This window comes from Mobula birostris, chromosome 2 (genome assembly GCF_030028105.1).
Source record: "Mobula birostris isolate sMobBir1 chromosome 2, sMobBir1.hap1, whole genome shotgun sequence".
In the NCBI taxonomy this organism is placed as follows: domain Eukaryota; kingdom Metazoa; phylum Chordata; class Chondrichthyes; order Myliobatiformes; family Myliobatidae; genus Mobula; species Mobula birostris.
In genome coordinates this window covers 64,336,199-64,389,446 of record NC_092371.1, presented here as the reverse complement: position 1 = coordinate 64,389,446, position 53,248 = coordinate 64,336,199, and the positions used below count along the sequence as shown (strand labels likewise).

Genomic DNA, 53,248 nt, shown 5'->3' with positions numbered 1-53,248 from the left:
TTGTTGCCTCCCGGGTGCCAGGTTCCAGGATGTCTCTGACCGGGTGCACGACATCCTGGTACAACAGGGAAAGCAACCAGAAGTTGTTATACGTGTTGACACCAATGACATAGGCAGGAAGAGGGATGAGATCCTGAAGTGTGAGTTTCAGGAACTAGGCAGAAGGCTGAAGAACAGGACCTCAAGGGTGGTGTTCTCAGGATTGCTGCCAGTGCTACGTGACAGTGATGGTAAGAATTGGAGGAGATGGAAGTTGAATGTGTGGCTGAGGAGTTGGTACAGGGGGCAGGGTTTTAGATTCTTGGATTATTGGGACCTCTTCTCGGGAAGGTGGAACCTGTACAGATTGGATGGGTTGCACCTGAACCTGAGGGGGAGCAATATCCTTGCAGGTAGGTTTGCTAGCATGGTTCGGGAGGGTTTAAACTACTTTGTAATTTGCAAGGGGGATTGGACCCGGAGCGATAGAGCAGTGAAAGAAGTGCCCGGAGTAAAGCCGGATCTAACATATAGAGAGGCTATGAGGAAAGAGAAGCAGAATAAACGGTGTAAAGACAGTAAGGTAGAAGGGCTGAAGTGTGTGTACCTCAATGCAAGAAGCATCAGGAACAAAGGTGATGAACTGAGAGCTTGGATACATACATGGAATTATGATGTAGTGGCCATTAGAGAGACTTGGCTGGCACCAGGGCAGGAATGGATTCTCAATATTCCTGGATTTCGGTGCTTTAAAAGGGATAGAGAGGGCGGAAAAGGAGGAAGGAGGGGTGGCATTACTGGTCAGGAATACTGTTACCGCTACAGAAAGGGTGGGTAATGTAGCAGGATCCTCTTTTGAGTCAGTATGGGTGGAAGTCAGGAAAGGGAAGGGAGCAGTTACTCTACTGGGGGTATTCTATAGGCCCCCTGGTAGCAGCAGAGATACAGAGGAGCAGATTGGGAGGCAGATTTTGGAAAAATGCAAAAATAACAGGGTTGTTATCATAGGTGACGTTAACTTCCCAAATATTGATTGGCACCTGATTAGATCCAACGGTTAGATGGGACAAGTTTGTTAAGTGTGTCCAGGACGGATCTCTGTCACAGTATGTGGACAGGCCGACTAGGGGGAATGCCATACTAGATCCAGTACTAGGTAATGAACCGGGTCAGGTCACAGAACTCTCAGTGGGTGAGCATCTGGGGGACAGTGATCACTGCCCTTGGCCTTTAGCATTATCATGGAAAAGGATAGAATTAGAGAGGACAGGAAATTTTTTAATTGGGGAAGGGCAAATTATGAGGCCATAAGGCCAGAACTTGCGGGTGTGAATTGGGATGATGTTTTTGCAGGGAAATGTACTATGGACATGTGGTCGATGTTTAGGGATCTCTTGCAGGATGTTAGGGATAAGTTTGTCCCGGTGAGGAACATAAAGAATGGTAGGGTGAAGGAACCATGGGTGACAAGTGAGGTGGAAAATCTAATCAGGTGGAAGAAGGCAGCATACATGAGGTTTAGGAAGCAAGGATCAGATGGGTCTATTGCGGAATATAGGGAAGCAAGAAAAGAGCTTAAGAAGGGGCTGAGAGGAGCAAGAAGGGGGCATGAGAAGGCCTTGGCGAGTAGGGTAAAGGAAAACCCCAAGGCATTCTTCAATTATGTGCAAAAAAAAAGGATGACAGGAGTGAAGGTAGGACCATTTAGAGAAAAAGGTGGGAAGATGTGTCAGGAGGCCGTGGAAGTGAGCGAGGTCCTCATTGAATACTTCTCTTCGGTATTCACCAATGAGAGGGAACTTGATGACGGTGAGGACAATATGAGTGAAGTTGATGTTCTGGAGCATGTTGATATTAAGGGCAAGGAGGTGTTGGAGTTGTTAGAATATATTAGGATGGATAAGTCCCTGGGGCCTGACGGAATATTCCCCAGGCTGCTCCACGAGGCGAGGGAAAAGACTGCTGAGCCTCTGGCTAGGATCTTTATGTCCTCGTTGTCCACAGGAATGGTACCGGAGAACTGGAGGGAGGCGAATGTTGTCCCCTTGTTCAAAAAAGGTAGTAGGGATAGTCCGGGTAATTATAGACCAGTGAGCCTTACGTCTGTGGTTGGAAAGCCGTTTGAAAATATTCTTAGAGATAGGATCTCTGGGCATTTAGAGAATCATGGTCTGATCAGGGACAGTCAGCATGGCTTTGTGAAAGGCAGATCATGTCTAACAAGCCTGATAGAGTTCTTTGAGGGGGTGACCAGCCATATAGATGAGGGTAGTACAGTGGATGTGATCTATATGGATTTTAGTAAGGCATTTGACAAGGTTCCACATGGTAGGCTTATTCAGAAAATTAGAAGGCATGGGATCCAGGGAAGTTTGGCCAGGTGGATTCAGAATTGGCTTGCCTGCAGAAGGCAGAGAGTCGTGGTGGAGGAGTACATTCAGATTGGAGGATTGTGACTTGTGGTGTCCCACAAGGATCGGTTCTGGGACCTCTACTTTTCGTGATTTTTATTAACGACCTGGATGTGGGGGTAGAAGGGTAGGTTGGCAAGTTTGCAGACAACACAAAGGTTGGTGTAGATAGTGTAGAGGATTGTCGAAGATTGCAGAGAGACATTGATAGGATGCAGAAGTGGGCTGAGAAGTGGCAGATGGAGTTCAACCCGGAGAAGTGTGAGGTGGTACACTTTGGAAAGACAAACTCCAAATCAGAGTCCAAAGTAAATGGCAGGGTACTTGGTAGTGTGGAGGAGCAGAGGGATCTGGGGGTACATGTCCACAGATCCCTGAAAGTTGCCTCACAGGTAGATAGGGTAGTTAAGAAAGCTTATGGGGTGTTAGCTTTCATAAGTCGAGGGATAGAGTTTAAGAGTCACGATGTAATGATGCAGCTCTATAAAACTCTGGTTAGGCCACACTTGGAGTACTGTGTCCATTTCTGGTCACCTCACTATCGGAAGGATGTGGATGCATTGGAAAGGGTACAGAGGAGATTTACCAGGAGGCTGCCTGGCTTAGAGAGTATGCATTACGATCAGAGATTAAGGGGGCTAGGGCTTTACTCTTTGGAGAAAAGGAGGATGAGAGGAGACGTGATAGAGGTGTACAAGATAATAAGAGGAATAGATAGAGTGGATAGCCAGCGCCTCTTCCCCAGGGCACCACTGCTCAATACAAGAGGACATGGCTTTAAGGTAAGGGATAGGAAGTTCAAGGGGGAAATTAGAGGAAGGTTTTTCACTCAGAGAGTGGTTGGTGCGTGGAATGCACTGCCCGAGTCAGTGGTGGAAGCAGATACACTAGTGAAGTTTAAGAGACTACTAGACAGGTATATGGAGGAATTTAAGGTGGGGGGTCATATGGGAGGCAGGGTTTGAGGGTCGGCACAACATTGTGGGCTGAAGGGCCTGTACTGTGCTGTACTATTCTATGTTCTATGTTCTTTGTCCTATGCTGATTCATCACCCCCTTTGATTCAGCCTACAACAGTGGTGTCATCAGAAGACTTGTATATGCATTGGAGCTGTGCATAGCCACACCGTCATAAGTGTAAAGTGAGAGAAGTGGGGTTTAAGCATGCAGCCTTGTGCTGCACCTGTGCTGATGGAAATTGTAGAGGAGATGTTGTTGCCAATCTGAACAGACTCAGGTCTATAAATGAGGAAATCGAGGACCCAACTGAATAAAGAGGTATTGAGAACCAGGTCTTGAAATTAAGTGATTAGTTTTGCATGGATGATAGTATTGAACGCTGAGCTGTGGTTGATAAAGAGCATCCTGATGAATATACCTTTGCTGTCCAGGTGTTCCAAGGTAGAGTGAAGAGCCAATGAAATGGCACCTATTGGGGACCTGTTGTGCCAGTCGGCAAATTGAAGTGGAGCCAAGTTGTTTCTCAAGCAGGAGTTGATAAGTTTTATCGTCAACAAAGACAAGAGGTGGGAAAGTAGGACCCACTATAGTTCATTGCTTTGGAAGATAAAAAATAAGCCACAAGAAAGCACCATTCAACAGTGTTGAAGATGTCAGAGAGACAAGAGGCATGGAATCTAGAGCAACACAAAGCCGGAGGAAATGAGTGGGTCAGGCAGCATCTGTGAAGAGAAATGAAGAGTCAACATTTTGCATGGGTCAAGACTTTTCGCCTTCCACACCTGACCCTGCAGAGTCTCTCCAGATTTTTTATGTGTTGTAGAAGCAATCAAAAAATTAGAAGTATTGGCAATAATCAAATGTTCTAGTCACATAGATTTCCGTTGGAGTAGAAAATTCCAGAGATTCAGCATCCTCTGCACAAAGTTTCAATGTACGTCAGTAATGAATAAACACACACTACTCTTGCAGTTGTTCCCCCCTCATTTGAGTATCTTCCACTAGTGGAAACATGTTGTCATCTATCCCATTGTGCTCGTTCAGAATCTCACATGCTCCAATAAGATAACTCTTCATTCTTCTGAACTTCAAAGAATATAGCTCGATTTCTTTAGCACCTAGCAACAGAACAACACTCTCTTCTCACCAATTAGCCTAATATCTCTTGGATCACCTCCAGTGACATTCATAAATAAAAGGACCAAAGTAGAGCACAGGATTGCAGATGTGGCCTCACCAGTACCATCTACAATTGTAACTATACTTAGCTATTTTGACACTACAACCTTCTCAATAATGGCCAAGGACATTGCTAAGTGCACTTGCATTAAAAACATATAAGGTCTTTACTGCAAGATTCCAACACAGGAAAAAAGCAAGCCCTAGCCGGCCGGCTCTTCTGTCCATTCTGCTCTCCAATGGACATTAAATTGGACTACATCCAACTCCAACGAAATACTCGGCAGGAGTACAGAAACGGACGTGATCCCGGACGCTGCCACTCAGCTGTTTATTTATGTAACAGCTTTTCCCCCAAGCCATCGAATTATAGTCATAGTCATAGTCATAGTCATAGTCATACTTTATTAATCCTGGGGGAAATTGGTTTTCATTACTGTTGCTCCATAAATGATAAATAGTAATAGAACCATAAATAGTTAAATTGTTGTTGTTGTTGTTCGTCCTTCCTAGTCGAAGATGACCATAGCTTCAAAGTCAAATGGGAGATTGGTGGCTGTGGGTCCAGAGGTGACTGATGAGGCCAATCCAGGCCCTGAAGGCTCGCCCACATGTGGGACACAAGTGGGTGGGTGCTGTCGTGGCAGTGGATGCTGCTCCGGCCTTGTGCACAGCACGCTTTCATTGCACCTCGATGGTGTGCCTGACTTCAGCTGCACGGGCTCCTGTGGTGATCTTGAACGTGTATCCACCACTACGTTCTGTCAGCTGGCCCTTGTCTGCTAGGCGCGTTTCGCTGAGAGCTGCTATGTCCACGTTGTAACGAGCTAGCTCTTTTGCAACCAGTGCAGTTCATCTCTCTGGTCTGTCTGCCTTGATGTTATTTCGCAGAGTTCTCACGTTCTATGTGCCAAGGTTGAGCACCATCACTTTCTTCTTCACCGTTGTAGGTCGACCGCTATGAGGGATCCCCACCAGCCGCGGTAAGCTGGCCAGGGTGAAGTGAAGCAGACTATGTTTGAGGCACCTTTTCCAGCCCCTTCCTCCATGGAGGTGAGCAGAGCGATCCTAAAGAGGGCTGCTCAGACACCCAGGGGGCTGCCGAACTCAACTGCTGCTTCGGTCCAGTAGAGAGCGACCCTATGCCCTGGGCCGCCTGTGTGCAGGTTTGTGACTACAGCTTCCAGTGTATCCGTACCTGCTGCTTCGCCACTCCCCCATCGCCACAGGACTTTAGGTTGCGCTTTGGGTTTGAAGTCATGACTTGTGCTTGACTTGGATTAAAGTGAGGGAGAGTTACGCAGGTCGTCAGCCTCACTCTCTCGTCCCGGCCTATCTGGACCCAGTGGCAAGACATAGTCGAGACGGCTGGAGATAGGTCAGGATGCAGTGGATGGCCAGCAGTGTTCTGTGTGTCTCACTGTGCCCTCTTAGCGCTCCACGACGCATTGCTGAGAATCACCTTTCTGCCCGTTGAACCAGTGATGGTTTCTTCCGCACAGTCCGCCGAATCCAGGCTTCACACGCTAGGTAGACAAGCCCTGAGTGTTGTGGGTCTACGGCAGTTCTTGCGGCATGCTCGCAAGCCTCCCTACCCATTGTTGGGCATCCTCATCCGCCTTTGCAGCCATTGGGAGATGTCTCCTCTTCCGCCTGCTCCGCCGTTAGTTAAATAGTAATAGATAGATATACTTTATTAATCCCGAGGGAAATTTGGTTTTGTTACAGCCGCACCAACCAAGAATAGAGCGTAAATATAGCAATATAAAAAAGACCCCAACAATCAAACACCAAAATGCAAACTATGCCAGATGGAAAATAAGTCCAGGACCAGTCTATTGGCGCAGGGTGTCTGACCCTCCACGGGAGGAGCTGCACGTTCGATGGTCACAGGCAGGAACGACCTCCCGTGCCGCCAAGTGTTGTATCACGGTGGAATGTGGCCGAAGTCCAACAGTAAAAAGTTCAATATCCAGCCTTGAAACACGTTCCTCGATCGTAATATACCCCGGATTCCACCATCCGTTGTTAGCCAGAACAGTAAGCACCCAATTCCTTTACGCTTACCGCTGTCAGTGCACTTCCGGTCAGCCAGAATGGTATTACCCACTGAACTCCTCTTCTCCAAAAGTCTCTGTTGTCTCGACCCAGTCCTCTTTCCTCAGCTTTGTGATCCCCTCTGTGTGTTTTCCTCCGGATTTCAGCAGGAGTGTCCACCGCTCTGTTCTCTAAGCTGGCCGGTGTTTGCTGGTCCATGGAATACACAATGCAACCTTGCTTCTGTCCCGCGTGTCGGGATGTAACCATTTCCAGTGCTAAAGAAAACCCAAATAAAATGCTCTCTACCAGCATGTTAGAGAGGGTGCAGCTTTGACGTGTTACCATGAGAAAAAAAATACAAAAAATAACGTAAATTAAAAAGTAAGAAGAAGAAAGTAAGAATAGATCGGAATGGCTGTACCAGGCTGCATGCACGACCGGCACATGCGCACTAGGTATGTAAATTATGCCAGCAAATTATGAAATGTCCAGGACCAGCCTATTGGCTCAGGGTTTCTGACCCTCCAAGGGAGGAGTTGTAAAGTTTGATGGCCACAGGCAGGAATGACTTCCTATGACGCTCAGTGCTGCATCTCGGTGGAATGAGTCTCTGGCTGAATGTACTCCTGTGCCCAACCAGTAACATTATGTAGTGGATGGGAGACATTGACCAAGATGGCATGCAACTCTTTTCAGACACCACCGTCAGAGAGTCCAGTTCCATCCCCACAACATCACTGGCCTTACTAATGAGTTTGTTGATTCTGTTGGTGTCTGCCACCCTCAGCCTGCTGCCCCAGCACACAACAGCAAACATGATAACACTGGCCACCACAGACTCGTAGAACATCCTCAGCATCGTCCGGCAGATGTTAGAGAACCTCAGTCTCCTCAGGAAATCGAGGATTACCAACCTACTGCCCTCCACTGTGCCTATTATCTTGTTTATCATTTATTGTAATGCCTGCACTGTTCTGTGTACTTTATGCAGTCCTGGGTAGGTCTGTAGTCTAGTGTAGTTTTTGTGTTGTTTTACGTAGTTCGGTGTCGTTTTTGTATTGTTTCATGTAGCACTGTGGTCCTGAAAAACATTGTCTCGTTTTTACCGCGTACTGTACTTGTCTTGACATGCAATCAGTTAGTTCAATTTTAAATGTTTACTGTCACGAGAAAGCTGACAGTGATGATGGTTGGTTGTTCTTATTCCATTTGTGTCTGAATAGTGAAAAGAACAGTTTCTTACAGTTACATATAATACTGCAGCAGTGTTTAATTTAAAGCTGTCAGAAAGATAAGCAGCCTTTGCATTGCAGAACTGTAGGATATTTATGACACAGGAAGCAATTCAATACAATACATCAAACTAGTCAAGAAAAGGCTGGAGAGTGCTGCAATTCCTTCCTCCTGCGTTAGTCCATTACCCCACAGATTACAACTCCTCAATTATGCGCGCAAGTATCGTACATTTTAACACAGAATCATATTAAATAAGAGTGAAAATAGATTGTTTGACCCTTTCAATCCTATTCCATCATGGTTGATCATCCAGTTCACTCCTTCTTTAGACCACTTTAGCATAAGAAATTACAGTATACTTACCTCTGTTTTCAATATATTTAATGACCTTTTCTCCACTGCCCACCATACAGAGAATTCTACAGATTCATCATCCTCTGGGTGAAGAATTGTCTCCTAATTGTAAATGGCATTCTCCAACATCTCGAAATTATGACTCCTGCTGTTGTAAACTCCAGTCATTGTCTATATCCTCCCCTTACCTAGCCACTCTTGCCCTAATGGATTTTTTTAGACTTCTGTGAGATCCCCTTATGTGAACATAGATCTAATCAACCCAGTCACTTTTCAGATGTCAGTCCTGCTATTATAGTAATCAGTCTAGTAATCTTTATTGCATTTCTTCCTTCAAAAAAGCTGCTGATAAGGCCTTACCAAGGCCCTGTACAGCAGCAGCAAAACATCTTTTCTTCAATACACAAAGGCAGCAAGTTCCCAGCTCGCCTGCACTTGCTGAGTGAAAAATGTTTCCTCATCTCCTTTGTAACTCTTCCACCAATATTTGTAAAAAATGCCATTTTTCTTTGGTTCTCTGAAAAGATCAAGCAAAGTCCATGCCAAACTTTTTGTCCATTTACCTGAATCCTGCTTATCTCATAAGGACCATATCCTTTGCCCATTCACGTGCCTGATTAAATATCTCTTAAACACATTGATTGTATTGTATTCCATGACATCCTCTGGTAACAAGTTCTAGATATCACTTGCTCTCTGTGTAAAAATCTTACCCCTCAAATTCTTTTTAAAACTCACTCCACTCATCTTAAACCTATACCCCTTTGTTTGGATACCTCTAACATGGGAAAATGATTCTGACTATCGACCCTATCCATGCATCTTGGGATTTTATATACATCTAATAACCTTCACTCCTGGGAAAACAATCTCAACCTATCTCATCTTCCACCCACCTCCCATAACTAACATCCTGATAAATCTCCTCTACACTCACCCTCGTGCAATCACATCCCTCCTCTTGTGTGCTGACCGGAACTGTACACAATATTTCAAATGTTGTTTTGTAAAGTTGCAACATAACCTCCCAACAGTTATATTCAATGCCCAGCTAATGAAGGCAAACATATTGTATGCATTTTACATTACTTTGTCCACTTGCTTTGCCATTTTCAGGGTGCTATGGACTTGAATGCCCTGATTACCAGCATTCTTAGTGCCCTACTCATTTGCTTCCCCTTGCACTTGTTGAGATTTAAATTCCATCTGTCAATGTTCCACCCAAATTTCCATCTGATCTATATCTTAATGTAGCTAATGAGCGATTGTTCCATGAAAGTAAGTCTTTTACCCAGAGTTCAAAGGTCAAAGTAAATTTATTATCGAAGTACCTATATGTCATCATATTCAACCCTGAGATTCATTTTCTTGTGGATGTACTCAACAAATCCATAATAGAACAATAACCATACTGGAATTAACGAATTTCCAGTCATCTGCAACCTAAGTATCCTCAATTGCTCCAGTAACTAAAAGCTCAATGCCAAAAGGTGTTTCTCTTTCAGGGGCAATATTTCTCTTAATTTTAGATACACAACATTAAGAAACATGCATTTTAATTGTAACATTCTGTTTGAAGATAACTTGGGAGTGAGGGAGTATTTATGTGATTTTGATATAAAGCTAAATCTATTCAGGGAATTGGGTGCTGGAATGTTTTTGGCAGCAAATCACAAGGTGCACTGAAACTGCTTTGCTGTCGTGTTTCCAGATTATTTCCAGGCCATAAATGGAATCATACTCTGCCAGTGCCACAAGCATATTTGTTTTGAAGATAAACCACTGACTTATTGATAGCTTCAGGGAAATGCATCTTCCCTTAACTGTATCTATCTAAACTTTTCAGTTTACAAGTCTGAAACAGGATTAATATATTGAAAAATAACCTAATAGAGATTAGTTTTATAATTGTGATGCAACCTTATATAACTAATATGAATAGAATTTATTTTTATTTAATATTGACTCAGTTATTTTGACTGTATAACTTTAAAAGATGCATCAGGTTTATATCTGCCACTTAGGAACCAGTGCAGAAATATCCCCAACCCCAATAAAAAGAGGAGTACGAGAATGGAGCCCTGTGATGAAGATCATTAACAAAAAAGCTTTAATGTTTTCTTTCTTTTCTTTCAGCCACCTAAATCAGAAAAAAAATATAGAATTGAATTGAATGCAATAAAACCAAACAAAACAATGTCGTATGAATCCTTTTCCATGATGCTTACAACCAGAACATGTCCTGATAGAATAACTCAAGACAAAGCCTTTCATTCATTTCACGAACTACAAGGCAGTTTATATTTCCTCTTGCCAAAGCAATTAAGATTTCATCATTGACATAAGTCCCAATTGCTGTTCTGGGAATATACTATCTTCAACATAAGATGTTAAATATAGTATATTTCCAAAAAGACAGTTGGTGAACAGAATAAAATAATGCAGATGTCCCATTAATAATAACTTCAAGCGCCAAACATTGCATTGCCTGGCTTTAATTCAAGGTAACCAATGTGCAGTTTGCTGCACTGGGAATCAACTAATGCAAGTACTTTTAAAAATACCGGGCTTTTTTTGGCCATGTATTAAACTAAAGTAAATTGGTCTGAACCTGCACTCCTTCAAAGGAATATAAAAATAACCTTTCATGGTTAGCAGCATTCAGCATTGGCACTTAGTTCCCAGAGACTATTATAATAACTTCTCATTAACAGTTCATACATTCAGAAATACCATGTAAGTAAGTCAATTTGTTTGAATTTCATGCAGAAAGAAAAGCTTGCAATCATTTGAATATCATGCACTCATCATCAGTGACTATCATGGAATTTATGTTGTGAAGATCCTCGTGCTCTTTCACTCAGACAAGTTCAAGTTCATGGTTCTGACTGTACATATACACAACCAGTGCAACAACATTCCTCTGGACCACAGTGCACCTACAATACAAATATCACGCGTGGCACATAAAACAAAGTATTATCACAATTAAGTTAATGAAGTATAATTCAATATGTTTGTAAAGTGCACAGAACGGGTAAACAGTAAACAACAATCAGCTAGCTGTCCTGGTGACGAGACCTCAGTGGTAGCAAAGTATTCATTAGTCTCACGGCCTGCTGTTACTCAGTCTGCCAGTCCTAGTCCTGACGCTTCTGTACCTCCTTCCAGATGGTAGTGGGTCAAAGAGATTGTGCGATGGGTGGTAGGGATCCTCAACAATGCTTCTGGCCCTTCGTATACAATACTCACGGTAAATGTCACAAACTTGAGAGAACGACCCCAGTGAGCCTCTCAATGGTTTTTTCCTATCCTCTGTAGGGTCTTGCAGTCCACTGCCTTGCAGCTTCCAATTGTATTATCTAACAGGTACACATGCTGGGACTGGGAGTGTAGATCAGAGGTCTTGTGCTTGTATCTCTCCCAATTAATGTGTTGGTTATGAGCAAACTGTGCTCCAAGAATTTTGTCAGGAGGTAGACCCTGTTGGAATTAGACTTCACTGCTTACTAATCACACCTTGCCATAAGACTGTGCTCCCTCCTACCCTGGCACTGAGGTTATCCACAAACACATCAACATGCTTCCTTTAGGTTAGAGCAGAAGTTTTCCTTGGCTTCATTCTGAAGTTCCCAAGGTGAGGCATATGTGCTGATGGCCATAATGTGTTAGTTCCTTGTCAGAGGAAGCTACAAAGTCAAGAGTCATATTTACAATTGCACAGGAGGATATTGCAGACTGCCTATGCATGATTGTAAAGCCCCCTCCATGAAGAAGGTTAATGCCTCCAGTGGGAACTGCCTTGTTCTTTCAGCAGCCTTCTCTTGCCTGTCCTGTGTCACTTAGGACACTAAAGGCAATGTCAAAACATCTAAAGCTTCAAAGCTATAACAATGGAACAGCTACTGTCACTATTGGGACTGTCTCCCAGGTTCTAACAATACATGCCTTCAATCCAACTGCCCTGTTATACAGAGGCCACCATCCTTTAATTACGGTTATATTATGATCCCGGAAACATGGACCACTCCCCGTGTCTCAGGACTCACCTCATAACAAAGGCAAGTGTGGATAATGAAATTCACCATCTTCCTTTAATGCATCAGCATAACATGTGACCAACTGAGGAAAAGAATATTTAAAGATTGATGTCAAACTTGGTACAAAACTCTGCATGCTGGTCAGTAATGACCTTTGCCACTCCTAAGTAGTTCTGAGAGTTGAACTACCTGTAACACGTGTCTCAAGATACTGGAGGGATACTACTAACAGCATGGGTGAAAAATTCTCCAAATCTACTGGGAGCATAAACAAACGAATGTCAGGGTTCTCTCCCAGGTCAGGATTTTACTTAGTTGGCTCATTGGGTTGGAAACATGATTTTCATGACCCCCACCGGCCTCCCAAAACTTACACTTTATTGTGATTTCTGTCATGGGCAGAGATTACCAAAGATCAAGGATCAAGTATCAACTTTATCCACCATATGCAGTATATGTACATGTTCACGTTGAGTACCCATTACTTGAAATGCTTGACAGCTGAATTTTCACAATTATCTTCAAGAGGGAGGCGAAGATGGCAGCGCGACACAGCTTGCAGCGGCCACTCCGGTGAATGATATCTGTTACCTGTCAAGTAGGTGCCGTGCACAATCCTGATTTGATGGAGACAGACGTGACAGCATGGAGGAACATCTGGTGAAACTTCTGAAATGCCTGTTTCGCTGCCGCTGCTACTGCATGATCCAAAATCTCCGGAGGGGAAGGTCTCGAGTCCTCGGCTTTGCTTGCTGCTCAGTGGCCGGGGCGGGGTCGAAGTGCTCGGCAGAGATGGTGCTCGGTGCTCGGTGCTCGGTGTCGGAGGGTTGGTCGGAAGCTCGAAGTTTTCGGACGGACTCAGAGTCGGCTGCGGCCGGGTACTTCCAATGCATCAGCAAGTTTGCGGCACTTCCGTCTGCATGAGATGATGGGGCTATCGGGACTTGAGACTTTTTTTACCATGCCCATGGTCTGCTCTTTATCAAATTACGGTATTGCTTCACACTGTTGTAACTATATGTTATAATTATGTGGTCTTGTCAGTTTAGTCTTGGTTTGTCCTGTGTTTCTGTGATATCTTTCTGGAGGAACATTGTATCATTTTTTAATGCATGCATTTCTAAATGACAATAAACGAGGACTGAGTGTCCTCATAATCTAAATTTTCAGTTCATCGTGATATATCTTTGGTTGTTTCATGATCAGCACACCGTTAAATAGCATATGCTCACTCTGACACTGACAAATCCATTCTCTCAATACACATTCGCGATCTTTATGCAGTAAGTTTCAGTAAAATCTGTTCCTTACATATATGAGGTTACTCCTCAGAACTATCTGTGATGCACAAAGACCTGTAAAGTCATGTCAGCACTCAAAAAGTAACTCAGATTTTGGAATACTTAATGACATAGCATTAAATCACCATAATTTCCAACACTGAATTTATATGCTACTGGTAACCAATCTTTGTTTTACACTTGTTCATTACACATATGTACTTACATACCAAATATTACATACATGAAATATAATAAAAATAAAATGTGTGCAGGGTAAAAAAAAGCAACACAGCAGCATCAGGTGATGAACAACAATCAACGGCAGACTGTCAGTCTCCACCTACGATGTCATAACTTTGATTACAGAATATCAGATTTCTGTTTTACGTTTTTCCAGCATTTCACAAAAGGTATATAAACAATCAGCATTGTAGACTTGTTCTGGTGTTAGATTTACATCTGTGACAATCTTGGCTAACTCATCAAGGAATTTCTCTGCTGCTTTATCACCACAAATCTTTAAAAAATTAATCCTGTGCCCTTTCTTAAATTTCTGCAACCAGCCTGCTGAATTTTCACAATTACCTTCAATTTTCAGTTTGTTTTGATAAATTTTTGCTTGTTTCACGATCAGCGTACTGTTAAGTGGCATATGTTCATTCTGATGCTGATGAATTCACTCTTTCAATGCACAATCGAGATCTTCATTTTTCACTTTATGCCGTGTTTATCTATTTTTCCTTAACTTCTATTCATTACATATTGGGAAGCTTTTAAAACCCCACAGAGAGCAACTAAAAGAATAATTATGAGGGTAAAGATGAAATATGAAAGCCAGCTAGCAAACAATATCAAAGCGGATAGTAAAAGCTTTCTCAAGTATATTAAAAATAGAAATGAGTTGAGAGTTGATTTAGGAATGACAGAAAATGAGGCCGGAGAAATGATAATGGGAAACATGGAGATGGCAGATTAAATAAATGAGTATTTTGCATCATTCTTCACTGAGGAAGACACTAGCAGTGTGCTAGATGTTGAAGGGGGTGAGGGAAGAGAAATGAGTGCCGTTACTATTACAAGGGAGAAGGTGCTCAAAAAGCTGAAAGACATAAAGGTACATAAGTCACTTGGACCAGATGAACTACAGCCTAGGATTCTGAAAGCCTAGCATTAGAGATTGTGGAGGCATTAGTACTGATCTTTCAAAAATCATTGGACTCTGGCATGGTGCCAGAGGACTGGAAAATCACAAATGTCACTCCACTCTTTAAGAAAGGAGGAAGGCAGCAGAAAGGAAATTATAGATCAGTTAGCCTGACCTCAGTGGTTGGGAAGATGTTGGAGCCAATTGTTAAGGATAAGGTTATGGAGTACTTGGTGACACACGACACCAAGTGCAGTGCAGTGACTAAGGTAATAGATAGAAGGGCTGGTGGTGGGATAACTGGAATGGTTGATCAGATTAACAGCCTGCGAAAGAAATTTTTAAGAAAGCGTGAAGTTTTTGTTTTAATAGCCTGATATCATTTTCCAGAAGAGAGCTTTTGGAAAGGTATTTTTCTGAGTAGCAAGAGGAAAAGATTCAAGGATAATCTCCAAGCTTCCTTGAAAAAGATGTAAATTCCCCACTGACTCCTGGAATCCCTGACTCATGATCTCTGAAAGTGGAGCAGTCTTTAGGAGAGCACAGAGAACTTTGAGACTATGCTCAGGATATACGCGGAAGCCCAGCATAAGTGGCAGAAGAAATGCACCACCTAACAAGTTATCTTTCTGGCCATCCTGTCAGGTACCTCCGTCCAATCTGTAGGGAAGTGATGGGTCCCATATGGATCCTATCAGTAGTCCTAGAACCCACAGATTGGGACTGAGAGCAAATCAACCTCTGAGCCGCATTTAGTTATCACATGTATATGAAACATACAGTGAAATGTATTGTTTGTGTTAACAACCAACACACCTGAGGATGTGCTGGGGGCAGCCCATAAGTGTCGCCACACATTCAGAGCACCCACAATGTTCAGTAGAACAACACAGAACACAGAAAGCAATAAAATAAGCACCTTTCCTCACTTCCACCCTGCCTCCCACCAATGTACACCAGGTAGTCCTCCTACCCCAGGATAAGTCTCCAGGGTTCCAGATCTCCAGGCTTCAGCCATCGGACTTAGCTTCTAGACTTCTGATCAACCTTCGGGCTTCCATCTTCGGTATCAAGCCCCGGACAAGCAGATGACGATAACCCATGACTCAGACTCTGATGTGCCAGTGACCAGCTCTCATGCCTGCTCGTGCCTCCTGCCTACAGAGACATGCACTTACCTAGAACATCCCGAACAAGGCCACATAACTGGCTTTTGAGCACAAAGCAGAGATCTGGACACTGGTTGTCCTTCATCCCATGTCAACATTGCTGGCCTTTAGAGCACGGAGCTTAAGTCTGGATTCTGGATGTCTTTGTCCCACCAAAGAAGAAAAAGATGATAAACATAGAAACATAGAAAACCTACAGCACAATACAGGCCCTTCAGCCCACAAAGTTGTGCGGAACGTGTCCCTACCTTAGAATTTATTAGGCTTACCCATAGCCTTCTATTTTACTAAGCTCCATGTACCTATCTGAAAGTCCCTTAAAAGACCCTATCGTATCCGCCTCCACCACCGTTGCCAGCAACCCATTCCACGCATTCACCATTCTCTGAGTAAGAAACTTACCCCTGATACCTCCTCTGTACCTACTCCCCAGCACCTTAAACCTATGTCCTCTTGTGGCAACCATTTCAGCTCTGGGAAAAAGCCTCTGACTATCCACAAGATCAATACCTCCCATCATCTTATACACCTCTATCAGGTCACCTCTCATCCTCCGTCGCTCCAAGGAGAAAAGGCCGAGTTCACTCAACCTATTCTCATGAGGCATGCTCCCCAATCCAGACAACATCCTTGTAAATCTCCTCTGCACCCTTAAACTCAGTTTCTTAACTGGAGCTTAAATTTGAACAAAAGGTGGAGAAACGTAGTGCCTTATGTGTCCCTTTCAGACATTCTAATCCACATTACAGCCAATAAATTATTTCCTAAACGTAGTCATTGTTGGAACCAAACCACAAACAAGAGAAAATCTGCAGATACTGGAAACCCTTCTGCCCAAAATGTCGACTGTACTTTTTTCCATAGATGCTGCCGAGCCTGCTGAGTTCCTCCAGCATTTTGTGTGTGTGTTGCATTGTTGTAACGTCTGATACATCACAGTCACCTTGTGCACAAGTTTGGACAAACATAAAACTGGTAATACATAATTCTTTGTGACTTTCCTTAATTTACTGATGTGATGTGAATTCACTAACAATGTCAGCAGTTATTACCTACTTCCAAATCCCATTGAGGTGGTTTTGAACAGTTGAGAGATTGAATATTTTTTCCCAGGGCCAAAACGTTTAAAACATGCATTTAAACTGAGAGAGTGTTAGTTCACAGGAGGTGTGCAAGCAAGTTTTTTTTACAGTGTGTGAATGCCTGGAATGTGCAGCCAGGGGTCCTAGTGGAGGCAAATATGATAGAGACACTTGAAAAGCTTTTAGAAGGGTACATGAATATGCAGAGAATAGAGGGAAATTGGCATTATGTAGGCAAAAGGGTGTTTAGTTCGTTATTTAATTATCTGACAAAACATCCTGGACTGAACAGCATACTCCTGTTCTATGTTCTATTAGCTTGGGTCAGGTCATATGAGAATCTCCTTTATTTCTGAACAAAATTGAATTTTTTCTACCATATTTTATTTTGTTGACAAAGTATTGTTTAGATATATAAAATCAAAGGAAAGGACCCAGAACCCTCTCCACTGGGACTACAGTTTCATTTCTGCTGAAACATCTATACTGGAAACTTACTGTTCTTGATGGATGTGCATGTTGCGAAACAATTTGAAGCCTCAACTGCATTTAAAACAGCGTTCACTGTCAGTAGACGGTTGCCCACCATCTATCATAACGTATTGTTGCTTAGATGTCCTATTTATTCTTGGATTGTGGTGACAAGTCAAATCTTACAATAATATAATACCAATTAATAATTTTAAACTGGTGGCACTAGAGACAACAGATGCTGAAATCTGGAGCAAAGAACGATATGCTGGAGGAAAACAGCAAGTTGGACGGCATCTGTAGATGAAAATGGGAAGCTGACTTTTCAGGGTTGAAACCCCTTCATCTGCACTGAAACAATTTCTGGCTGTTAGCTGGCTTGTATTGTTGGTGAAACAAAAACTCTGGATTCAATTGTGGTTTGCTGATAAAATGAAATGAAAAATAGTTACCAAAACAGACATAGTAATTTCAGTAAATTCTGGCCACAGCATTAAAAACAGTACAGGCAAATATTAATAAAGCTGACATAATTATACCATATCCTTATAAAGCAAATAGACATATTGGTATTTTATCAGTCAGCAGAAGATAAGTACTGTTGTATATTTCAGCATTACAAGTATTAGTTTGGCTACACTAGGTATTTTCAACTATATAAGGCATCTTATCTGTTTATGTGGATCTCCTTGGACTAATATGCCAAAATCCATTGTACAACAAGCTATTTGGCAGCAATCCAGTCAACATTTTATTGCCTTGTATGGACAAATGTCTGGAATGGGAGGGGAGGGATCCTAAGCAGCTGTCACTAGACATTGGACGGTGTGAGCACATGACTAGTACATCAGCTTAAGCAGAGCAAATACTAGCTGACATAGCTCTGTTAACCTTAGCCTTGAAGAAAATTCAATATACCTCATCTTTTTTGACCACAGGTAAGAGTTTTGAGCATATATTGTTTCAACAGTTAGAACTTACTTGTCATTATTGTGAGTTGCAGAGAATGTTTAACTTCACAGCTTTCCTGTGCCAGTTTAACAAAAAGATGCATCTTTGGTAAAAGTTAACTTTTGCAGGACAATTTTCAGACTTATGAAGAGGTACAGCAGCAAGGATTCAAATCTTACGGGTAATTATCCTCAAAATCTAAACACACAAGAGATTGAAAAGTTTGAAGAACTTTACGATTTTCATGGGTTAATGGTGTAAGTTGTGTATTTACTCAGCATATCAACTTTTCACTGTGTAAGGTTTCACTGATATCGAAGGTTTCCCTTGCTTATTATATGTTGACATCCTAAACATAGCAGGAAACTTTAATGGCAAAATTGTTAACATATTGGATCATAATGTAAATTACTGCCAGAAACACAATTCTCTATTTTTTCCCCAGTTGAAGGCTACAAATGAGGAACAAAATATAACGGGTACTAATTGCTTTTAACTTGTCAGATGTTAATGTTTAACTGGTAGGAAACTTTGGTATGTGATCCTATAAGTGTGTTCTGTGTAGAAAATGATCACTGCATTCTACTGGGTAGAAAAGTCAGCAAATTCAACAATGAATGCCGCAACATTATCTAGAAGTACTCGGTCTGGCATTCAGTTTAAACTAGAGATTCTTGTTTGCATTCCTGAGCTTCCAAACAGCAGAAAATTGCACAGATTAACATATTGAGTTCCCTGTGAATTTTTGAATATATGCCCCAAGACAATCTGCAGTGTGGGGGGGAGGGATGAAGATTAAAAGTTACCCAAAATGGGTAAAAATTCTGTTTAATCTACTGGAAAAAAACTATTCCTGCTTAGATATCTCAACAAGCATTAACAAGAGGGTAATGATTTAACAATATAGAGTAGGAGGAATTAAGTTTTGAATGCCTGAACAAAACAACAAAAAGTAAAATTTACATAGTACTTCTAATAAGAAAAGTTGAGCCCAGGTTTTCACGAATGTGTGGGCAAAAGCTAAATAAAAAAGTTATGGACAAATGACCAAAACTTTGTTCAAAGTTTGTATTTTATCTTGCAGTATTAGATGAAGTTGAAAAGGAGGTGGGTTACAGAAAGTGAAATACAAATCTTGTACCCTAAAGCAGCAAGAGATCCCAGGGGAAGAGGAGGTGTGATCGCATATATCTTTTCCTTCAGACAAGTCTGACTTGCTTGTGAGATAACCAATGAGTCTTATATGGGATGCACAGACAATGCCACAGGTGGGGCAGGTGTTACTTGACTGATGGTTTAATGGGCTGTTTTGTGATGTGTGTTCCTTCTGATGTTTGTACTCAACTGGATGTACTCCTGCTGTAAAGACATGAGATATTCAATGCCTTCCTCCATGAACAGGCTTACAGAAACTAGGGGAAAGTTAGGGGAGAAATACATCTGAAACAGATTTAATATCACTGGCATATGTCATGAAAATTGTTGTCTTGTGGCAGCTGTACTTTGCAATACATAATAATAATAATAGAAAAACTATAATTTACAATAAGAAAATTAAATAAGTCATAACAAAAAGAGAGCAAAAATAAGGGAGGTGCTGTACATGGATTCATTGTCCATTCAGAAACCTGATGGTGGAGGGGAAATAGCTGTTCCTAAAATGATGAGTGTGTGTCTTGAGGCTCTTGTACCTCCTCCTTGATGGTAGCAATGAGAAGAGGGCATGTCCTGGGTGATGGGGGCCCTTAAAGATGTATGCTGCCTTTTTGAGGCATTACTCCTTAAGATGTCCTCGATGCTGGGGAGGCTAGTACCCATGATGGAGTTGGCTGAGTTTACAACTTTCCACATTTTTTTCTAACCCTGTGCAGTGGCTCCTCCGTACCAGATGGTGATGCAACAGGTAGAATGTTCTCTACATTACATCTGTAGAAATTTGCAAAGAGTCATCGGTGGTATTTGAACCTGAGTATAAAAATCTTTTGAAAATAATAAAAAAACAGATTATGCAAGTCAGAAATTTATTAAAAATGAAATGCAAAGCATAAATTGTTAAAAACATCCAGCAGGTCAGGAAGCACCTGTGGAAAGAAAACCAGAATTAATGTTTCTGGTCAAAGACCCCTCATCAAAACTGAGAAAGGGAGAAAACAGATTAGTTTTGAATTTGGAAAAAAAAAGTTGGGGAGGGTTGAATAGAACAAGCTAAATATCTGTGAAACAGTGAAGTAAGGGGATAAATAGTGTAATTGCAATTAAAGGGTTTAAATGGCGGGGAGAGAGTAATAATCCCATTCCAAATCACTCTGGCTCTCACTTGCTTGTCTCTGTTATCAGAAGCCCAGTAAAGGCTTGTGCAACAGCAATTCATCTTCCATTTAGGTACATTGCAGCCTTCTGGACTCAATATCAGATTCTCCAACTTCAGGTAACTCGCTTTCTCTATCTGTATCAGGATGAACTACTTCTACTGTAAATTATCCACCTGAAATATCACCTCAGTTTTCCTCTCTCAATTACCTGTACCACATCCTATTATTTACAAATCATTATACTTCTTTGATTGTATTATCACCATCTAACTATCCTGTTGATCCATTTGATAGAAGGTTTTATGCGCACGGCAACCTTATCTCAACTATTCCTTTTGACCTATCCAATGCCCCACACACTCTTCATTTCAATTTAGTTCTAACCTGTTTACTCTCTTTTCGAGTTCTGATTGAAGGATTTTCAAACTGAAATGTTAACATATTTCTTTTTCTGTCATACCTGCTTAGTGTCTCCAGGTTTTGTGTGAGCATTTAATACTACATGTGTTTGCATCCTAATACCAAGGTGAAGAGCAAGTTAATTTTTTTTTGATGTAAAAAAGAATATAACTAAAAGAGATTTGAATTCACTGATATTTCTGGAGGGCTGGGTTGGGGGTGGGTGGTAATCTGAAGCCAGACAAGCAAAAATAAGAGTAAGCACAAACACAAGAGATTCTGCAGATGCTGGAAATCCAGAGCAACACACACAAAATGCTGGAAGAACTCAGCAGGTCAGGCAGCATCTATGGAAATGAATGACTGTTGACTTTTCAGGCCGAGATCCTTTATCAGGACTGGAAAGGAAGGGAGAAGAGGCCAGAATAAGAAGGTGGGGGGAAGGGAAGGAGTACAGCCCAGAAGGAAATGGGTGAAAATTAGAGTAAGCACGTACAGTACTAACAAAGGTATGAGCTTTGCTGTGGTGAATGATGTAAGGGTGAGAAGTTAGGGGTTGTGGCAATAATAGGATAAAGAATCAAAAACCTATGGCACTGATTAGCAGCACCACACAGTTGCAAATTGTCACATGGCTGATAATGGATATACTGTTGAAGACGAGATGCCATTTGTATGGTTCCTTATGCATTTTTTCAGCATGTTCTAAAGCATCTTGAACCAATGAAGAACTTCTTTGAAGGCTAGGAACTGTTGTACATGCCATCACCAAATCCATGCATCATTTTTGTCCCCAAATTATCTGCCATTACACACCATATACAGTATATGCAACGCCACAGTGATTGAAGGCAATATGTCAAGTTCAACACCGTCACTGATGACAGACAGCTCTACTTCTTCAACATCTCTCTCAACACTTCCACTGTCTCTGTACTGTTACCTTCCTCAATGTGCCAAGGTTTCATCTAGTTGAGTATTGGATGACTAAAGCTCAGTTTTCTGCTATAACCTTCATTTACACTCATTCACTCATCGCCCCAATGTTCACTAGGTTTTTGTGAGACCGAGTCTAGAGATGACTCCAATTTAAATCCTTACCTTTTTGCATTCACTCCCTTCAGATACACAGCCATCTCTACTGTCTTTGGCAATTGCATGGTTAAAAGTGAAAATGATTGTTGTTGTGTATGCGTCACTGAGATTTCTTATAGTAATATAAAATTGACAAGATAATACTTGCTAATACATTTTCTGATCACGTGAGATGACTGTATCTATAATTATCTATTTGGCATTTGATGCTTCTTGCTGTATTTAATATTGTGATATGAAGATTGTTGAAACTCCAAACAGTCCATTCAATCACATCAGGACATTAATGGTTCCGGAGATAATACAAACTAGATCGTTCGTAATAACTAATTTTTTAAAAACAGTTAATCTAGCTGAGGAAATTATAAAAGGCAATTTCAAGTGTTCTCATGATAAGAAGCCACTATTCTAGCTTTAGGAATGCAGTGCTAACTATTCTCGGCCACCTGGATCAGTGCAAGTATGAACCGTCCATAATTCATGACTGGACTCTTTCAAGACCAACTCAGTTAAAGTGTTAAAAAGGCATGCAAAAAAATGGTGGACTGTTGATTTATTTAAGCTTAAAAATAAAATACTGGTGCATCTTTGAACTGTGGGAGGAAACTGGAGCACCCGGAGGAAACCCACACAGTCACGGGGAGAAAGTACAAATTCCTTATACGCACAAAGGGAATTAAACCCAGGTCGTGGTACTGTAAAGTGCTGTGGTAACTACTACACTGCTGGGCCATCCTGCTAATGTAACACACACAGAAACTGCTGGAGGAACTCTGCAGGACAGGCAGCATCTATGGAAAGGAATGAAGAGATGCATTTCGGGCCAGGATGCTTCATCAGGACCCATGCGTATCACTATAGATTCCCAGCATCTGCAGAATCTCTTGTGTTCATAGTGTTTTCTGGCTCCAATGGTTTAAAATAATAATATTTAGTTTTCTTTTGCCTCAGCAGCCTTATCCACATAGCAACATAAACCTTGATAGTCCCAAAGTTATTTAATCTGTAACAAGATGGCAAAAGCAACTATTGATTCAGTGAAAGGCACTTTATCTGATGATGTGAAATGACCATCCACTGATAAGTACTGGAGGTGTGGATAGATTCATCTTTGGCAGTGCCCTCTTCAGTTTGGTCAAATGTGTTGCTATTACGGCTGAGATACATTTGTGAAAAATGGCTGAGGTGTAACAGCAGAAGAGTAGCTGTCTTCCAGAGTCTTGAGCACAAGGAAAATTTGGTGCAAGAACAAAATGAGTAATCCCTTTACCAAGATAGATTTTAGTCATGCCTGAACTTGTTTTTTTTTTTGAGATCATCATATACTGAATGTAGGTTAAGCAAAGTTATAAATGGCTCAAAAAGAAAATGTTACAACTGCTATCCTTATACAGGGTTTTGACCCAAAACATAGACCATCCCTTTTCCTCCACAGATGCTGCTTGACCTGTGGAGTTCTTCCAGCAGTTTGCTTTTGTTTCATTTTCCAGCAACAGCAGTCCCTTGTGCAAACAAGTGAAATTGATAAAAATGAATGAATTTGTCCATTTTCTAATATTTAATGTTTGTCATCTTGATATATCGGTTGCTTATAATTTCAAAGTTCAAAGCAAATTTATTTTAAAAGCTTAAAAGATCGAGGCACAACTGCACAAGCGCGAGGACGTCAGCAAGTCAGACCGACTGGAAGGTTTTTAAAAGAAGACAGCTTTATAGAGCAGGTGTATAGTGGAGTAGAGGGAGTAGAGGGAGTAGGAGGGCTTTGGCTCAACAGGACTTTAGCAATAACAGGTTAAGGCGAGGTAAGTTACTTGTGAAGAATAGGAATAGGAAGTATGTCTGTGGGGCTGGTGTTCTGTAATGGGTGTCTAATGTGGGACGTCCAGGAGACTCCCAGCCTCCCTGACGGCCACATCTGTGCCAAGTGCGTCGAGCATGCATTTAGGGTAAGAGATGGCAAGTTCAAAGGAGATGTGCATAGCAAGTTATTTTTCACAAAGAGTGGTAGATAGCTGAAATGCACAGCCAGGAAAGGTAGGGAAGGTGTTTAAGAGGCTCTTGGTTGGGTCCATGAATCTGCAAAGACTGGAGGGATATAGGCATTGTGTGGGCAGAAGGGATTTGTCTAAACAGGAGCAATTCTGCAGATACCGTAAATCCAAAGCGACACGTACACAACATGTGGGAGGAACTCTGCAGATTAGGCCTGCAACGTCAAAAGTTTATTCATGTCCATAGATGCTGCATGACCCGCTGAGTTCCTCCAGCATTTTGTGTATTTTGCTAGGGATTTGCCCAGTTAGGAATTTAAATACTAGTTTAATTAGTTTGGCACAACATCCGCGGCTAAAGGGGTTGTTCCTATGTTGTGCTGTTCGATGTTCTATGTTTAAAAATTAAGCAAGGGAAATTGTTACAGATTACTTTGGCTAGTTTTGATCTCTACTGAATTCTTGCCACTCCTTATAAATGCTTTCATTAACATTCAAGAATACTCATGTAGAGGCTGATTCTCTGTTGTACTTTGTGATTACTTTGTAGATTAGGAATAATGGCTGTTCCAAATTACAGCTCTTCCTCTTCACTGCAAAACATCAGCATTGCTTACATTTATTTAAAAACCATTTTAGAGTCTAATGAATAGTTGCAGTGTGAGAGGTTAGTCTGTATCATAGAGTGTATTTAATGGAAAATGCATTTACATGTTTTCTTTTATTCTGGAGATGCAACGGATTGCAGATGCTGGAATGAAAAAAAGTAAATGTATTATCAAAATGCATCTATGGCACCATATACCACCGAGATTCATTTTCTTAATGTGAATGCCCACAAGAAAATGAATCTCAGGTTAGTATATGGTGCCAAGTATATACTTCGATAATATTTAATCTGTGACACAAAAGCAGCTGTTGGAGGAACTCAGTGAGTCAGGCAATATCTGTGAAGGCAAAATGACATTTGATGTTTTTCAGCTGAGATCCTACATCAGGACTGTAAGTATTGAGGAAGAGGGGCCGGTATAGAGAACGAGAGAGAGAGCTGAGATAGGGGTTGTCAGGTGAACATCTATCACCTGCAGCTCTTGCATCACCCTCCCCTCTCTCCTCTTTATATTGGCTATCCACCCTCTACACTCCCAACCCCAATCAACTAACCCTTTTCCTCCGCGGATGTTGCTTGATCTAGTGTTTTCATCCAGCAATTTGTTTTGTTTTCTGTTCTCCCTTGTGTAGATTAATTAAAAGAACCATCTAATTGAGCAGGAAAAGGAATTTAAACAGGCTTTTCAGAAAAGGATGCCTTTTTAGTCATAAGAAAACAGTCATGGAGGTAGTTTGGCCCAGAGAGATTATGTAAGATTCAGCTCCATAACACGGCCTTGGTGGTGCGTTTTTTCAATCATCTGTACCTTCTGCCCAGTGGTGGTGTTGGGGGGGCGGGCGGGGGAAACAGGAGGACGTCCAGGGTGAGAGAGGTGTTTGATTATGTTCAATGCTTTACGGAGGCAGTGGGAAGTGCAGACTGAGGCCACTCTCTTTCCATTTCCCTGCTCTTTCCTTTGATCCTTTTAATGCTATTTTGTTATCTGGTGATTTCCTCAAGCAGCTATGGTTTTTGATATCAAAACTAGTTCCAACTTTCAAAATTAACTCTGATGCCCTGTTAGCTGAATCAACCCCATGTGTTTGACAGAGTTGTAATGAGATAGAGAGCGAGTGAAGAGTGGAACATTGGGAGTGGTGATCCATTAACTCAAATGTCTGACATTTCCATGGACTCGTTGGTTCATTGCATTTGTCATATTTTCTAAAACACTGGAAGGTACTTTGTATTTCATGAAGTTCTCAAACTATTTCAATTATATCAGTCACAGGATCATTACGTTCAGTAGTAAATGTACAGTATATTGGGAAGCACTCAGAATAAATTTTTTTCTTGCAAAATTAATTCTTTGCTTTCCCTGAACTTGAGGTGATCAAGGGCCCGTTCCTTCTGATTTTTTAATCTTAGATTGAGTAAGATGGTAATCAAATTCAAATATTTCACCAACTTATGTGTATTTTTACTAATGGTCATATTTAGATGAAGAAATTACATTTGACATTAAAGGTCAAAAATACTAAATCAGAAACTTTATCCAAATTGATAATGTGTTGTTGCAGCCTGTTTATCATAATACAAACATGTTTACACTGTTTTCTACCACATGGTATCCATTTAGCCAATGCTGTTCCTTTGCCATTCACTGACTTTGCACCTATTTGAGGGAGTTTGAAATTGGCCATTTTCAATATTGTTAAATGATAAAATCATAGAAAATTTACTACTGAGACTCATTGTATCCATGTTGGTCAAAAGTAAAGATCTGCTCAGCCTTCTAGGACTAGGTTTGCAGATGTTCAGGTACATATACGATAACTTATAAAAATGATGAGGGTTTATGCCTTCAACAACTTTTCAGGCAATGAATTCCAGATCCCTGCTGGCCTCTACATTACATTTTCCTTCTTTTTTTCCCTCTTATCTTTCTACCAATTACTTTAAATCTCATAATTTTAAAAACACTTAAATTTTCACTCAATCTACTTTCTCCTTCAACAAAAAATACCTCAGCCTATACTCATAGCTAAATATTTGCATTTCTAGTAATGTTGCCTTTACCCGCTCTCCATTTCAATCACATCTTTCCTGTAATGTGGTGACAGAAATATAAGGAGCATTCTCATGAGTCCTGATGAAGAGTTTTGGCCCAAAACATCGACTGTTTACTCTTTACTGTGGATGCCTCCTGGCCTGCTGAATTCCAACAGCATTTTAAGAGCATAAGACAAAGGAGCAGAAGTCGGCCATTCGGCCCATCGAGTCTGCTCTGCCATTTTATCATGAGCTGATCCATTCTCCCATTTAGTCCCACTCCCCCGCCTTCTCACCATAACCTTTGATGCCCTGGCTACTCAGATACCTATCAATCTCTGCCTTAAATACACCCAATGACTTGGCCTCCACTGCTGCCCGTGGCAACAAATTCCATAGATTCACCACCATCTGACTAAAAAAATTTCTTCACTTTTCTGTTCTGAATGGGCGCCCTTCAATCCTTAAGTCATGCCCTCTCGTACTAGGCTCCCCGATCATGGGAAACAACTTTGCCACATCTAACACACATAAAAGTTGCTGGTGAACGCAGCAGGCCAGGCAGCATCTCTAGGAAGAGGTGCAGTCAACGTTTCAGGCCGAGACCCTTCGTCAGGACTAACTGAAGGAAGAGTGAGTAAGGGATTTGAAAGTTGGAGGGGGAAGTGGAGATCCAAAATGATAGGAGAAGACAGGAGGGGGAGGGATGGAGCCAAGAGCTGGACAGGTGATAGGCAAAAGGGATACGAGAGGATCATGGGGCAGGAGGTCCGGGAAGAAAGACGGGGGGGGGGGACCCAGAGGATGGGCAAGGGGTATATTCAGAGGGACAGAGGGAGAAAAAGGAGAGTGAGAGAAAGAATGTGTGTATAAAAATAACTAACAGATGGGGTACGAGGGGGAGGTGGGGCATTAGCGGAAGTTAGAGAAGTCGATGTTCATGCCATCAGGTTGGAGGCTACCCAGACAGAATATAAGGTGCTGTTCCTCCACCCTGAGTGTGGCTTCATCTTTACAGTAGAGGAGGCCGTGGATAGACATGTCAGAATGGGAATGGGATGTGGAATTAAAATGTGTGGCCACTGGGAGATCCACATCCACTCTGTCCATGCCTTTCAACATTCGAAATGTTTCTATGAGGTCTCCCCTCATTCTTCTAAACTCCAAGGAATACAGTCCAAGAGCGGACAAACGTTCCTCCTATGTTAACCCTCTCATTCCCGGAATCATTCTAGTGAATCTTCTCTGTACCCTCTCCAATGTCAGCACATCCTTTCTTAAAAGGAGACCAAAACTGCCCACAGTACTCCAAGTGAGGTCTCACCAGCGCCTTATAGAGCCTCAACGTCACATCCCTGCTCCTATACTCTATTCCTCTAGAAATGAATGCCAACATTGGATTCGCCTTCTTCACTACTGACTCAACCTGGAGGTTAACCTTAAGGGTATGTTTTATGTGTGTTGCTTGGAGTTCGAGTATCTGCAGATTTTCTCTTGTTTCAGAACTGTTCTGCTGTTCAGCTTTGCTCAGTCTACCTCCTATAAACTAATGTGGACTCCTGCTGTTGGTGTTCTAGCACACACCACATCTCCTTCACACATCATCCCAGTGCTTGATGATCTACCTTGACTCATCTACAAACCTGGATTTCAACTGGAAACTGCAGGGAACCCTTGAATTGACAGTTCACAGCAGGTGCAATGTCATAAGGTCCTGATTGATCTTACAATATAAGACCAACAGACAAATCCAGGCCACTAACTGTTATTCCCAGAATACCAATCATTATTTGGTAAATCATGCAGGTGGTTGATATTCATAAATGAGACAAAATGAGACAAGACAATTAAAGTCACCGTGTTAAACAACTCCATCATAACCAAGTCCAATTCTATCTTTGTCTGATATATACAGTACTTATTCCAAGGTTGAGGGGCCAGCCATCTGCTGCCAGATTCTTATTTCTATTTTCTTTTCCTCTTTCCTAGCCAAGATGAGTGAGGTCACCTTAAGGATTTCTCCAATGTCCTCATTTACAGTAGATTCGTTAGTTCTAGACAGACCAGACATCAACTGTCAGTAGTATCCCTGCTTTCGTATCTTGTGGTACATTTACTCAAGAAGCAGTGTGACAGGAGCTACTTGCACTAAATTTAGTCCAAGGATTCATGCGCTCAGTATTTGCAATATATAGTCCACAAAATGCTGAAGGAACTCAGCAAGTTCGGCAGCATCTATGCAAAGTTCAATGTTCACAGTAAATTTATTATCAAAGCACATATATCTCACCATATGCTATCATGAGATTCATCTTTTTGTGTACATTCACAGTAGATACAAAGAAATGCAATAGAATTAATGGAAAAAACTACAAACAACCAATGTGCAAAAGAAGACAAACTGTTCAAATACAAAATAATAATAATAAGTAATAAATATTGAGAACATGAGTTACAGTCATAGAGAAGTACAGCACAGCAACAGGCCCTTCAGCCCATCTAGTCCATGCCAAAACCATTAAAACTGCCTACTCTTATTGACCGACTTAGCCCTCTATACCCCTATTATCTGTGTACCTCTCCAAACTTCTCCTAAAAGTTGAAATCAAGCTCACATGCATCACTTGTGCTGGCAGCTCACTGCACACTTTCATGGCCCTCTGAGGAAAGAACTTTCCCCTCATGTTCCTCTTAAACTTTTCACCTTTCACCTTTTACCCATGACCTCTAGTTGTAGTCCTACCCAACCTCAGTAGAAAAAGCCTGCCTGCATTTACCCTATCTATACTCCTCATAATTTTGTTCATCTCTGTCAAATCTCCTCTATATCTTCTTCATTCTACAGAATACAGCCCTAACCTATTGAATCTTTCCTTGTAACTCAGGTTCTCCAGACCAGGCAACATCCTTGTAAATTGTGAGGTTTAGAGTCCTTGAAAGTGAGTCCACTGATTGTGGAATCAGTTCAGAGTTGAGGTGAGTGAAGTTGTCCACGCTGGTCAAAGAACCTTATGGCTGAAGGATAGTAGCTGTTCCTGAACCTGGGGAATAAACAGTCCTAAAGAAGGGTCTCAGCCTGAAATGTTGACTATTTATTCTCCTCATAGATGCTGTGTCACTTGCTGATTTCCTCCAGCATACTTGTGTGTATTGCACAAGATTTCCACCATCTGCCGAATCTCTTGGCTTTGTCACTTTGCTATTAGGTCACAGTTGTTTTTTTTATTGCAAAAGATGCAGTTTAAACTGGCAAGATAAATAAGCCATCAGTAATTTCACTTTTGGAATCCCATTTGTTCAGCATGGGAGCTTCTAAATAAGATAATAAATTCTTATTTTGCATTTTGTATTTAAAATGACTTTTTGATCAGAAAGATGAAGATAAAAGAAAATTAAACAAGAAGGTTTTTTTTTCTTTCAGTCTTACTCAGAGGTAGATGAGTAATGTTTGATTCTTCATGATATGAAGCAACACTTTCGCAAGTTCCCCTGTAATTGGAGACCTACTGCAGAATCACAGTGAAACTAATACTGCAATAATTAATCTCAGCAATTTCATTTGAAGCAATTTAATCTTAATGAAATGTGCAACTGTATCTCATAAAAATAGACTGCACAGTAAGTTAGTATTCAGAACTGTGGGCTTATAGCCAAAATTTATGTCTTCTTACTTTTTGAACTTAAAGAGCAAATACGGATATATTTTTCTAGTTACATGAACATAGAAATTAGGTAGCACCTAAAGCTAACTTGAGATGTATTAGCAGACAAATTTGTCAACTTCAGTCTACAGAGAACAACTACATTTTCAATCGTTATTCTGTGCACAATGGCGGTGAGTGACCCAAAGTTGGAGTGAAATAAAAAAAGAACCAAAGATGCTCCTCTTGATTTATATATGAGGAAGTCAGTTCTAAGCACATCAAAGTATGGTACTTCATTGGATGGTCTATTGGCATTTTAAAACATAAAGTATAGAACGGTAAAGCATTTGAGCCAAGATTGTTAGTATTGCCATGGTGGACAAGAACCTCAAACCCTGAATTTAGTATTGAATTGATCAGTGTCCTTGACATAGAACAAAGGATAGCACAGCACAAGAACAGCTCACAATGTTGTGCTGGGATAGTTAAATGCCGAACTAAACTAATTCATACTGCCTACCCAACATCCATATCCCTCGATTATCTGTGCATGCATGAGCCTATTTAAAAGCCTCTTAATTGTCTCTATCATACTTAAATCCACCACCACCCTTGGCTGTGCATTCCAGGCACCTGCCACTCTGTGTAAAAAAAACTTGCCATGCACATCTCCTTGAATTTACCCACTCTCATCTTAAATGAAGGCCCTCGAGTATGAGACATTTTGACCCTGAGAGAAAGATACCAGCTTTGTACTCTATCTCTGCCTCTCAGAATCTAATAAATCTCTATCAGGTCGCCCACTCCAGAGAAAACAACTCTAAATTGTCCAACCCTCCATATAGCACAAACCCTTTAATCAAGGCAGCATCCTGGTAAACCTTCTCCGCACCCTCTCCAAACCTCCACCTCCTTCTTATAATGGGGTGACCAGAACTGAATGCAATACTACAGATGTGACCTAACCAGAATTTTATAAAGCTGCAACATCAAGTCAAGTCAAGTCACTTTTTATTGTCATTTTGACCATAAACTGCTAGTACAGTACACAGTAAAAATGAAACATTGTTCCTCCAGGACCATGGTGCTACATTAAACAACACAAAATTACACTAGACTAAGTGAGACAACACAAGGCTGCACTAGACTACGCAAAACAACACAAAAACTATACTAGACTAAGTGAGACAACACAAGGCTACACTAGACTACGTAAGACAACACAGAAGCTACACTAGTCTACAGACCTACACAGGACTACATAAAGTGCATGAAACAGTGCAGTGCAGTACAATAAATAATAAACAAGACAATAGGCACAGTAGAGGACAAATTACAATATAATAATAAATGATGTAGATGTCAGTCTAGACTCTGGGTACTAAGGAGTCTGATGGCTTAGGGGAAGAAACTGTTGCACAGTCTGGTCATGAGAGCCCTAATGCTTCGGTACCTTTTGCCAGATGGCAGGAGGGAGAAGAGTTTGTATGAGGGGTGCGTGTGGTCCTTCACAATGCTGTTGGCTTTGCGGGTGCAGCGTGTGGTGTAAATGTCCGTAATGGCAGGAAGAGAGACCCCAATGATCTTCTCAGCTGACCTCACTATCCGCTACAGGGTCTTGCGATCTGAGTCGGTGCAGTTCCCGAACCAGGCAGTGATGCAGTTGCTCAGGATGCTCTCGATACATCCTCTGTAGAATGTGATGAGGATGGAGGATGGGGGGTGGGAGATGGACTTTTCTCAGCCTTCACAGAAAGTAGAGACGCTGCTGTGCTTTCTTGGCTATGGAGCTGGTGTTGAGGGACCAGGTGAGATTCTCCGCCAGATGTACACCAGGAAATTTGGTGCTCTTAATGATCTCGATGGAGGAGTCGCCGATGTTCAGTGGAGAGTGGTCACTCGGTGTCCTCCTGAAGTCAACAATCATCTCTTTTGTTTTGTTCACATTCAGAGACAGGTTGTTGGCTCTGCACCAGTCCGTTAGCTGCTGCACCTCCTCTCTGTATGCTGACTCGTCGTTCTTGCTGATGAGACCCACCACAGTCACATCATTGGCGAACTTGATGATGTGGTTCGAGCTGTGTGTTGCAGCACAGTCGTGGGTCAGCAGAGTGAACAGCAGTGGACTGAGCACACAGCCCTGGGGGGGCTCCCGTGCTCAGTGTGATGGTGTTGGAGACTGACTGAGGTCTCCCAGTCAGGAAGTCTAGGATCCAGTTGCAGAGGGAGGTATTCAGGCCCAGCATGTTCAGCTTTCCAATCAGGTGCTGAGGAATGATTGTGTTGAATGCTGAACTGAAGTCTATGAACAGTACATGTCTTTTTTGTCCAGGTGGGTGAGGGCCAGGTGGAGGGTGGTGGCGATGGCGTCGACTATTGAACGGTTGGGACAATACGCGAACTGCAGGGGGTCCAGTGAGGGGGGCAGCAGGGTCTTGATGTGCCTTATGGCGAGCCTCTTGAAACACTTCATGATGACGGATGTGAGTGCAACGGGACGGTAGTCGTTGAGGCAGGACACTGAAGACTTCTTTGGCACGGGGACAATGGTGGCAGCCTTGAAGCACGTTGGAATGACGGCACTGCTCAGGGAGATTTTGAAGATGTCAGTGAGAACATCTGCCAGCTGGTCTGCACATCCTCTGAGCACCCTGCCAGAAATATTGTCTGGTCCAGCAGCCTTCCGTGGGTTGACCCTACATATAGTCTTTCTCACATCGGCCACGGTAAGACACAGCACCAGGTCATTGGGAGGAGGAGTGGTCTTCCTCGCCACCACGTCATTCTCCGCCTCTAAACGAGCGTAGAAGTTGTTCAACGCATCTGGGAGGGAGGCATCACCAGGACAGGCAGCACAGCACCAGCAACATGCCTTCCTGACTCTTGAACTTAATTCCTTGACTAATAAAAACAAACATGCCCAGTGCCTATCAACCTGTGTTGCCACTTTCAGAGGGCAATGCACTTAGACCCCAAGATCCTCCTGTACAATAACACCGTTAAGAGTCTTGCCAATTACATTACACTGTACTTTTACATCTGATCTCTTAAAGTGCAGCACCTAAATTCCACCTGCCATTTTCAGCCATAGCCACAATTGATCTATATCCTTCGGTATACCTTCCCAGTCTTCTACACTGTCCACCACATCACCAATCTTTGTAACATCTGTAAACTTACTAACCCAATATTGACACTTTCATCTCGATCATTTATATGTAACACGAACCGCTGCTACTGTGTGGTAACTGGAATCTCCGGTGCAGAAGGCCCCAAATCCTCGGCTTTGCTTGTTTCGGCGGCCAGCGCGAGGTCAAAAGCGCTTGGGAGGCTGTATCGGAGAGGCTGGTCGGAGGCTTGAAGTTTTCGGATGGATGGACTCAGTGTCGGCTGTGGTCGGCTGCTTCCAAGGCATCAGCAGTTGTTGGTGCCTGGAGGTTTTTGGCAGGGAGTTTCTCCCTTTTGCCACCTGCTATCGGGGACTATTGGGAGTCGATCGGGACTTGAGCCTTTTTTTTTTACCGTGCCCATGGTTTGTTCTTTATCAAATTATGATATTGTTTTGCACTGCTGTAACTATATGTTATAATTATGTGGTTCTGTCAGTGTTAGTCTTTGGTTTGTCCTGTTTTCTGTGATATCACTCTGGAGGAACATTGTATCATTTCTTAACTCATGTATGCATTTCTAAATGACAATAAAAGAGGACTGAGTGTTCTCATAATCTAAAACCTTAGGTGCCCCATGCAGATTGTGCAGAACACCGCTAGTTACAGACCTCCAGCCATAATAAGTCCCATCGACAGCTACCCTATGTCTTGTATGGGCAAGCCAATTCGGAATCTAAATGGACAACTTATTATGATCCCATCCATTTTTAATTTTTGGATGAACCAAAATGCAATTTTTTTACATGCTAGTAAAACCCTTATAGACAAAGTCCACAGCCCCATCTTTATCAATCATTTTCATCACCTTCTCAAAAAACTCAGTCAAGTTAGTAAAACATGACATGCCCTAGGGACTTAAGAACCTTAACATTCTTTAAGAGGCCTAACACTACCTCCTTCTTTATCTCAAAATGCCCTAGCAAATTGGCATGCTCCACACTAATCTCTCTGCACTCCACACCCTTCTCCTTGGTATGCACTGGTGTCAAGTACACTGGTCAATGGGCACAGCAAGGAAAGATACCACCGAAACTGTCGTCACAATGCTCTCCGAATTCGCAGGAAGAATCAGCAAACCGGTGATGGTGTCCTTTCTCAGGTCAATATTCGAAGCACTGAAATGCTGACTAGGCCAAGCGATTCATGCGCCCAGCACCAGATTCCCAAGCAGGCACTACATTTCGAATTTCTGTCATGGGAAGAGTTACCAGACAGACAGAGGCAAAGATTAAACAAAATGATCCAAGCTTCCTTGGAAAAAAATGCAATTTCCTCGTGAACTCCTTGAATTCTCTGGTTTGTGATTTCCCATGGCTGTGCACTTAGGATAGGATTGAGACCTTTGAGTCTGTGCATTTGGGACACATAGAAGACCAACATAGGCAATGGGTAGAGAAAACCACCTTAAAAACTTTAAACTCTCTGACCCCATCGGCCACTTTCTACCCCACCTGCGGAAGTATCTGCATTTCCCTTTTGGCCTCATCAATCATCCGAGAACCCACAAAACATGTGGGTTCATGAGAGGGAACTTCTTTACTCAGAGAGTGGTAGCTGTGTGGAACGAGCTTCCAGCAGAAGTGGTAGAGGCAGGTTCAATTTTGTCATTTTAAAAAAAAAATTGGATTGGTATATGGACAGGGAAGGAATGGAGGGTTATGGGCTGAGTGCAGGTAGATGGGACTAAGTGAGAGTAAGCGTTCAGCACGGATTAGAAGGGCCAAGATGGCCTGTTTCCGTGCTGTAATTGTTGCATGGTTATATGGTTATGGTGTTAAGTACACTGGTGTCAAGTACTCATTTAGTACCTCAGCCACGTCCTTCACCTCCAATCATCATATTCCCACTTTATCCTTGAGTGGTCGTACCCAATTCCTAGTTAGATTATGAGGACACTCAGTCCTCATTTATTGTCATTTAGAAATGCATGCATTAAAAAATGATACAATGTTCCTCCAGAATGATATCACAAGAAAACACAGGCAAACCAAGACTAAAACTGACAAAACCACATAATTATAACATATAGTTACAACAGTGCAAAGCAATACCATAATTTGATAAAGAGCAGGCCATGAGCACGGTAAAAAAAAGTCTCAAAGTCCCGATAGACTCATCATCTCATGCAGGCTGCAGAAGGGAGAAACTCTCCCTGCCATGAACCTCCAAGCGCCGCCAACTTGCCGATGCAGCACCATTGGAAGCACCTGACCGCAGCGGACTCTGAGTTCGTCCGAAAACTTCGAGCCTCCGACCTGCCCTTCCGACACAGCCTCACCGAGCACCATCCTCTGCCGAGTGCTTCGACCCCGCCACGGCCACCAAGCAACAAGCAAAGCCGAGGACTCGGGGCCTTCTCCTCCGGAGATTCTGAACCACACAGTAGCAGCAGCAGCAAAACAGGCATTTCAGAAGTTTCACCAGATGTTCCTCTACACTCTCATGTCCATCTCCATCAAATCAGGATTGTGCACGGCACCCTACTTGACAAATAACAGACATCACCACCGGAGTAACCGCTGCGAGCTGCGTCGCACTGCCATCTTCATGCCAAGTTACCTCTTGCTCATGATGTTTTTATAGAATGTATTGTGATTCTCTTTAATCCTACCTGCCATGGACCTTTTATGACCCCTTCTGGTTCTGCTAATTCACTTCTTGAGTTCTTTTCTTGTTTTTTTTAAATATAATCTTTAAGGTCTCTGTTTGATTTTAGCTTTCTAAACCTTTTCCTTCTTGATAAAGTTTACCTCTTCTCTCAACATCCGAAGTTCCATTACCTTGCCATCCTTCCTAATGGAATATTTCTGTCCTGTGCTCTGTGCAGTTGGTCTTTAAGCATCCTCCACATGTCAAATGTGGACTTAACCAGAAACAGATTGTCCCAATTAACTCTCCCTCATTCCTCAATAATACTCTAATAACGTGTTCTGCTTCAATTTAATAATCTCCCACACGGTTAATACTTACCCTTTTCTATAACAACTTAAGCAGCTGTGATCACTGTTCCTTAACTGTTCTCCACTGAGAGATCAGTCACCTATCCAGACTCGTTTCTCAACACCAGGTCCAATATGGCCCCTCTTTTTATAGGACTAACTACATATTCATATAAGAAACACTCGTCAATGCACCTAACATATTCTGCCCCATCTAAACCTTTTGCACTAGGAGGTCCCAGTCTGTATTAGGGAAGTTGAAATCACCCACTACATCTTTCCTTAATCAGCCTTCATGTACCTCAATATCTTGGTACCTATCGGGGCATCTGTTGTATAATCCAACAGAATGATTGCACCTTTCTTATTATTGAGTTCTGCTCATAAAGACACAGTGGATGACCTTCTCCATTATGTCCATTCTGAGTGCAGTTGTGATATTGCCCTGATTAATAGCACAACTCCCTCCCATAGTTTTGCACCATTAATTCCAATCATACATGAAGATGAAATGCTCACTGGTGCAAAAGACTTCACAGAGGTTGAGAAGGATAAGAGGGGATAATTTTTCACTGAGAAAATTGCAAAGCTTATCATTTGAGATATATATTTGTGGTACTCTTTAGTTTGACCATATAGGATACTAGGATGAAGATACATAATCATAAAATTGTGGGAAAGATAAGAATGCGTAAAGGATGCAACATTCTCAGAGACTTTGTTTGCCACATGTACAACAAAACATACAGTGAAATGTGTTGCTTGCATCAAATCAACAAGGATTGTGCTGCGCAGCCAGCAAGTGTTGCCATGCTTCTGGTCCCAACATAACATGCCTATAGCTCACTAACCCTAACCATGCATCTTGGGGATGCGGAAGCAAACTGGAGAACCTGAAGGAGACGCACGCGGTCATAGAGAGAACATATAAATTCTTTACAGACAGCAGCAGGAATCAAACCCTGATCTTACAGCTGGTGCTGTAACAGAGTTACGCTAACCACTACACTACCATGTTGCTTTGGGTAAGATTGGCAGTAATTTGAAGTCAAAATGATGTGCTTCTAAAGGAAAAGATGGTGACAACAGATTTGTAATTTGAGGTGTAGGTAGTGTGAACCATTAACATCATCAATCAACCAAGAGGACAGCTGAGTTGCCAACAGTTTAGTTATAATAGAAGCAAGTGAATGAAAGATGGCTCTGAAGGACAGGATGATCTCACGGAGAATGACAGAAATTTAAAATGAATTTATAAAAAAGATATGAATTCAGGAGTAGGACAACATGGACAACAGACGAAGACTGGCCTGATGGACAAGAGGAAGGGAGGAAATTGGCCCAGGCAGCTAAAGAAAAGTCTCAATGTTTGTCAGACCAGAATCAAGGATAAGAGGGGAGCTGCTGGAAGCAAGGAAATCATATCATAGTGTAACTCAAAAAGCAAACCCTGCAGCTGCTGGGTATCTGAAATTAAAAACAGAAAATGTTGGAAATATTCAGCATGTCAGGCTGTGGTGGAAGAAGCAGGCTGATTTCAAGCTGATGGCTCTTCATTTGTTCTGATGGAAGCAATCAACAAAAATGTGATTCTGTCTCTCTCTCTCTCTCTCTCTCGCCACAGATGATGCTTTACCTCCTGAACATTTCTGACAAACTCAGATTTTATCTCAATATAAGTCATTACATTTAGTTTAAAAAAAAACAAAATTAGGGAGTAAAACTGCAGAAGGAGACTAATGGATTTTTTTTCTTGGGGAGTTGGGTAGGAGTGATTGTAGAGCACTGCAAAATGGAATGACTGACCTTAATAAACACAATTCAAAATCATTTCAAATGAAGTGGCAAAGCAACAAGTAACAAAGGCAATAAAGGACACATTGGCTCAGTACAATTTGAATTCCACTCCTTTCTTGTGCTTCCAACGAGAGACTAATTAAAACCAGAGCCAAAAAAGTGAAGCGTGCGGAACTGTCCCATTTCCTGTAAGTTGCTATTTTTAAACCACTTTTAAAAACACTACTTGAAAAGTAACTGAAATTTATAAAACAGGGAAAATTCCTCAAATGGACAATTATCATGTAATTGTTGTTCTTTTAACTCAGAATTTTAATCTCTCCGATAAAGTCCTTTTTACACCCTTCCTGACACGTTGTTTCTTCATAAGAGGTTATCTTTCAATGGGGGACCTATATTATCTATTGCATATGCTCACTGAAGTTGTGAAGGGAAGCTTAAAGTCGAAAGGTCTGCTTGCGATTATGCTCAAAGCAGAATCTAACGATGGAATCTAAGCTTGAAGATCTATAATTTCACCCCAATCTAATATTTGCTGTAAATGCAACAAATTTAAGTATTATCTTAATTTGTTTTAGCTTGAAACACTAAATATTGATTAAGGACAGCGGGTACATGCGGTGATATTTAAACAAATCTCCCTCACCTGGATCAAGTACAGAGACCTAACCCAAACCAAACTTGAAAGTTTAACTAGATTACTGAATCTGACATGTATAATTAGGCCCCAGCAAGCTCAGCTCTTGTAACTAGACCCTAGCACAGTCAAGCATATTCCTGTCCTAACCTGCTGCAATGCCTCGCAGTCAGAAGGCACTGGAGAAACTTTCCCTTCCTTACACAGGACTGCTACATTCCTTTAGTAGCCCTTTTCCTCTACCTCATCGGCTAACACCATTCAAACCTAGAGATCAAATCTGGTATCTTGCCAAGGAGAATGGTTCACAGCTTTTAGCTTTAGGCCATCCAGGAAACAAAAGTACAAAATGAAATGTGTCCCCTATGAATAATAAAATATAAATCTGCGTACAAGGGAAGAGCCACTCATGGCATGTAATTTCAGAGACTGTTAAGTTTTACAATGCTCTACATAAATTCGAACAACAAAATAGTGGAATAAAATTTAGAGTCATTTCATTATAATTGCAATTAAGTTTTTCAAATGGGCTCAAACAGATGCTCTCAAAATTGTTACCTTAAACACAAAATTAACTTAAACCTTTACAACGTTGCTCATTAAATAGCAGAAAATAAAATTTGGATTGGATTATTTCAGCTCTAATAGAACTGGGATGGAGAAGCAAATCAGCATATTTTAAAAATATATGTACTCCCACTTCAAAAATTCAGCTTTCCAAGATCATTTTTTATTTATTTATTGAGATACAGCACGGAATAGGCCCTTCCAGCCCTACGAGCTGCTCCACCCAGCAACCCCCTGATTCATCACAGCCTTATCACAGACAATTTATAATGACCACTTAGCCTACCAGCCAATACATCTTTGGACTGTGGGAGGAAACCAGAGCACCTGGAGGAAACCCACATGGTCACAGGGTGACAATACAAAATCCTTGCAGGTGCGGCCGGAATTGAACTTGGGTCACAAATACTAACCACTACGCTACCGTGCTGCCCCAAATAATTAAAAGAGAAGTGTGACTTTTAAAAGTGAACATACTGTACCTTTGGTAATTGAAGAGTTTTAAGATGATTTTAAAATGAAATAGCTGTATTACCTCCAGCTAAAACCTGAGTTTCTGTGGAAACAGAACCTATTTATGGTATTTTAATATGGTAAGCGTTACTCAACTATGTACTGAGCTTTGGACCGTTTCCCAAGTTAAGAGATTAATCCAAGTAATTACTTCTAGGATATGTGGCTATGTAAAAGAAAAGTAGATTTAACTCTTTTTAGGGGTTCTGTGATTTTCTCAAAAATTCAAGGGCTTCAGACTTACTAAAATATGAATCCAGAATGACATACAGCCAGCCACTGATATTCCTTAAGTAAACTTTTTATATTTTCTGTTCTCTATCCGCCAGACCACTAGGGTACCAAAATGTCCAGCAAAAGAGCAAAGGCAAAGACTGCAAAGAAGCGCCCCCAGCGTGCGACTTCCAATGTGTTTGCAATGTTCGACCAGTCTCAGATCCAGGAATTCAAAGAGGCTTTCAACATGATAGACCAAAACCGTGATGGCTTCATTGACAAGGAAGATCTTCATGACATGTTGGCTTCTCTCGGTAAAGTTGTTAAATATCATCTAAAATTAACGTGGCTTTCAGAGGACCTGAAAATCGCATTTATTAGTCAACATTAGAGCTTCAGACTCTCTAATGTCGAACTGTTTGTATAATATGCACTCAGTGGCCACTTTACCAGGCACAGGAGGTACCTAAAGTGGCAACTGAGTATATTTCTGTATGTTTTGTGGACTTCTGCTATAGCCCATCCACTTCAAATTTCAACATGTGCATTCAGAGATGCTCTTCCACACACCACTATCTTCTGCAAGTGAGTGGCTGTCTGAGTTACTTTCAACTTCCTGTCAGCTTGTACAAGTCTGGCCATTCACTCATAGAATCGCCACTCACTGGACTTTTTTTTAATTTATCGCACCATTCTCTGTAAACATTAGAGACTGTTGTGTGCAAAAATCTCAGGACATCAGCAGTTTCTGAGATACTCAAACCACCCCATCTGGCACCAACAATCATTCCACAATAAAAGTCACTTAGATCACATTCCTTCTACTATTCTGATGTTTGGTCTGAACAACAACCGAATCTCTTGACTGTGTCTACATGCTTTTATGTATTGAGTTGCTGTCATATGATTGGCTGATTAGATATTTGCATTAATGAGTGTTACGTACCCCGTAACTGGGTTGCCAAACCAGCAGAAATGGATCACTCAGTTGGAGTCTGAATCACTGGAACTAAGAAAGTTTTATTAAAGAAATAAGCAACACAGTACTCTAATCGAAAGAATAATAATTGCAACAGTTCAGCAATGATAAACACACATGTCCACAGAACTAGGATAATAGGATCAATCAAGCTCTATCTTCATCTAGGGGTAGATGACCAGTTTCAAAGTGACGCAAAGTTCAGTTCACTTGAGTTCAGTTCAGTTCACAGTAATCACTGCTGTGCCGTGGGAGAGAGAGCAAATGAATATTCAAATCGGATTCCAAACAGACCTTCGATATTCCTCACAGTCAGCTTTCGGGCGAGCCCTTTGTAATGTCTTCTGAGGTCACCAACTGTGACCCCTCCGTTTCAGATACGATCGTTCCTCTGCAGTGAACCTTGCACCCAGGCAAGGGCGGACACATACCAGGTTCCCGCTGATCGTAACTTTCTACCCTGTGCGTCTATGGCTTGGTCCCACGACCAGCCCTCCAAAAACTCCCACTGACTTGTGGGAGGCACACCGCTTCCAGGGTCTCGTTACCTCGTGGTGTCATGTGTGTCCTGCCTTAGCGAACCTGTCCCTTTTTATCCCCCTGCTGGGGTATCACCTGTCCATCACACTTCAAACAGTTCAGGGTTCAAAAAGGAGCCGATCTTGACAGTTCTCAGACCGGTGTCTCCTTCCGTTAAACCCTCTCGTCTCTTCATTAACATTTCCAAATGCTGCTCCATTGTTTTCCTTATCTCTCTTTCTCCTGAAGACAGGTGGCAGATCAATTGCTGATCCCACTGGTACCAGCACAGGACAGTTAACATCTTAGGCTATGTGTACTTTTTGTAACCCTCTTTCGTCACATGAGCAAAGTGTGGTCTGGAATCTCCGGAGGAGAAGGCCCCGAATCCTCGGCTTTGCTTGTTTCGGTGGCCGGGGTGAGGTCGAAGGTGCTCAGCAGAGGATAGCACTCGGGAGGCTGTATTGAAGGGGCTGGTCAGAGGCTCAAAGTTTTCGGACGGATGGACTCAGTGTCGGCTGGGGTCAGGTGCTTCCAATGCATTGGCAGTTGTCGGTGCCTGGAGGTTTATGGCATGGAGTTTCTCCCTTTGCCGCCTGCTATCGGGGACTTGGGAGTCGATCGGGGACTTTGAGACTTTTTTTTACCGTACCCATGATCTGTTCTTTATCAAATTATGGTATTGCTTTGCACTGTTGTAACTATATAATTATGTGGTTCTGTCAGTGTTAGTCTTCGGTTTGTCCTGTTTTTCTGTGATATCACTCTGGAGGAACATTGTATCATTTCTTAATGCATGCATGCATTTCTAAATGACAATAAACAAGGACTGAGTGTTCTTGTAATCTAATAAAGTGGCCACTAGATGTACAATACATCAGTGAAAAACATTCCACAGACACATGCTTGGACCTGCTGGCAAACATACCCATAACCCAACTAATATGGAAAGAAGCTGTGATATTACCATCAGCTGAGCAGCGTACCAGCCACCAGAACTTATGGTGCACTTGTTAACTCCTCATGGACCCCACTGGAGCAGCACAGGTTGCTCCAATAGCCCAGTTCTCTGACCGGGAATTGCGCCAGTGAGCCCACACTAGATTAACCTGGTCCAAAATCAGCAAGCCCATTGAAATCAATGGGAGAAATCAGCTACTAGGAAAATGTAAGATAAGGTAGATTATTTAATGCACTTAATGACTGTGAGTCTGCATCTGATAGTGAGAATATAAGAATGTCTAAGTCTGAGGGTATTTTAAGTATTTCAATATGTTTTTTTTCACTTTTTATTTTGGCTTCTTTTAGCAGATATTGAGTGATTTTGAATGTTTATGAAAATCAGAATAATCCAATTTCAAAGTTCAAAGTAAATATATTTTCAAAATATATTTGTCACCATATACAATCATGAGATTCATTTTCTCGCAGGCATACTCAATAAAATCCATAATAGAATAATAACCATAACAGGATCAATAAAGGACCTCACCAAACTGGGTGTTCAATCAGTGTGAAAGAGACAACAAACTGTGCAAATCCAAAAAGAAAACAATAATAATAATAATATATAAATAAGCAATAAATATTGAAAACATGAGATGAAGGGTCCTTGAAATTGAGTCCATAGGTTCTGGGAACATTTCAGTGATGGGGCAAGTGAAGTTGAGTGAAGTTATTCCCTTTAGTTCAAGAGCGTGATGGTTGATGGGGTAGTAACTGTTCCTGAAGCTGGTGGTGTGAGGCCCTATACCTTCTTCCTGATGGCAACATTGAGAAGACAGCATGACCTGGGTGGTGGGTGTTCCTGATGATGGATGCTGCCTTCCTGCAACAGCACTCTGTGTAGATGTGCTCCGTGGTGGAGAGGGCTTTACCGGTGATGGACTGACCATATTCACTACTTTTTGTAGGATTTTCCATTCAAGGGCATTTGTGTTTCCATACCAGGCTGTGATGCACCCAATCAATATACTCTCCACCACGTAGCTAACGAAGTTTGTCAAAGTTTCCAGTGCCATGCAGAATCTTCGCAAACTCCTAAGGAATTAGAGATAATTTAATTTAATTCTACAATTTAACTTGAGTGGTAGTTTTGACGGTCGATGAGTCTTCATGCAGGGCCTCACTGATTCTCATGCTGCTCTGTGTAACCGGGCCACTACGCTGCTATACCAGTGACCAGAGGGCCAGCCTCCTCGTGAAGACTGGGCCCAGATTCACACCACTGTCAAGTGTACAGGTGACAAATGATCTCCAAACGGAAGATGATCAAACCTATTCTATCAAATAATTGTCAAATATGAATTGAACTGAATGATCTTTATTGTCATTATACATAAGTACAATGAAACTCTCTTTGGCTTCCTCTCAGGCAATTAAGTAAAGCAGTAGATAAAAACAAGACAGTAATAGAAAAACAGTATTAAATAGATAAGTAGCAGAAATTAAGTTGCAGCAGCACCAGAATGTCACAGTAATGCACAAAGTGCCATTAGTGCAAGTGTTTGAGTCCTTGAGTGTGCATGTGTATGCTCACAGTTTCAGTCATTGTTCTGTGGGAGTGGTGTGATGGGGGCCACAGCTCTGGGATAGAAACTAACTTTATATAAATATAACACAGAAAAGCTGAGCAAAAATATTCTCTTTGCTAATTTTTGAAAGAGATCCATATAAAGCAGCTGCTTTGCTACATTTTCCTCCTCAAGTGCCTTTTATGGGTGACTCAGTCTTCAGCAAAGTATTGCATGCGGCTTACTTTCAACTTTGAACTCTTGTGTTCAGGAAAGAACCCATCAGATGACTACCTCGAAGGGATGATGAGTGAGGCTCCAGGACCCATTAACTTTACCATGTTCCTCACCATGTTTGGTGAGAAACTAAATGGAACAGATCCAGAGGATGTCATTCGAAATGCTTTTGCTTGTTTTGATGAAGAAGGAACAGGTAACCTGGTTTTTATAAGATTGAGTAATCTCAAGAATTTATTGCAAAAGCATAAAAAGAAGCATTCTAACTGCATAGTAGAATCATGAATAGACCTGACATCTCCTGCATCCTGTATTCAATCCCAATCTCCATTGCTGTAGAGTTTCTCCCTGTGACTATGTGAGTTTAAGTCAGGTACTCAAATTACCTCCATCATGTAGGTTTGTAGGTTTATTGGCTGTTGTAAATTACCACGTGTGTGGTAGAGAGATTTCAGGGGTGACTGCCAGAAACTAGGGAGATTTGAGGTGTCTTCCACTCAAGATCATGCCAAGCTAAGATATCCACCAATGTCAAGGCTCAGATTGCATTGTTTGTTTTTATGTTTGTAGGGATGGTCTTGGAGACAGAGAGGGGAATTACAGGTTTAGAGACAAGGATGAGGGGAGTTAGAGTTTAGCAAAGACCCCTAAGGTGCTTCACACAATGTGAGTAAAGGCACATTCCACAATTTCAGGGAATCCTAAAACCAATTACTTTTTAAAATCATGGTAAGTTCTGTAACAGAAAAAGAAGAAATGACTCTTTTTTCTTTGTAGTCTACTAACAGCAGATTCCACATTTTTGAAAAGTAAATCTTAGACAAAGTATCATTTGCATGTAATGTTTCTATCTGATCTAAAGGAAAACAGTCTTTGGCAAGATAAAGAATTGAATCCTCTCCCTGTAGTTCAGTGCATGTTTACTGACTGTCTCTTTAGAGAACAAAAGCACTTCAGCTTTGATTTACAGTCTCTTGTTGCCTGACTCCATCTCACTTGGAGGATGATAAGAAAACTACAGTTAGCTTCCGTACTTTTGCATCCTGAGGTAAAAACTGGGGTTGGATGGGAAGGAGGTAGGTTTGAGTAGAATGAAATAGGGTGAGGGTTAGATTCACCTAGCTTCATTTACAGGAAATACATCTATGTGAGCCTCAAGTTCTGTGAAGTTCTTGCTTAACTCTAATAGCTTTCAAACCTGAGTAGTCCCTTGGCATTCATTACAAGGAATCCCAGGACAACAATATTTAACTAAACATAATACCTCAGATTTATTTATTTATTTATTTATTTGTTCATTTGTTTGTTTATTTATTTGTTTATTTATTGAGATGCAGCGTGGGCTAAGCCTTCTCGGCCCTTCAAGCTGCATCACCCAGCAATCCCCTGATTTAATCCTATCCTAATCACAGGTAGATTTACAGTCACCAATTAACCTACCAAACAGTTCATCTTTGGACTGTGCAAGGAAACTGGAGCATCCAGAGGTAACACGCAGTCACAGAGAGACCATACAAACTCCTTACAGACAGCAGCGGGAATTGAGTGGGGGTTGCTGGTACTGTAAAGCGTTGTAGTAACCGCTACGCTACTGTGCCTCCTCAGCGGGAAGAATACCTGCCTATCTGGCCAAGGGAGGAAAGCAGCAGGTCAAGCATCATCTATGGTAAAGAGTAAAAGAGGGCAATCCTGATGAAGGGTCTTGGCCAAAAACGTCAACTGTTTACTCTTTTCCAAAGATGCTGCCTGGCCTGCTGAGTTCCTGCAGTATTTTGTGTGTGTTGCTTGGATTTCCAGCATCTGCAGATTTTCTCCTGTTTGTGAAGGGAGGAAAACCTATAGGCGTGGTTCTATTTTCTATTTTATAGCTCTCTCTCCATTCCTCTCTGGTAGATCATGTGAACAAAATTTGACATTGATAATTCTGTATCTGCAGTTCATAAAATCTACATGAACTTTTCTCATGGTCTAAAAATTAGGCAACTGTATGGACCACAAGACCTTGAGATATAGGAGCAGAATTAGGCCATTTGGCCCTTCACATCTGCTCCACCATTTCATTATGGCTGATAAAATTTTCCTCTTAGCCCCAATCTCCTGCCTTCTCCCCATGGCCAATCAAGAATCTATCACCCTCTGCCTTAAACATACATAAAGACTTGGACTCCACATCTGCCTGTGGCAAAGGATTCCACAGATTCCCCACTCTCTGGCTAAAGGAATTCCTCCTCATCTCCATTCTAAAAGGACGCCCCTCGATTCAGAGGTTGTGTTCTCTTGGTCTTAGATTCTCCCACAACAGGAAACATCCTCTGCACATCCACTCTATCAAGGCCTTTCATCATTTGATAGATTTTAATGAGGTTACCCCTCATTCTTCTGAATTCTAGTGAATACAGAGGCATCAAACGCTCTTCATATGACAAGCCATTCAATCCAGGAATCATTTTCATGAACCTCCTTTGAACCCTCTCCAGTTTTAGCACATACTTTCTAAGATAAGGGGCTCAAAACTGCACACAGTTCTCCAAGTGAGGCCTCACCAATGCTTTATGAAGTTTCGACTTTACATTCTTGCTTTTATATTCTAGTCCTCTTGAAACGAATGCAAACATTGTGTTTGCCTTTGTCACCACAAACTCAACCTGCAAGCTAACCTTTAGGGAATCCTGCACAAGGACTCCCAAGTCCCTTTGCATCTCAGCTTTTGTATTTTCTCTCCATTAGAAAATAGTCAAGCCTTTCATTTCTTCTTCCAAAGTGCATAACAATATACTTCCTGATACTGTATTCCATCTACCATTTCTTTACCCATTCTCCTAATCTGTCTAAGTCCTTCTGTAGCCTCTCTACTTCCCCAAAACTGCCTGCCCCTCCATATATCATCTTCGTAACATCTGAAAATTTTGCAACAAAGCCATCAATCCCATCACCCAAATCATGGACATATAACGTAAAAAGAATCAGTCCCAACACAGGCCCCTGTAGATCACCACTAGTCAACGGCAGCCAGTCAGAAAAGGCTCCTTTTATTCCCACTCTTTGCTTCCTGCCAATGAACCACTGCTTTATTCATACTAGAATCTCTCCTGTAATACCATAGACCCATAACTTGTTCAGAAGCCTCGTGTGTGGCACCTTGTCAAAGGCCTTCTGAAAATCCAAAAACACAACATCAACTGATCCTCCTTTGTGTATCCTGCTTGTTATTTCTTCAAAGAATTCCAACAGCTTAGTCAGGCAAGATTTTCCCTTGAGGAAATCATTCTGACAATGGCCTATTTCATCACGTGCCTTCAAGTACCCTTAATTATGAACTCCAACATCTTCACAACCACTGAGTTCAGACTAACTGGCCTATATTTTTTTTCTCCTCTCTGTCTCCCTTCTTGAAGAGTGGAGAGACATTTGCAACTTTCCAGTCTTTGGGAACCATTCAGGAATCTAGTGATTTGTGAAAGATCATTACTAACGCCTCCACGATCACTTCAGCCTCGCCTTTCAGAACCCTGGGGTGTACACCATCTGGTCCAGGTGACTTATCGATCTTCAGACCTTTCAGTTTCCCAAGAACCTCTCTCTAGTTATACTAACTTCACAATATAAAGTTTAGTTAACTGTATCTAGTGCTCTGCTACAACTTTCTAAACTTGGAGATAGCAATCTGGATTTTTACAAAGTCAGACAGGAAATGTGTTCATTGATATAATTAAGGAAATTGTACCAGTAATTGAACAAATAATAAAACTACAATGTCTAAGCATGTTCCATTTCCCTCAGGTTTCATCCATGAAGACCACCTGCGGGAACTTCTGACTACCATGGGTGATAGGTTCACAGACGAAGAAGTCGATGAACTTTTCCGAGAAGCACCAATTGACAAGAAAAGCAATTTCAACTATGTGGAGTTCACTCGCATTCTGAAACATGGTGCCAAGGATAAGGATGATTAAGTGTACTTCTGCTTGTTACTTTGCCAAATTTCAAAATCTTTATCAGCGCACACCAATCACCACTGATGCGATCCACTTACACTAAAGAGCAACTTTGTTTCCTGTGCATTTTGCTTGACATTTAAACCAAAATAGGATAGTACCACACAAATATTGGAAAATGTGGTGATAGAAAAAGGATCAAAACAATCCAAAAAAATATTGTTATTCCATTAATCTCACACAGAAATTGGATTGGAACACGAAGCTAATTAATCTGTCATTGAAGGTAAAAAATACAAGCTCCTCAAAACAATGAAATAAAAAGGGCTAAAAGTAAAACTTTAATAACAATGAAAGCAGGATTATTAGTAACAGTAGCTATAGCAAGATTTTGTACCTAGGTTTTATGTGAAACTTTGTACTTTTTCTTGAATATTATATGTCTAAATAAAAGCCTTATCAAACATGAGATGGCAGTTTATTCACTAACGCTATGTTCCACTACAATTAATTCGGAATGGAGTCAATAAAATGTCCTGGACCTATTTGATGTAATGTTTGCACAGCTAATCTCAGAATCAACATTCCCAAGTGCAGCAGAACTATATGAAATTTCAGCAATTATTTTTGTTATTTTCGTTCAGCAAAGTTGAATTGCTGTAAAACATGCTTTCTCAGTCTCATGAAGTTTGCTAAAATGAGATTTTTAGGAACATCATAGAAAGTGCCAAGTTGGATCCAATACTCTATCTTACTTCCAAAGAACAAATTGGCTGTATAGTTTTTATCTGCAGAGTAACTTCAGTTTGTAACAAAACACAACATAATTTATTAAGCATGACATAGTTATAAAGTCATCGAAACTTCCCCTTCACTTTGATGACAGTTGAGCACAAAACAACATTCAGTGCCAATATACTTCCAGTAAGTAAATCAGATGAGATTGTCAGGTACAGTTCTGGTTAGGTCGCCCTCCAGTCTTTCTCAACATAATTCAAAAAGGATGTAGATTCATGACAGCAGAAAACTAAAGACAGGTCATAGGTGAAAGGTGAAATACTTAAGGGGAACATGAGGGAGAACTTCTTCATTCAGAGGGTGGTGGAAGTGTGGAATGAGTTGCCAACAGAAGTGGTGGATGCAGGTTTGATTTGAACATTTAAGAGAATAAACTCTTCTAGTCGGGTACAGGTATCTATTTTAACCAACGTAGCATCAACAAACTCTGCCATCTTCATTGGGGTTGATGACTGGGCATGTCTAGTCCGGTGGTATTTATACCCCCGTTGTCCATCCCTCCTTATTGGTTAGTCCTCATCCAATCAATCTTCCGCTGTCCCACCTTGTGTAAAATCAAATTCCTGTTCTTACTTAGAGCAAGACCTTTGTCCTTGTTAAAATTCTTTTCCTCTAGTTTTATTTCAATGGCTTCCTTCACCAGGCGGTCCCTAAAGCTATTGGGATGGCACAGTAGCTTTGTGCCGTTGAAGTCAATCCTTCAATGTCCTGCTACCGCCGATTTCTCCAGGTAACTCAAATGGATGCACCTCCTGTGCTTCTTGATGCAGGTTTCCACCACGTGTCCTGCCTGGCCGATATACACAGGGAACCCTGAGTTCCACATCATCTTTGACCCATATAAGCTGTGATTTGAGCTTCCTTATGGGCTTGTAGATGGTATTAATCTGATATTTCTTCAGGATCCTGGCAATCCTTGCAGAAATTGTGGAAATATAGGGAAGACAGGTGGTAGCGATGGGTTCCTCCTCGTTGTTAGGTTTCCTGATTTTTCCATCGGCCCTTTGAAGTGCCCGAATAATTTCTTTCAACTTGTAGTCATTCACAATGGTCATAGAATTGATTTCAATGGCACAAAACTACTGTGCTGCACCAATGGCTTTCAGGACCACCTGGTGAAGGAAGCATTCAAATAAAACTAAAGGAAACAAACTTTAACAAAGACAAAGGTCTTGCTCTAAATAAAAACTTAAATTTGATTGTAAACAAGGTAGGACAACAGAAACCTGTGTAACAGTCTTTGCTCCACTGACCCCCCGCCCCCCGTTGCCTAGGGTGAATAGCCGTCAACCCCGCCAAACAGTGCAATTGCTTTGGTGCGGATAAGGTGTGAGTCACCCAATGATCAGCCACGACACAAATATGAAACAATATACAAAGTGCAAGTAAAGAATTATACTTTATAGCAAATTTTTGGTGTTGGGTTAGTAGAAACAACTACAAGAAAAGGCGCCACATAAGTAACTTATCAGTCTTGTGCACATAATATTTTAATATGTGGGAGCTCATGCCTCTGATTCCATCCACAATGTCCGTCCGAGACTCCGGCCACCCTCCGAATCCCCGAGGTCCGGTGTCCACCGCCCCGGAACCGCCATCTGTTCCTCACACGTCCGTCCTCTCTGCTTGCCTCCCGAAAAAGCCCGCGCTCCTCAACTCAGCACACATATACAAGATAACAGAACATGAATTCCATTGGCTAACAAATGAATACAATTTCCATTATCTCCCTGTATAACTCAAACATGGCAGTTACAGAGAGCCCCTTGCTCAGCAGTTAACATTACGAGAAGCCATTTTAATATAACACTTCAGAGAAGCCATTTTGGTAATAAGCAATCAACAGTTAACAAGTCCATCTAGTATACTGAGAGCCCTACACCTGATGGATGAGGACTATCTAATCAGGAGGGATGAATGACAGGGGTATAAATAGGACATCATGCCTGACAGTGACAGAGTTTGTAATCGAAACATCAGTTAATACCTGTAGCTGGCTGGAAGCCAGGGAGGAGTTTGTTTGTCACATACGCTGGGAAAGCTCTAGATCCTTTTTCATTTAAGAGAAGTTTGGATGAGTACATGGATGGAAGAGGTATTTATTTATATATTTATCGAGATAAAGCGTGTATCAAGCCTTTCTGGCCTTTTGTGCCACACTGCCCAGCAAACCACCTCCCAAACCCCTCTTTACCCCAAGCTAATCACAGGACAATTTACAATGACCAATTAACCCATTAACTGGTACATCTTTTAACTCTGGGAGGAAATCAACCCGGGCATCCAGAGAAAACCCCATGCATTCCACAAGGAGGACATACAGGTGACATCAGAATTTGACTCTGAACTCCAATGCCCAGAGCTGTAATTGCGTTGCGCTAATTGCTACACTGCCATGACGTATGGAGGGCAATGGTCCAGGTATAGGTCAATGGGACTAGCAGAATAATAGTTTAGCATAGACTAGATGGGCTGAAGGGCTGTTTCTGTGCCTTTGTGCTCGATGGTTCTGCAAAACAAATCATCTAAAAAGTAACAGGAAGAGCTATGGAAACGGAAGGATCTGAATAGTAAGTGGGGGCGGGGGGATGATAGTGGGGGTGCATGTAATGAAGGAAATCTATGGCTTAATGTGAACCCATAAAGTTAATTCAAGGTAAATTAAGCCAATTCTTTAGTCATAGTTTTGCTAAATTAAATAACTTTACTCAAAAAGGTGATAAACATCCAAATGAATAAAAAATTTCTCGGTTGTTCAAAGTACAGTCGTAACTGAGCTGAACACATTACAGTGTGAGAGCAGTAAGCCTGATGTCCTTTACTCCTACTTGGCATTCATTCACAGTTCAGTTGATGCCTTTCAATTTGGCATCTTTAACACAAGATAAATTCAGCAAGTATGAATGGGTCTGTGTGCTGAATAAACAACATCATGGTAAAACATGTAGATTCATTTTATTTTCCCAAATAACATGATAATTTGAACTGTTTTGTTGCATGTTCCTGAAAAGTGGTTACTAAGAAGTAAGCCAAGTTGGAAAACTGCTGCTGCTGTATCTTTATATTCTCCTTCCCTCACATGCAATCAATGATTGAAAACCTTATATATGCATATCGTTTTTTTAAACTTGTTTTCATTTCAGTTTCATTTTAACTCTACTTTCAGAATAGCCTTTCAATATGAATGATGATAAATCAGGGACTCCTACACCCATTGCACTGGGCCACACAACAGTACGTGTCTCCTAAAGTGTGATAGTGAGACCCCAGAAGATTAGCTTGGTAAAATTTACCAACACACATGATCATCTTTGGCAAAATCCAGAAAAATGAGATTTCAAAGACTCTGCTGGAATCTTGCAATCCCACTCCCTTGCACAGATGAACACGTTATTAAGTGGAAAGAAGGATACCCTCCCCCCACTCTGACCCCCACCACCCCCATCTGGTCTAATAATTGAGATCAGATTACTCTTAGAAATTCATTGTTGGATTATACTTTCCATTCACCTGTACTTATCTTCTAGTTCCTCTGTACTTGGCTACAGTTAACACAAGCACTTTACAGGGAATGGTTGACTGGCCTTGCATTTCAGATTTTACCTTATAAAATCTTCTTGGTCCCAGACATGGAAGCTGATGAACTTTCTTTCTGGGTTCCTCTCTCTGCAACTGGATCCTTGAGTTCCTCATTTTGAGACCACAGTCTAAACGGATCAGAAATAACATCTCGCTGACAATCTACTCTACACACTTCAAGAATGCTTAGCCCATTGCTCCACTCTCCCTTCAGCCATGACTGTGTGGATAGGCACAGCTCAAATGTCATCTATAAGTTTGCTCTTGACACAACCATTGGCAGAATTTCAGATGGTGACAAAGACGCATACAGGAGCAAGACAGGTCAGCTGGTTGAGTGGTGTCACAGCAACAACCTTGTACTCAATGTCAGTAAGACCAAGGAATTGACTGTGGACTTCAAGAAGGGTAAGTCAAGGGCACACACACCAGTCCTCATCAAAGGATGGAAAGGGTGAGCAGTTT

General features: G+C 41.6%; 1 protein-coding gene across 1 annotated transcript; it reads left to right on the top strand.

The window, feature by feature from the left end:
• Positions 1 to 18,175: 18,175 nt before the first annotated feature.
• LOC140187107 (myosin regulatory light polypeptide 9) lies at positions 18,176 to 48,875 on the top strand. The gene is made up of 4 exons (XM_072242064.1): positions 18,176 to 18,286; positions 40,337 to 40,537; positions 44,506 to 44,667; positions 48,252 to 48,875. The coding sequence occupies exons 2-4, from the start codon at positions 40,354 to 40,356 to the stop codon at positions 48,422 to 48,424; spliced, it is 519 nt and encodes a 172-aa protein (XP_072098165.1). The 5' UTR covers positions 18,176 to 18,286; positions 40,337 to 40,353; the 3' UTR covers positions 48,425 to 48,875.
• The last annotated feature ends 4,373 nt before the right edge of the window (positions 48,876 to 53,248 follow it).

Coding starts and splice junctions, on each gene's coding strand:
- LOC140187107 (XM_072242064.1), top strand. CDS start 40,354: ATGTCCAGCAAAAGAGCAAAGGCAAAGACTGCAAAGAAGCGCCCCCAG. Junction 40,538..44,505: donor TGACATGTTGGCTTCTCTCG/GTAAAGTTGTTA, acceptor TCTTGTGTTCAG/GAAAGAACCCATCAGATGAC. Junction 44,668..48,251: donor TTTTGATGAAGAAGGAACAG/GTAACCTGGTTT, acceptor CATTTCCCTCAG/GTTTCATCCATGAAGACCAC.